The following is a 71,270-nucleotide window of genomic DNA, read 5'->3' on the forward strand; positions in this document are numbered from 1 at the left end:
TTGCCAGCAGAGGTAGAGAGGGAGAGTCCCGCTTGAGGGTGCACACTTGGCAGCCTTGCCAACTGTTACCTGTAAGTGGTGTGATGATGAGTGCTGATTGCCCAGTGGTGCTGCCTGAGGAATTAAGCAGCAAGAGTGTGGGGAGGGAAAAAAGATGCTGCTCTTCTCCTTGAGAGTGGTAGTGAGTGTCACAGATTGTTATTGACTGGTCCCTGCTAGTATGTGTTTTATTTAGATTTAATATTAAACAAAACACCTGTGCAAAAGCCCCGAGAGCCAATTTAGCAGTAATTAGATTTGCAATTGCTGCCTAGCAGCATGAAGATGAATGTACCAATAAACAAGCTCTGCCAGGCAGCACCAGTGAAAACAATGATTTAGCCCAGCAGATGGAAAGGGGAGAATTGCGCTGGAGCCTTTCATTTCCAGAGCCATGCAGGAGCAGGTGTTCAGCTCTCTCTGTGTACCTTGGTCAAAGTTTGGTGGTGTTGCTGGTGAGTAACCTGTGCTGGATTATTTCAGGTGAGGGGAGCGTACCCCACGTTTCTGGGGCTCTCCTGCAGGTGAGCCTCGGTGGTCTTGCTCCAAAAATCCCCGCTGAGCATCATTGCAGTGGAGGCAGCAGGAAATTGGGAGAGAAATGGCCTGTTGGGTTGGATGTATCCTGAAAGGACACGGATCATCATGCAGAGACACAAAGGGTCTTGTATTTTGTGTCATCTCTCCTGTGCCCAGTGACCTTTCCTGCTCTGTGATATGGTGTTGCTTGGCTTTCATTGCTGAAGCCAAACAACTAATTGATCTCCTGTAGATTTCCAGCACAGTGCTAATTATAACAGCTAAGGGACTGGAGAAATGTAAGATGTGACAGGCTCTACAGCAATTCCTAAAGCTGAATGTGTTTGAAGTACACTAGCTGAGGTTTAGATGTGGTCCCTCATCCAAGAGAAGTATGTTGAAAGGGTGTCACATGCATTTCATTGCCACCATCTATCAATAAGTGTCAAAGGATACTGTTTTTTAAGCCTGAGAATTACTTATGTTTTACAAGCACATACTCTCTTAAAAAGGGTGAGGAGTGAGTTTCTTCATGTATACTCTGAAAACAGAGAAGTATCTGAAGTCACAGAAGTGTGAATATTTAATATTTTCTGGCTACGGAGAAGATAAAGGTTAGCGGCAGGAAAAAAATCCATTATTGGCATCTGTAAAAATAACAACATGAGGAAACTCATTGTAGCAAAAGGAGAAGTAGATATTTTCGAGTTAAATAAGAGTAAATTTAGATAACTTTTTTTCTACTGGTTTTCATGACAGTTATATGGAATTCCTGGTTAAAATGCAAGTGAGCTATGTAATGTATACATGGGTTATTTCCTTGGCTGGAGTATGAATAGGTTGTTTTGAGGTATAGAGTAATGAACTCTGAAAAATATATAAACCAGTTTTTTAAATGTAAAACAACTTTTTTTGTGTGTGTGTGTGTGTGAAGTTCTACCTTATATTCTGAAAGTAAATGAGGGAACAAAGGGTGTACAGTAACTATCTGCATGTACTCTTAATCCAAGGCAAAGATGAGGTAACTGAATTACCTCAAACCTCAATAAAAGGAAGCCAAGATAACCTGGGTGACCTTGTAGCTGCTGAAGGCTGGGAGTGAGTACACAAAAAGCACTCATTTAGGAACAACAGCAAGGAGGCAGAAGAGCAGGTTACCAGGGAATTGTGTTGGCAATTTTCTCTGTTGGGCACACCTGTGCTGGTGCAGGGAAAGGTAGTGGTGCTGAGCATGGCCAGGGCTGGAATTTGTAACCTGGCATGCAGATAGAACCTAACAGCTTCTCTTAGGCTAGGATACTGTGGCTTGAGGAGAGAAAAAAATCATAAAATTGTGTGTTTGTATGTTGTGTCATGGATTGGACCAATAAGAATGTGAAATAAACCCTACCTTATGCTGGACTAAGGTTGTTAACAGTATTTCCAACCTATTTTGGGGAAGTAGAAAATGATGCATTGAGGGACGAGTTGATGTTTGAAGTTCATGAGAAGCTGTCCCCAGGACAGTCATTAAGCAGGGCTGTCTGCATAAATATTAAGTACTATGTTGGTATGACTTCAATCAGAATTAGAACGTAACCTGTGCTTCTTAAACAAAATATCAGCTGATCATGCGGTAAATAAGTATTGAGTTTCATTTATTGTATTATGCAAGTATTTAAACCTGTCCTCTCATTTAGGGAAAAGTAGCGCTGATTTTAGTGAAGTGGCTATGTATTTGATTTGCAAATCCCAATGGTGTCTGTGAAAATTGAACATATAAAACTTCTGTAAAGCACAAAGATTGGAATTCATGGTTTGAATCAAGATCTTATGTTCAGAGATTGAAAATTGTCATTAAATGTGATAATTGGAGTTGTTTTCACTGCCTGCTTGCTCTTCACTTTGGTTGCTGTGGTTCTGTATTAAAACAAATTATTGTAACTATTGGATGGATAAATTATTGTGATTATTGTCTCCTGTCATGGCTAGGAAGGATTTGTTCCTTGGCCATCAGTGGTACAAAATCTGTCTTATTGCCTTCCTCTTGATGCATCAGGGACTGATCTCAGCTGGAAGTTGGGCACAAGACTCATGTAGGCCAGTCCTTCATGCTGGCACAAAGGATTCTTTTCCTGGTCTTTGCCTGATGTTTTTGCTTCCATGCATTTGCTCAGTTTTGGCCTGGAGACAGAAATAAATTTGGCCAGCAGGGACCTTACGCGTTTCCAGCTTTCTCTGAAGCCTGGGTAACAGTTCTCCTGCTGGGGCTGTCAAGGCTCATGTCAACCACTTCCCTGCTACTGCCGGCATCTTGAGAATACCTGCCTCTCTGGTAAGTGGTCTTCTCTCTCTGTGAAGCGGGTGTCACCTGGTAGCTGCAGTCTGTTGGACTGGCCAAATTCTCTGGGCTCTGTAAGTGGGTGTCGGAGGTAGACTTACAGGCTGTGGGACTTGGGTCTCTTGCCTTTGATCTTGTGAGAGGATATGACGAGAACGGCAATAATGGAGCAGAACGGGGTGGTGGTGGCTCTGTACCATACCCGGTGCGGCAGCTGAGTGCCAGAAGCTGAAGAATTTGTTGACTTCTGTGAAAGCAGCAATCCCTCCCTCACCTCAGACCTGCTGCCAGCTTACAGGCGTTGGTGCTGTATTGCTCATACAGTGTCACCTCCTGATGTAGTACAAATGTCACTTATTAATGAATGCAAGTTGTACAAAGCAAGTGGTGATTAGTGGAGGAAAGCAATCAGGAATTAACGTTCTTGTCGTTCTTTCTGAAATTGCATTTGATGTTACATCTAATTGCTTTTAACAGTTGTTAATTCTTTTCTATACATTGATAATTCTGTACATTCTCGTTATGGTATGACGAATAACTGCAGTTGAATTTCTGAAAGAACTCAAGTCTTGAACTAATGTGTGGGCTGTATTGAATACCCTTCAGTAAGATCTACTTCTAAGCTGCAGTATAATGGCTTCCAAGACTAGCTCTAACATTCACTCCTAAAAGCTTTTTGATGAAATTGAGTTCCTAATTAATCTTTCAATTTAAGACACAAGTGATTTTTTTTTTTTACCCCCTCTGTGTTTTTCTTTGATGGAAACCTGCTTTTTTTTTCCAGAGGAGAGGAATGACTGAGCGTAACCGTACTTGTTCATGTTTTCTTTTCATTTGGTCCTTGATTACATTTCCGTGTTGCTCTTAACCTGTTCATCTGTCTTTCCTCTGGTTCTCACTCCTTTCTTTGTCTCCACAGTGAGACCTATTCTTTTTTTATTTTTCCTGAAGACTTTTAAGCATTAAAATGAACCTGAATATATAAATATGTATTTCTATGGGCATTGAATTATATATCACTCTCATGAGGTCTGGGGCTGATCAAGGCCTTTTAAGCATAGCTCAGGGTGCTGACAGTAATATTAATAGCAAGGACTTAGAAGAATCCTTAGAATAGACTCAGAAGAGATCTACCAGATACCAGGGAGACAGGGAGGAAGGGACTTGGGGTGGGGAGAAGCCATTAATGGTGTTGGTACTAATGCTGCTCCCTGCTCAGTGTGTGTGCCCTGTATCTCTGCATAGGCACAAACTTTCCCAAACTCCTCTCCCCTTCTCAGTTTGGTCCCACAGCTTTTTCTCCGCCTCCTGATGCAGGTGGGCAGAGATGGGAAGAAGCTGCGGCACCGTGCACTTGCTGGGTGGTACATGCTTCTCTGTGTGCTGGGATGTGGCAAAACCTATCCCTTTCATGTGACTCACAGCAGGGTGAAATAGGACAAGGTGTATCTGGTGCTCCCGCACCTTCCATGACAGAGATTGCGCCTTGAAACTGATTCATGCTGGACATGGTTTATTTTTGCAATTGTGAAAATGTGTGCTGTTTATGAACATTATTTTTCTCCTACTGTTATTTGTGGTGTGTTTCTGCTGTCCGCTCTGTATAAGGGTGTTGCAGGTGCCAAACCTGTGATAAGATCAGCCTGGTGCTTTCAATACTCATGTGGACACACTCTCCTAGATAAATGGTGAGCTTGATAGGGATGTAGCTGAGACGGAGATCAAGGGGTCTTGCAATGGATATCATGTGGTTAAATTTTAAACCTGAAACTGAGGAGAGTAAAACTTTTAAAAAGAGAGTATTTTTTCTTTTCTTTCCTTTTTTTTTTTTTTTTTCTAGGCCAACAGGTCTGGGCAAGCCAGCATATTGAATGCTACAGTTTATAATACATCCTTTGCTCCAAAATGCATTAGATTATTGTGAGGTGATCAGCAACACAGTTTCTATGCTGAGACTGTGAACAGAGTGTCTTCACTAAATAATGTTGTGTCTAATGACTTCCATAATTTTCACAAGTACCTGTGTGTATGCTTGGTACTTAATATCTTCATTTTATTTTCATAAAGCACCATGTAGAAAAAGGCCAATTATTTGGCTCTCACCTACCAGGCCCACGCTGGACAGCTCAAAGCAGCTATCCTCTTTCAGAGGATAGGAGTAATGCAGCATTGCTGTTGCTGAAGCATCTTCAGAGTTGTTAACGTTCCCAGAAAGGCTGAGGGTGAAAATGCCATCCAGAACTAAAATATCGTTCAAGATCTTGCAACTAATTTCAAAGTAATATCTGAACAGACAAGAACCTGTATTTGAGGGCATCTTGCACTTCCTCCAGTATTTTTATTTTTCTATTTTTTTCCAGTGCTGTCAAGAGGCAAAGCAGGGATGTTTTTATAACCTGTGACATATAGAGAAGTAATGTCAACTGTGTTTTTAGGAAATTTGCAGTTGGAAGCAAGACAGAGAAAGGGTGAATTCCTGTTTTACTAAATGGATAAGATTGACAAAAGTGGAAAGGAGAAATACAAGTAGACAACTGAAGTGATTAGGAAGTAAGAGGTGGCAGTCTCAGGATTTTCACATTTTAAAAATGTTCAGATTGATATGATTTTTTTTTTTTGGATTCATGTTATCCTGAAATAACAGATAATTGCCAAGTATTTCTTGACATATATAATAAAGTAGGCCGAGACTTGATGGGACCTAAAGTGTTGATGTGGTTTTTTTATACCCTAGAAACAAAACCAAACAAAATAGTGTTCATGACTGAACGTTGTACAAATATTTTCTGTTGTTTGCCACGTCCCTAGAAGCTGAAGTCAACAGACAGAACAGAAATGAAATGTATCGCTGCTACTTGTTTCCTTTGGTGAGAATTGCCTATCAGGTGTCAGTGTAACTCCAGGCAGTTTTTCTGTCGCCTTTGTGTGTAACAGCAGCAGATCAGTTAGAACCGGTTGGCTACCACCTGCCACTGTTGCACCTAGACGAAGCCTGACATGCTGAAATGTGCCTTGTCCCTGGTTTTATTGATGTCTGTTTTGCTAAATACAGATGGAGTTTTGACTGCAGCTGCCTGAGGCCAAAACAATTTTATACTTCTGATGGCTTGTGAATTATTTATAGTCATGCCAGACAAACAGAAGAAGTGTTGAGATTTACCTTGATTTGGTGAGTCGTATTACAGGAGCTGATCGGGACATTGTGAAACAGCTATTGCAGTTGCTATGCTCTGATTAAAATGTGCATCTGATCATTGTTTCCTCTTTAGCTTCTGCTGACTGGGCCAAATATTAAAACACAGAGCTTTCCATTAAATAATACGATACAGTGAAACTTCACCAGAGTCTAATTTAGCAAGAGATTAATATTACTGTCATATTTTTTTCCCTGAGAAGAGCCTTATCCCAACCAACTGGAGTGAAGGTGGAATGACCCTCTAGTTGGTAGAAGTGAGCATCTGCTAGTGTCATGAGTAAATCAGGATTGTCTGAATATGGTGCTTTTACTGAACAGTAGTTTACTTTGACTTTTGTATGAGAGGTGTGAATCAAGAGAACAAGTCTTCCACCTCTTTCCTTCTACAGGTAAGGATTTGCATAATAGCACAAAGGAAGTGACAGGGGAGAAACTCTGGCAACGTAAAGGAATTGAAGCGAGCGGTCAACACTGCCTCTCCAGGTGAATGAAGTCATACAGAGTAGTTTTTCAGAAAGTTTTTTAAACAGATGAAGAAGAAAATCTGCAGCAGCCACTAAATTTGTTAAAAAGTAGGAGTTTGATGTCCTTGTGCTCAAGGTTTGGCTTTGAGAGGTCAGAAGTCAGCTTTTTCCCTGCATTTAATTTCCCTTGGTTTAGACTCCAAAGTGGGAGATTTGTGCCAAATATTTCTGTGGAGGTGTTAGCTGCCAATATAAATGATTGCCCAAACCTTCCATATGGCTGCTTTAAAACCCTTGTTAAATTGCAGTCTCTCCCAGTAGATGTTTAAAGCTTCAGTTCCCAACAAGACAGCTGGAATACCAGGCATGTGAGGATCTGCAGGCCTCTTGAGAAGTGTTTCTCTTGATGTATTTCTGTAGGCATCATCATCTCTAACTCAAAGACTTAATCTCAGTGGAGGCCATGTAGTTATCCTTATTCATTCTGTACTCATCGGATGACCTGTAACTCACCTGCTACTCTCAGTAGGATGTAGGATGATGCCTTTGAAAGAGGACCTCAGCTCAGCCAGTGTTAAACTCTTCGGTGCCCCCCAGTGCATTGGGATTCACAGCCTGAAGTTAACACACAAGCTTACTTGCAATGTGTGATAAAGATCAGGTGCCTATAAGTAGCATCTATAAAAGCCAACGTGGCAGTTGAATGTCAAAGAGAAGGTGAGGTCTAAGTAAGGAGGCTCTCTGAGCTGGAGGAGTCCTCTCCACGTACTGCTACTGCCAGGACCCTGGTCCTGCCGTGGCGTGTCCAAGCCAAGGAAGCCTTCTGCTGCACAAAACAGGGCAAAGCAGAAGTGTTGCTGCATTTCTATCTGAGCTGAAGGAGTAAAATATTTTCACAGCTCATCACAGTTTAGTTTTTCTCACTTCTTCCCAGAAGAAAAGCACCTGCCCTTTCAGAGTCAGTAGCTGTTGAATGCCATGATCATCTCTCATTGCATGGATTGCAGATGGATCGCTTCTTTTTATATGCTGGTTTGAATTGTTTAAAAACAGTATTTTGTAGTAATGCTTAGCAATGAGAAAAATTGCTTAAATGCTCCTAGTCTTTGCAAGTTAAAATGTTTCTTACTGATGTCTTAAAATATGCAAGGGTGGTTATAAATTTGATGCAGGGTAGCCTTATTAGCTTGTCCTTTAAGGAAAAGCGATTTTAGGCTGGCATGGGAAGATGTTCTTTTATCAGGTCAGAAATGATTGTGCTTTCTCGTGGCTGAAATTTTGAGAAATATCTGATGAAGATTACTCTTCAGAGAGTCTTTCTATCAGCACCTAAAAATCGCAGACAGAAATAAAAGCACCTGTCTTTCAATTCAGCAGTAAGGGGGATGGCATCTAGTTCAAAGTGAATAGAGCTCAGTGTTAAAATGAAAGCATTTTTCAGCGAAAAGGAGTCCCTCCTGAAAATGGCGAGTTCATCGAGACGTGAGAGCATCGCTGCAGGAGTCAGGAGTGATGCAGTCTGTCACATTCTGCGACATGGAACTGTGTTTACTCTTTCATACCTTACCGCATGTTTACTGCCTTTGAGTAATACAACAAAAGCAGTGCTCTCTTCATGTACAGTATCAGCAATCAGTGCCTTCCAAGGTGTGGATGGCCAAATTTCTGCCTGGGAGCCATTCTCAGCAGCAGGTGAACTCCACCGGGGAGGCGTCTGAGCTCAGCTCCCTTTCTGTAATCTCACGGCTGCTGGGTGAGTTAGAGCACTGTGATCTCAGCTTTTGGTAGGGCTTTATAACCTGTCGCTGTGCAGAGCTAAACAAGGAAATTAATCAGGGAATTAATTGCAGCCATGTCAGAGCAGCACTTATTCTGAGAAGTGGACTTGACTTTATATAAAGCTCAGTGACATTTCATGTCTAGGAAAACACTCTGCTTGCCGGTGCAAGCATTACAATGCTGTTAGGGAGGGTTGGTTTTCCTCTCAGGTATAAATATGAAACAGGAATGACTTAGGCCTGACAAGGTGCAGATTTACACAGCGATGCCTTTTTCAGCCACATACATCTGCTGGGGTCAAGTAAAGGCACTGCTCTTGAAATGAAATCAATTAAAGGAAAGGAAAACTGCAAGTCCTTTTCTGGAAGAAACTACGTAGTTTGTAGTTGCAGATTTCATTTTTTAAGCAATGTAGGGATTTTTATACTTCCTCATAGCTGTTTGGTTATAAATATGTAGGTGGTACAATGCAGTATAAGAGAGAGATCAGTGTAATTTCATCGCTTTTGTTGCTTGCATGTAACAATTTATGGATATTAAACCTTTCAAAGTTTCCTTGTAACACACGCTTCAATAGTTTAATGGGGAAAGTACTGAAGTACCTTGTCAGCTTCTACTTTCGAAGATATCATAAATTTACCTGTAGTGATATAAACGCTTAATTTGGAGAAATAGATATGTAAGTTATTGTAGCCATCAGATTAAATTGGGATGGACAGGGTGAATTTGTTAGATTAAGTATAGATAATTTAAAGATTAAGATTAAAGATAACTTAAATATTAAGTCCCTATGGAAAATGTTGAAAAATAAGCAAAGATTTTGCATGCAAACAGGGGTCATTTGTTTGTTGAATGGATAGTAAACTAGTTTTGCATGACCGTATCACATCTTTTCATTCTTTAGTTCATAATCGAATATTCATACTGGGGAAGAAAATAAAATGAACATGCATTGTTAAATCCTCAAAAGACAGGGAAATATTACTTTTAAGTCTTCACACTACCACTGTTTTCTTTTTTCAGAGCATAGTTTCATATGCTGTCTTTTATTTTGCTTCGGTGAAATAAGAACAAAAAATCAGTAAGTTTCCATTTTTTTTCCCCAAGAATCCCAAAGCTCTGTCTGGTGCATCAAGTCCTGAGAAACTTCTGTGCTTTGTTGTAGGAGATGTTCTTTCACAACAGGGATTTTGCCTTTGATCAGTGCTGCAGAGTGGAACAGGGCAGTGGTAAAATGTTTCAGCTCTGGAGCCTCGCTCCTCTCCATCAAATGAACTGTTCTGTGGGCTTCCTCTTCTAAAGCTTCTCCAGACATCCCCCTGAGAAACACCACTTCTCAGAGTACTATTTCCCTAACATATGCTTCATAAAAGTAGCAAATTCCCATTTTAAACATTTTCTGCATGTTTTTTAAAGTATGGCCATATATTCACCTGAGACCTGCTTTTAATAGTGTTTTTCTTCCATAGACGATGTTTCCATACTATTGTTCAGCTTTCTCGTTCCTACTGTTTTGGCTGTTAGAGACATGCAAAAATACCAGTTTCTTTTTTAAAAAAAAAAAAAAAAAGTAAGGAGACTGCAACCTTTCTACACTTCCATTGCTCTCATAATAGATTTAAATATTTTTACTGTTTTACCTGTCCCAAACGGATTTGCTTCAGTAAACCAGGAAAAAATGTACTAGAATAATGCCAATATATCTGGAACTCTAAAAGTTGTTCCTGTTGTGACAGACTATGTTGACAAGTGAAAATGTGAAGGGTTAATGCTTCCAGAATGTGTTATAATAATACATGAACCTGTCCTCTTTTCCTTTTCTGTCTTCAGTCTTCTGCTTCCTCAGTGGTGGTAATTCTTCTCTCAAAAGTGGTGAAGACACCTTATCTCCCATGTTCTTTTATTTCTCTCTGGCAAAGTGTGTTTATAGTTATCTTCATATGTGGATTTTTGAAATGCTCAGGTTCTGGTGTGGAAGGAGTCTGCTCTTGCAGGTGCATGCATCAGAGTTATTAAGCAGCCCAAAAGAGGGGACTAACCCTTGCTGAGTTGTGAGGTTAGTGATTTAGATGTGACCAGTCGTTTCCTCTTATATCCTTCCTGTTGCCATCTGAAACATTTCAGATAAATTGACGTATCAATCCTACACTGTACAACAACAAAGAGTAAGACTTTTTAAAACTAATTAGCAGTCTTAGTAACAAGAGACGCATTGAATGTGTTGTGCTATTATGGAACTACCCTACACAGACCCAACTTCTATTTTGAAGGATCTGTTATACTTTGACCATCTGACCCATTTTATCAGAGATGAGGTAAGTTTTAATTATAGGCAACACTTTTTATTTTTATGGCAGTTCTTTTGATTGTTCAATTCAACATGGATGTTTTCTTTCTTACTTGAAAGGGTGAATGCAGATGCAAAGGAGGGCAAAATGTTTCCAGGGGTATCCTTTAAATTAACTCTATGTAAAAAGATGGGTAAAAGCAGGGTAGAGGTGCAGAAATTAAAGGTTGTTATCCTTTGTGCCTATAGTCAGATGTATCTGTTGTGAATTCAATACTAATGTGAAGCACAAAGGCATACTGCTGACTGCAACTCAATTTTTCCAAGTTAAGCAGGTTCAAATACGTACTGAAAGCATAAAGCTTTCAGTTTTCTGAGGGTGGGCATTATCTATTTGTACATAAAATCTATTTTAAGATGAACGAGTGTAGATAATATATACCTGAAAAAATGTGAAAGCAGCATGAGAAAAATCTTCCCATGAAGGACATAATAATAATAATAATCAGTAGTTCTAGCAGCCGGTTGCTATTGGGGTCATACAAGCAGCTGCTGTGTATCAACAGGATAAAAAACCTCTTTCCTGGGAAGATATCAACAAAAAGCAAACCCAGGAATGCCTGCAAAAAGTCTCTATTACTGATTTACTTTTGTTAGCTGCTCTCAAAAGTTTGAAAAGTTAGAGAATGAAAGGATGTTACCTCAAGGATTTCACTACTGCTGAGACTGTCAGCATTGGTGAAGTCCCCTTGGTCTCTGAGACTCCTGCAAAAGCCACACCGAATGCTTGCTGCTTTCATTAAGACATTGCTGCTGCTGATAAAGCAGGAGTGATTCTCTCTTGAGACAATGTTGTGTAGATGTCTGCTCTTCAATTTATTCTGAAGTGCCTTTTCTTAGTAAGAGTAATAGTTTGAAGCTCGGATGGGAAGGTATTATGGAAATGAAAAGGCTTCACACTTTAAAAAAAAACAAAAAAAAACAAAAAAAAAAAACAAAAAAACAACAAGAAACAAACAGCTTTTCTCAGTTTTGAGACAGAAATGGTATCTGCACATATACAAGTTTTGAGGTTAGAAGCTCAGTAAGTTTGAGGCACATATATTGTGTAATGCACAGAAACTTTTGCCCTTTTTTCTCATCTTTCAGTCCTGGTTGCTGAACATGATTGCAACACTCACTGAATTCCTGTTGAATTCAATGCTATCCTCAGTTGATCATAGCCTGGTCCTTCCCATGCCTTCTGCTCTTTAGGAATCCTAATTGGTTGTACCTGGCAGTGATCATCCATGCATTTGTCACCTCCAGTTGCATTATTGGATCTTTATAGGAAAATTATGCAAATTGTCCACTGGTACCAAACAAAATCAAGCTCTTTCAACACTTGGTCTTCCAAGAATATATCACTGCTATATTCACAGTCCTGTGTTATGCTTCTAATGCTGGTTTAATACCTTATTCCCAACCTTTAACAGAATTAATAGCTTGAGACCAAGCTACATTAAATAAAAATAAATCTAAAACTATGAACCACTTCCATGGCTGTGCGCATTGAAAGGTGCACACTACAAACCCCAGAAGTCAAGGGTTTGATAGTATAATTTTGTAAAATAACGGCTTAAGTCAAAAAGGCAGGTTCCTGTCTGGCCATTTAAATCCCTGTGCTTTGGCTGTGATGGGTTATTTCTGAAGTGCATCATTTCAGTTGCTGGGATCATAGTATGAATTCATAAGCTATTGTACTGGTTCAAACAGGAAGGTAGTAAACTGTGAGAGCAGGGCACAGGAGGCAAAATTAAGAACATTTAACGCCAGGTTGGCCGACAAAGCAATTGATTCCTGAATAATGTCCTGAAAGCTGAAGACAAAGTGCTCTTGAATTCTCTGTCACAAATGCTGGCAAATCTTTCTGACACGTAAGATGGAAATGCTGGAGTTTTTGCTTTGTTTTTGGTTTGTTTTTATTCTTGAGCATCTGTCAAGTGTTTTCCTGTCTCCAAAAAACCACTCAGTTACCAGATGGTAACTGAGGCAGAGTTTTGAGAGGAGTTGGAAACTTGTGCATAAACTTGCTACTGTTTTTACCCACAAAGGTGTCTGAGTATTCTTGCGTTCGCTGGAAATAAAAGGCGGTGTTATGATGGTTACATGGCACTTGGACATAGCGTGTGTACCTGGAGCATGCTCATATGAGTTGCAATGTAGTTTTGCTGTGCATTCCATTCAAATCCAGATGCCTTTCTAAATGCTATTTTTTTCATTTAACAAATTCGCCATGAAGCTAAAAAATAAATTGGATGACATTTCCAAGGCTGGTTGGAAAACAATGTTGAAATTGATCAGTCCTATCACTATGTGTTACCTTTAGCCCAAAGTAAAAGCTTGAAGTGAGAATGAAATCAGCCTGGTATTAAAAATTAATGAGCTGTAAGAAAAAAGGAACCTATGCTGAAATTTTCCAAATCTCAGTCTTGGGGAAAGTATTTACCATTAGCTGTAGTTTCTTAAACTGTTTCCTAAAAATACTATACTTGTAAGTACAGATTGTGTACCATAGGTTATTATACAAGACCATAATCATCATTCCTGGAATAATAAACAAGAAGACTGAAATAACTCTGCTAATTTAGGAAAGGGCTGCTACCACAGCTACTTGAATCAAACCATGTTCTTCAGGCTGCAATTTTTGATATAGAAATCAATGTAATATTCCAGGAAAATAATCTAGGTTGATTGAATAAAATGGCTTTGGCACATAGTTATGTGTGTTTGCTAAAAACAAATTGGAGAATTATTGTCCAGGGACAGGCCTAGTGTATAAGTCAAAGGCAAGGAAAAATAAAGCTGATTTGCATTCCTACTTCTTATTTTCAAAATTGTTGTTGTTTGTTTTTCTGGTTTTGTACTGAATGATAGTCACACAGAATCACAGAATATCACATGGTGGAATGAACCCACAAGGAGGATCATTGAGTCTAGCTGTTGGCTCCATACAGAACCACCCAAAAATCAGACCCTATGTCTGAGAGCGTTGTCCAAATGCTTCTTGAACTCTGTCAGGCACAGTGCCATGCCCACTGCCCTGGGGAGCCTCTCCGATTGCCCGACCACCTCTCAGTGAACAAATTTTTCCTCATGTCCAATCTGAAGCTCCCTTGACGCAGCTCCAAGCCATAACATATATGACAAAAATGACGTGTAAATGTCATCTGAGTTAAGTTGTGTGCATTTACTCCCTGCTATGGAAATTTCGTTGCTATGAAACTCATTTTTATCAGCAAATGATTTCATTGCTGTTGATGACGTAGCTTTATGATAGGCTTTAAAATCCAAAGATATTTACTGTAGTCCAAATGTAAGTGAATTAATAAAAGTCCACAGATGAATGGTGGCAAGGAATTTCCTTTAACCTAGCTGTTCATCATGGACCTGTTTTCGGAGGTAAATTTTCTTGTAGTCCAGCAGGGAGAAGAACCCAATGGCTCCTGATGCAACTTTGAATTGAAGCTCACCCAAATTAAATGTTTGTTGAAAATGTTATACATGTGAAGTTTTGCAAACTTTTTTGTTGTTACAGACTTTTTTTTTGATTAGTGCATTTAGCCTGTAAGAACGTCGTGGTCTATTTTTTTCAGAGGTATTTGCCTTGTCTGTCATCCAAACATTACAGTTTTAATCACCTCATAGTATTTCTTAGGAGTTGATTCAGGTTCTTGAATCAAGGCATTCTTTCCTCTTGTGCCACTGCCAGTACAAACTGTTCACGTCTTAGGCTAGTGCTCAAAAGGGGCAGCCCATGCAACAAGAAGCACTTAGCTTTGTGGGCTGTGGACTACTTACTGTCTGTAAAGGGATGACAGAACAATAGCTGCTCTTTGGCTACTTATGTCTGCCAAATTCCCAGAGGGCTGCAGTTCCTCTGGGAAATGTTTCTCAGAAGGCTGAAATCTGCACATTGGTCAGAAGAAAGCAAAGCTTCTGTGATTTAAGTGACAGGAAGAAAAGGATGAAAAGGGATGTCCAGCCAACCTACCACTTGCTCTTTGACATGTTGTTTATTTCTGTTTTATGCCTCAGCTAAATGACTCATGGCTTTAAATAAGAAAAGAAGAGAATTGACAAATGATATATGTGAAGTTCTCCTAGGTTCTCCTAAGTTAACTCCTACAAATAACCAGCCCCCCCGCCCCCCTCCCCCCCCCCCAAAAAAAAAAGAAGCTGTAAGGGAAAGTGATTATTGCTCTTTTGTAACGCATTAAGAGCAAACACTTGAGAAGGAGAACAACCGTTTTAAGCTGGGAAACTAATGTGCACCACAAGCAGTCCAAAAAAGTACTGGTTTCTCATGGAATGTTTCTTGCATATCCAGTTGCCCCATTTCAGATTTTCAGCTTTTCCATGTAACAGTGTTTCCAGTGAGCCACATTAAAATGGAAAAGAGTTCTGGGAAACGGCTCTCTGAGATGCTGAGGTATGGCAAGAAAAAACAAACAGTTTAAACTTTTCTGCCATGATCTCCTGTAGCAGTAGGCCTGGTAAGGAAGGATAATCTCTGGAGTTAGCAGAGTTCTGTAGAGCTAAGAAAAGATAGATATGACCTTCTAAAATGAAATCTCAAAATCTGACAGTTTGTTCTCTGAAGGTCTCTAATATTATCAAATATTAAATAATGAATATCTAATTGTCATGATACATATGTTGCCTCTGAATTAAAAATAAAATAAAACACCCAATAATGTTCTGGAAAATGAATTTTTTTTCCCATGGAAATAATAAAAAGCCCTTAATAATATTTTGCTGAAGGCAAAGATAAGAGTAAATAATGATGACTGATATAAACCAGAGTGATTTAAAGCAAGAAGCAAGCAATCATGTCTTAATAACTGAATTTACTTTCATTTTGCATTCACATTTAATTGTTTTGTAAAGAAAAGCTGACCCATACTGAACAGTAACCATTATGGTGAGCTGATTTACAATGAATTTTAGTCCCTAAGCCCAATTCAATACTACTCATTTTGACAGATACCAAAAAAAAAAAAACAAACCAAACAACACTATCAGCAATCCCTCAGTCTGTGACTTTCCTCATTCAGTGGTTTTCCTTCTCTACAACATCGGCACTAAATATGCAATTCTAAAATCTATAAGTTATTTGTATAAAATGGAATACACTTTTTAATTCTTTCAAATGTAATTTTAGCTAGAATATGTATTAAGGAAAAACTACTTAAGCTGCAGATTTTTTTTTTTCATATGCAGTGTTTTCATTCTTCCTGATAAGTAGAAACCAATGCAGGTTAACAAATAATTCTCTGTTTCAGTTTGCACTGAAATAGTGTAACTGCCAATAACGCAAGGATGTATATTCTTTCTGAACACAGGCATTGCTTAGCTAGAAAAACATGAAGTTAGCTGTGTCATTGCAAAATCAGCAGTAATTGAAAATGGTGCTTCCTTATCCAGTAACCGCTTCCTGCTCCCTCTGTGCCCCATTGTTCCTGGTAGGCGGGTGCTGGTCAGCACCCGTTTTCCCAGCCCTCACACCACCATAGATGCTGTCTGCCATACACCTCTTTCCCCATTTGGTGAGCAGAGTGACATGGCAGCTGATGTCAGGTGGGCTGGGTGACGACGTGAAAGAGGAGGCAGTCATGATGATGTTATTCTCTGCTCCACGGGTACAGCTGGCTTTATCCTGAGCCTGTGATGGGAGAAAGGTGGCAAGTGCTTGTGCATATATGTGACCTGTCACTCTTTCCTCTCCTCTCACTCTTCAGAGGTCACTGCACCCATGTCCTCCTCTTTAGGAGGGGTTGTGCCTCTTTTTGCTTTCTCCTTGCAGATTGCCCCATCACTGCCTCTGGTAATGTAGGTATCCACAAACGGTGGGACAGAAGCCATGTGGCAACAGCAACAGCTTTGCTGTTTGCTGCAGCTCTGGACCCTGTCTGAAGGGCCCCTCTGTGGCACCTGAGGAGTCTGGCTTCTGCTGTGGGGAGCTGCCATCTCTGAGTTGAACGTCGGGGCGTCTTAAAGTTTTTTTCCTAGATTTAATAACTCTCATAGGAAGCACAAAGCTCTTTATAGTGCCTGGATTGAGTTTTACTCTTCTGCAGATGAAAGTCATGGGAGTGCAATTTCCAAAGTTTGTCGAGTGTTGACAGCCTGAAACCTGGGCCTTGAAACAAACGAGCACCTGAGCGAGCAGGATTTGGCGGCTTTCCAGAGGAGTGAATGATGTTTACTAACAGCCCTCTCTATTCTCTGATGTGGGTCATATTAATTTTTTGTTGTTGACATGTTTAATATTTCAATACAATGGACTTAACTGTAACCTAGAAAACCTAACACTTTGTCTTCTTGGAATTGTGGTTTTAAAATTTATGCTGTTGTCTTCTTGAAAATAGAAAATATAACTAGGCAAATTCTTCAGCAGAAAGGCAAACTCTATGAATAATGCAATTGCCAGTGGGATGTTGCAGTACTCACAAATAGAAGCAAACTTGCAGCATACCTGTTGATTCAGATGGTGGACTTAATCAGAGTAATCAGAAGATACAGATGTATAGGATTGGAAGTAGATGGGACAATAATATTGTAGCATGCCTGAGATGCTGTATCTGCTGTCTCACACAGTTCCTCACAGAAACTGCTTTGTCTCTGTTTTTGAAGTTTTTGCATGCTCAGCTCCCGCTGGGAAGTTTCTGGGATCCTTACTTTGAGAAGTGTTGTAAGAAGTGGAGGATGGCCATAGCGCATCGGCTTGAAAGCCCATCCAGATTATTAGCTGTACCTGCGAGCAGCCTAGGACAGCATGTTGAAGTGGGGCAAGTATACCCTGATAGTTCCTCAGCTGAGTTTTCCACTCCAGCAATAAACATTTCAGTAGTAACTTTAGTAGTAACTTTAAGCACTGTCAAGCTTTTATCTCCATAATTGCTCTGGAACCACTGTAAATATGTTACGTGAAGAAAGGTCTGCCTTTGCTTATTGAACCTGCTAACTGCTAATTTTACTGTGTGTGCTGTTTTTCCTCTTGTTTAGTGTTTCCTTCATTTTTATTTAAGGAATAAACATGCCCACTTTACCTCCTTCTCTCACTAAGCATTTCTCTTTTATTCTCTTTATTTTTTAATCATGCCTTTCCTAGCCAAAGAGATTCAGGCATGAGAGAACTGTTCACTACTGTTTGTCATCCTTCTCTGTGCCTTTCCCAGTTTGGCTTGGTTGTTTTTACCTGAGAGGAATCGGAATTGTGTGCTGCGGTCAGTATATTGGCATAGCATAGGCTGATGCAGTGGCAAGATTTTGTAAAACTGATGATTTCTCCTGAAACAAAACAACTGGCCTAATGCCTGAGTCCCCCGCCTTGCTTTGATTACAGAATAACCCTTAGCAAATCCTACCTCTGTGTGCCTCATCTTCCCCCTCAGTAACATTTTCCAGATCTGCCGTTTCAAGTGTTTGAATGTCAGTCGATGACTGGGTCTGTGGGCCGTGCCGCGTTGCATTCTGGAGGTATCACGGTATGCATGGGGGATCACTACCTGCTGCTACTATTCTGTCCTTCCTGATGTGTGGAGGGGTTCCTTTATAAAACCATCCCGAACATAGGCTATCTGCAGTCATTGTTCACTGATGTGGCCTTTGGGTCTGCAGCTTGTCATTTGTTCTGGTTATGGGGGAAATGAGAAAACTCAAACCTTAGGAAAACTTTATAGGGATTTAATCAGGTTATATGTGTCCCTCCCTGCCTCCCCAATACCTTCAGAACAGGGCGGAAGATTTCAGGGGAGCTCTGTGACATTAATCTCCTGGCATCAACCTACAGGATCTGATTAGTCACCTTCAAACAAATGCGGCCTGTGTTTCCAGCCATCTGGTTGGAAAACAGCTCTGCCTGGGAAGCTGTGGAGCTGCATTCAAGCTAAATAGCAAGAGGTCATGTTAGCTTACACGTGGTGCTGCATTAATACAACCATGTGTCTTTTGAGTAGTACTTGGCTGTTCAAATTCGGTTTGAAAAGGATGGCGATCTTCAGGCTCCATAAAAACAGCGTTAGGCTTCCAGCCTCTGGGCTGGATGTGACTTGGGATCTGAATTTGCCATCCCCCAGCTGGACACCCGTGTGAGTTGTGCAAGTGCCCTGCTACCCCCGAGCCCTTGTGCTGCCGTCCTCTGGCCTGAGGCTCCTGGCTGCACCTCAGCTTGGCAAAACACTCGGCTGCATCCTCGTGGCCACGGCTCCTCCACCACTGTGCTCCCAGGGGCCGGCTCGCCCCAGGCTGGCAGTGACGGAAGGAACCGCTGCCAGCACTTCTGTCCATGCTCCAGGTCACTGCTGGGTAAACAGCCTGATCTGAGAGTCGTGAAGCTGTATCATGGGCCTTAAGTAGCCCCCAGAAGGTATTTGGACATTCTTTTCAGCCACAAGAAAGAATGTAGTTCCCCACCTATGATCCAGTGTATTTATCTTGATTAAAATGGATTGATGAGTGGTTAAACAGGCTCTCGCTTCTGTGGTATGCTCATAAATACTGATTAGAGATTTAATTTGCTTGAGTGTGTGCATGAAAATGCAGAAACATTTAGAGAACAAAAAAAAAATTAACATAATGAGTTTTCCTGGGGTCCAGTGCATGCACTTCCAATGCATGCAGAGCTGTCTGTCTGTTTGTCTTCCCCTCCTCTCTGTCCTGGGGAATGTGCCCTGGTTAGGCATCGGGACGGGCTGCCCAGGGAAGTGGTGGAGTTACCATCCCTGGAGGTATTTAAGAGATGTGTGTGTGCGGTGCTCAGTGGTTTAGTAGTGGACTTGTCCGTGTTGGGTTGATAGTCGGACTCGGGGGTCTTAAGGGTCTTTTCCAACCTAAGTGATTCTGTGATTCTAAACAGGATCAAATACCAACTTCTCTGAGGCTGTGTAACAAATACAGCTTTTCTAGAAAACTCTTTGCGTTGGCAGGGAGAAAGGGATGAGGTGCTTAATAGTTAAGTGATTTAACTTCTGAGGATTTGGGAAACCTCTGACTTGTGTTCAGACATAAGACTTTCCGATTTACGGGAATTTATTGGCAAAATGTCTTTGTCTATTTCATCTAAATACTTCATTTATGAAATAAAGCACTGGAACAGTACATGGAGCCATGGTCAAACCACCCTTTGTAAAATCACAAAGCATTTTTTTTATGAACTTGCTTTTTCCTATTTTCTTGGCCTTTTTTTTTATTATTATTATTATTTAATCCTTGAATTACACTGAGGAACTTTTTTTTTGTCTCAAGGCTCTTGAGGCCAAATTTTCCAAGTGTTGTAAAAATGCATGTTGTAGCAGCATACAAAGATTGAGGTCTCTTCAGGCTCTCAGAAGAGTTGGAAGTGATGGCAACTGAGTACCTAAATACTTCTGGAAATATCACTATTCCTTTGGAGTGGAATTTATGTGCCTATAAAAGCTTCCTGTACCATAACTCCATCTAAGTGCATAAAATAGTCTAAAAATCTGGTCTTTGGTGATTGCATGTGTCTGACAGCTTTTTGTTTTTTCAGCCTTAGGCTGAAGTTCTGTAACTGACAGTGAAAATCCTACATCGCTTTTCCTACTTGGTTATGGCATGTAGTTATTTAACCATTTAATACTATTTTTAATTCTGTTGGAACTGGATCCACCTTTAATCTATTGCAAAAGCAAAGTATAACAAAGTGCTGAGGTGGCGCTTGAAGACGGGAAATATTCTCATCAACCTGGACTGTGAGAGTGCGACTCCACCTCTCCCTCTGCCAATCCTTTCCTCTCAGTATCATTTTTCGCCACTGCCTTGCCAGCTTAGTGACTACCTCATTAATTTGACATGACTCTGTGTGAGAAATTGTACCTATTCCTCTTCCATAACTGCTCTTTGAAGGACGTGGTAAGACTGTCATGTCTGGATATCCTTTCTTTTTCTGCCCCCCTTATTCATAACCCTAAGGATGTTAACAAAACCTTGTTTGGAGATTAACCTGTATTCTACAGATTAATGCGTATGCTTGCAGAAAGCGCTCAGACACATCTTGGTTCCTATTAATATGTACTGACATGGCTGTGACGTGCAATTCATGGAGATACATTAACTGAAAGTAAATTAGCCAACCTGTCACAGAAGTGATCATCATCTTATAGCCAAGTCCCAAAAACACCCCAAAGCCTTAAAATACAACAACTGCTTCTGAATACTGTCGGTCCTGGCATCTTCAATATGCATTCAGCTAAATAGCCTAAAACAATTTATTTACAAGGATTATATCCTTGAACATGTCTGTGCTTTTGCAAATATATCTCCTTCTGAAATATTTTTGGAGGAGGTGAACAGCACTTGGGAACATGCATAAAAGCAGCAGATGTGTGATAGAATGAGCCTCATACTGCTTAGCACATTGTGCTATTCTTCTATCTGGAGTTACGCAAAATATTAAAAAAGAAGAATGATTTAATATCCTAATTGAAAGAAAGAAATGACTCATTCATAGCAAGCTGACCTAATTTACAGTAATATGGGGGATATGAAATTAATCACACCTAACAAACTTATTGTGCAGTAGCATCTTAGCAGGGTCAGCAGTCACAGTGGTATTACAGAATGCTTAAAAGATACACAGGTTATAGCCAGAGAGCCCTATCATCATTCACATGAACCCCACGTTGCCTGTCCTGACCAGATTAAGGGGCCTGTGATTTATCCCTATTTGAATATGCCTGAATTGTTAAAAATAACGCTGTGTGGCACACAGGGGATTTCATAAACAGATTTTTTTTCTCCATTCTGAAATATTGTCATCACTTTTAAGTTAGGAAACTGCTGCTAATCAGACCCAACATCTAACAAAACACATTATGCTGTAATAAAACCTTCTGGAGTTTAGAGGGACTGATCCAGCTGCTAGTGAAATCATGGCAAAGCAGTGAATACCCAGATCAAAAAGGGTAGGGTTAGCCATTTCCTGAGATCTTTGGAAGTGGTGATGTACACTGATTTTACTGAGAATATTGCTCGTTAAGTCATCAGATGGTTTTTGAACATCTAGTCCACGGCTTCCATAGAAGTGTGGTTTTTTTTAATTACCTTCTCAAAGAAAGTGCAGATTGAACACAAGTATTTGAACTCGAAGCAGGGTAGCTGACACCTCTTTTCATTGCAGTTGGAGTTAATTTGGAATGGCCTGCATCCTCCACAGAGTATTCCTACGGGCTTAATAGCCTTTCATTAGTTGTGAGGTTTAATTAATGTTGGATAAATCACACGCTGACTTGTTTTCCACTGTGAGGTGACTTAAAGCTTTCACCCCCCAAAACGTCACCAGTTGAGACACAACTGAGCTCGTACAAGCTGAATGCTGTCTGATACCAGGGCTGGTGATAATGAGGAGAACTGTCTAGAGAACAAGGAAAGGTGATGATGAAATGAACACCAGCATTTTGATGCTCCACTCAGCTGACAGCATTGGCTTTGATGTTAAGACCAAGGTCACCTGCTGTAAGGTTGCCACACCATGATTGATATTGATGCTTCTGTTAACACTGAATCTTTTCAGCACAGCGATTACCTATGTATGCTCAACGAGTCAGTAGCCCACGCTAATTTGTCTATCAACAGGGTTTTAGAGGCTTGTTTAGGCTTGTTAATTTGGGACTCGGTTTGCTTTTTAAGCCAGTCAGTGGATCATGAGCCACATATGCTACTTGTAATTCCTCACAAAGAACTCAGGCACCCTTGGGCATCCTTGCATCGCATTGGCAGCTGCTCCAAAAGAAGAGCAGTGTACGTGCCTGACCAGCTGGGCACGGCGGTGAGGCTGCTGGGGCTCTGTCTGCAGGCACAGTTTAGAGTTGTCACCAACTTGGTCTCCTTCGTGTTTATTATCACAGAGTGTTTATCACCTTTTTCTCTTATAGCTTTTAGTAATTATCAAGTGACACCTGATCCACGTGCAAAGCAGGAGAAATTTGATCTAGTTTTCAGTAAACTTTACAAAAGATGATTGATGAATCGGTAAGTTTTCACGTGGAAAAAATGTAGGCTCAAAGGATCTTGATTACAGATGTGCAAAGAGCTCATTTCACTTTTTAAAGTATGTTTTCTAATGGTTTATTTTTCAGACAATCTAGGATAGCTTATATAACTGAATACATGACAAGACATAAAACTGCAGCATTACATTCTTTAGGAAAGAACTTTTTCTGAGGTGTATTTGATACTTGAAAATGGGTGACTGAAGTTTTGTCAGAGAGGTCAAACAGTTCAAATCCCTACTTGACAACATCAAATTGATTATTATAAATAGAAGCATTTAAAACGGTTGAGAGCAGTATGATCCTCATATCAAAACATTTAAATAATATTCAATGCACACAATCATGACTCGCTTAAATTTGACCAGGCAGCTTAAATTGACCAAGCAGCTATCTGAAAGTTTTTTATTATCTAAATCCCTTCGCTGTAATTGTAAACGATGTTTACATGAAGGTTTGAACTGATTTTGGGATACACGTTGTCTAGAAATCATTGGAAGAAGTGAAAAGGATATGAGCGTTATAAGGAGTGAGGATGTCTGCATCATGGTGCTGTCCCCATCATTTCCTGGTGTTCATTACTATCAGTCAAAGGATAACAGAACTAGATTTGTGACTGGCCTTGGTGAAAGTGGTTTGCTGAGGAATTTGTGACTGTTTCTAATGAATGGCACTGGGACATGGTCTAGTCTTGATATTGGATCAGAAGACAAGGAAATTTAATGTAACATGGGGGGAAACTGTGGCAGTTGATAACTGGCTGTGAAAAGTAGTTGATTTTCTGTGTATGTGTATAGAAGAGAATACTGATTGGGATTACCGTTGGAAAGAGAACAGTTTAGGGAAGTGAGGATGGATAAACTGCTGCTCAGCACAAGCATGTGGAAGAAACGGGGGAAATGTATGTACAGGAAAGGAGGAAAAGGAATGATATAAATGAAAATGGAAAGTGATATGACTACTTAAACTAATCAAGGGGTTGGCATTTTTGCATATACATATATATGAATGATGCTTGCAGGTGTGTACATAATTGCTACTTTTTTTTTTTTACTTGAAGAGTGTGTATAATCTAAGAAAACTGTTTAAATATTAACTTTTTTTTTTTAAGTTGTGGAGCTGTTGATTTCGTTTGTCTGTTTTGGCTTCATTTGTACAACAAGGGAGGATAGAGGAGGAAAGGAAGGAGAGTAGAATAAAACCATTCAATTTTAATTTTTTTTCTTTGAGCATTCCTCTTGCTGCAGCTTATTTTTGATTCCCCAAGTTCCTCATTTAATATTTCTGGATGACAAATAGCAGGACAAGATAAAATATCTGAAAGACTGTTGGAAAAGTCTTCATTTGTGGTGGGGAGAAAACCTGGGAAGGAACCCAAGGGAAGTTTGTCAGAGAATGTAGTGAAAAGTAAACGAAGGTAAGTATCATGCACATTGGGACCTATTAGAAATGTGCTTTTTTGAGGGGAGAGACTTCCACCAACTTCTGAAGGTGATTTTAAAAGGCTCAATGAAACAATTTCTGTGCCACCTGAACTATTTGAGGGGCTGGGAGGCAGTGCAGAGGATAGAAACTATAAAGCAAGTAATGTCAGAACAGTTTTAGCAATGAAGTCTTTTTTTGGGTGAGCAAGAAACTGTATTGGGGATGGCTGCTATTTTTTCCAGACATCGGGCTATCTATGACTCCTCAAATACCAGATTAGTGAGGTCAGGCTTCCCTTGCTTAAACAAAGACACTGCTCTCCTACACATATTTGTTCTTGTTTCATCTTTGTATGAAATATGATGAGCAAGCAATATGGTGCTGTAAAGTTTGTCTCTATCATGCATCCATGTACGGGCTGTACATGAGTATCAGTGAGAGGTGGGTCTGGGATATAAAACCAAGCAAGGGTCACTAAATCTAGAGGTGTGCATGGACCTGACCTCAGAGACAAAAGACTTCACAAGAATAAAGACTTATCAGCCAGCAGTGTTTACCAACAGGGTCACACAGCATGCAACAAAACATGTTGGAGTTGGCCCCCAACCTAGCCTAATGTAATTCCTTTTCCGTTCAAGTAGTCCAACATACTTTGTAACTATATGCAACTTTACTATAGATTCTAATGATTTTCTTAATAATTATTACCTATTATTTTAATAGGTGCTTTATTTTTGGTGTAATCTCAAATTACCTAATGATAACAGTAACCTGTTCCCTTCCTTTGAAGAATGGTCCAAAAAACCGTGGTGCTAACATGGATTAGAGGTGAATACATTCCCAACATATTTACCAAAGGAACCAAAGCTAATAATGTTGATTAGCCATTGGTCGAAGTGACTGCTAAATAGCTGGTAATATGGATCTGAAAGGAAGTATCTCTTCCAAAGTCTTTGGAAATTTCAGGGGAGTGAAAGAAGAGAAGGAAATTTTTTCTGGTGATAATATCATCATCAACTTCACTCGCTCTTAATAAGAAAGGTGCATGAAAATTTGGAAGAAAAAAAGGTGCTTTAAAATTTTCTATTTCAGGGTTACACAGTAAGCATTTGCTTTCTCAATGTGCAAAATGACTGCTGATCACAGTTTTTACAAACTTCACCTGTGCAAATTGATTTTTGTTTTCCCTTCACAGCAGCCGTACACTGAACTTAATGCTTGCTATTAAAAGAGGAAAAGCTGGAGTGAAATTATAACTTCTCCTGGTTTCAGAAGAGAAAAGGTTGTCACCTGTGCATGAGCTGACTGGTGTCATCCTGATGAATCATCTAATCAAAAAAAAATTAGCATGTGGTGGCATGAAGAAATAAGTGTTTATGACAGAGTGCAGTCTGGTACAATTCACATTTCAGTTTTTCCTGTTTATCAATCTGTAAGTTTGTGGCAAAAGAATATATAATTTACTTGAAATCGAGTTCAAATTACTGGCAAACCCAGGACTTGATCTTAGTTCAAGTATCAAGGTTGTTTCACCAGAATACTAGATACAGAATTAAAATATTTTCAGCCATTTAATTAGTAAAGGGCTTAAATATTTCAGTTAAGCATAATAAAAACACACTTTCTCTACAGCTAATTATTTGCTAGAATATTTTTGTGCATGTTTTCAAAACCTGATTTATATTTGTAAACACATCAGTTTCATGAATAATAATCAGGGGAACAGAAAAGTGTCTAGTAAATTATGATCTGTAAAGGTGTATACGTGCTACTAATAGCCTTTATTTTACAGCATTGTACTACCTCTTGCAGTACTTAAGACGTAAATTTGTTAAGTAGTACAAAGATCATGTAATAGCAATATCAATGTGCCATTGAAGTAAATAGCAAAACTCCATAGTCTTCGATGGAAACAGAAGTAGGTTTGGAAGTAGAAGATAAAAGATAAGGAGAATATTTATTAAAAACTGAAAAAAAGTCATGCAGGAAAAAGTAAATATATATTATGTATGTAAGTATTTGACAAGCGAGGTAGCAGTTTAGTTGCTGAATTCTAGAAAGCGGAAAGCCAGATGAGGAAAAAGAAACTAGTTTTCTTCAAAAGCCTCTTTTATTCCTTGTCTTTTAAGAACCAAGGTAGTACTGCCTTCTTACACATGCACACCCTCTCTTTTCAGTTCTAGAGAAAAGACATTACATGACGGCTCATCTCACTGAAGAGCCGAATGGCAGTGGGGAGAGTCAGAGCAGTCCCGCGCTGCTTTGCCATCGTGACCTGCAGGAAGGGAAGCAGCAGGAGTCAGCCGCCAGGGTGCTGAGCCGTGGGGTGCAGGGTGAGGCAGAACACCGCCTGCCCCAAGCTGTAAGCTGTCCTTCTCCCTGCTTACCAACCAGCTGTAGTCCTGGGAAGCTGAGAAGTCATTTCAGTAATTTCAGCAGTTTTTAGATGAGGTTCCCTTCCGTAACCCAACCCTATTTCCTCCAAATATCATTTAATTCGGGTCAGGGAGCTGGGCAATACTGTTACTAGTGATTTGCCATATCACTATTTTGATGTCCATGCTGCTGCTGCTTCAGTCAGGAGGATCATCAACGCTCAGAGAGAACAAAACTTCCTGTAAATCCTACAGTCATCTTCTCCATGTGAGTAAATACTCAAGACAAATTATATCTGTAAAATTACCTGCATTGTGCTTTTTTTTTTTTGCACTAAAAAGCCAGCTAAATCTGCAGCAGATGTAATAGCACACTTCTTTAGCCTACAGCTTCAAGATTTGTTTATATTATGCAGACCATTCAGATGTATTTCATTTTTAATGCAACCGTTTTACTATTTGTAATCAGCAATCATAGTAATAAAAAAGGATAGATGTGCAACAAATGTCCCTGTAAGCCATAAAACCTGATAATTTGCAGTATTTAGGTGAGAGCTTATTCTCCTTTGCTTGTAAAGTTCCCGATACCCTTGGATGCGTTTGCAATCAATAATACAACACTTCACTCCACAAACACAACGACTGATCTTCTCTAAGTTCGAGCCTCCTTTATTTCTAATGGGAATGAAATCAGCTGAAACGCATCTAGTTTGGGTGTTAATAGAAGAGCTTCTAAATGCTGTTTTTGTTACTAATGTAATGGGGGGGAAGAGCAGGGAAAAGAAAAGGAGGGGATCAGAAAGGGTGTATGAGGAAAGTACAGGGTGGTTTACTACGCTCTGTCTAGTTTAAGGCTGGAAAGAAGAGGAGCAATGAAAAAGCTGACTGGAAGGAGCTGTTTTAGGCTACGCGTGGTCAATTTAGTGCAATTAGACTCCAAAGAAGCCAGCCTGCCCTGTGGAACACAAGCCTGGCAGTGTCATTTTCGGACTGAAAGGTGAGCTTTTCTGGCCAATAGGGGAGGGCTGTGAAAAGGTCTGTCTGAATTCTGGGACCAAAGCCCGGACCACCCGCCCCCTCCACAACAGGTGCGGAGGACGAGGAGCGCCCTCCCGCTGCCGGGCCGGGGGCCGTGCCCTCACGGCCGCGGCGCCGCCCAAGGGCCGCCCCTCACACGGCGGCGGGGCCGTTGGCGGGGCGGGACGGGGCGGCCCCGCGCTGCGCGCTGATTGGCCGCCGCCGCTCCCCCCGCCCCGGGCTCTCTGGCCGCGGCGCCGCTGCCGCCTCAAAGTTTGCCGCCGGGCGGAGCGGTGGCCGCGGCGGGGCGGGGGCTCCGCCGCTGCGGACGAGGAGGGCTTCGTGTGCCCGGGCGGGCGCGCTGAGGGGCTGGGAGGAGGGCGGGTGGCAGGTGAGGGTGTCGCCATGCGGTCCCTGAACATCACCCCGGAGCAGTTCGCGCAGCTCCTGCGGGACAACAACGTGACGCGGGAGGAGTTCATCGCCCTGTACGGGCTGCGGCCGCTCGTCTACATCCCCGAGCTGCCCCGGCGCGCCAAGGCGGCCTTCGTCCTCGTCTGCGCGCTCATCTTCGCCCTGGCGCTGTTCGGCAACTGCCTGGTGCTCTACGTGGTCACCCGCAGCCGCGCCATGAGGACCGTCACCAACATCTTCATCTGCTCCCTGGCGCTCAGCGACCTCCTCATCGCCTTCTTCTGCGTGCCCTTCACCATGCTGCAGAACATCTCCTCCAACTGGCTGGGCGGTGCGTGCCGGGCCGGGACGGGACGGGCTCTCCTCGCCAAGCCTGCCGTCCCCGGGGTAGCCTCTGGGCTACCCGGAGCTGCTCGCCCCCGGGCTGCCCGCGGGTCGCCCCCTCCGGTGGTGCTCGGGTGCCTGTGCGTGGGTGTGTGGGTAAGGGGCTGCGCACAGGTCGCGTGGGGCTGCGTGAGGCGCTCCTGAGGTGGCTTTTTTGCTCTAAACTCGGGGTCCGAGCTCCTCATTCTCTCGTGGGGAGAAGGCCGTGTCCCTGGAGAAACAGGGGAGCGAGGGGATGCGCAGGATTTATCTTGAAATGGTGAAGCGGTGCGTTATTTTCAACGTATCCTCTTATCCTAGGAATTATGTTGTATTCCCACTAGTATGAAGGACCTTTCTGATAAGTAGAAAACACTAAAAAAAAATAAAATTAAAAAAAATGCATCCTAGATCGAAAGAAGTAAAGTAACAAAAAGACAAAGCTGAAGTAACCTTAGCAAAACGGTATTACTCCACCTTTTCTTGGTCTTAAAACACGGTGTTAGGCAATCGTAAGTGGAAAAGTGAAAGGGGTGGTTTTGCAGCAAGTAGCAGACAAGGTCTTGTAGGACTGCAAATTGAAATGTTTGTAGCAAAAAGATTGTTTGTAAAGTGGTGCTGTTAAATTTTGGTTTCCAAGGCTTCCTGTGGTGCTACTGTTGGAAGATAGCGAAGGTTACCTTCGGAGCTCTGAGATTTAATTCCAGCACATTTGATGGACTCGAATGCGGGATAGGAATTGGTCAGAGGAGATTTTAAAAGCACCCAGACACATAACACAAGGAGAAGTTGACTTTACTTTGGTCTCAAAGCCAAGAACTGTCAGGGAGGAGTGATGAATATGAAGCTACAGGTGCAAATGATAGTAAATACAATTAAATATTTTTTGCAGCTGTTTTATTTTCTTAGAAGATGTTTTGGGGCAGGCAACCCTCGTTTTTAAGATGATACAGATATTGAACCCCAAAATTAATGAGAATGTGTAATAAAAATAATGGGATAAATTGACAGCTATACTGCTGTGCCTTCGTTTTGACTATTGAAGTTCCAGTTCTTCTTGCAGATGAACACAGCAGAAACTTGCTGCAGGCATCAGGAGGTCCTGTGTAAGAGGGAGAAAACTGAATTGGGTAGCTTTTCCTAAAGATTAGAGTTGTCTTTCTCTCAAGATTAGAGTTGTGATTTCCCTCCCTTGTAGGGGGGATGCTGGTCTGTCAGCCTCAGACCACACATTTGACCAGAGCCATGTAAAAGCTGAGTCCAATGAAGCTTCCACCTGAGGTGAATTACAGCAGAAATAGCAGAGGCATGTGGAACAGTATAAGTAAAGCATGTATGTTTCCCTTCATCTTATGTTACTTGATGCTTGACAAAATCTACAAGTAGTGTAGAAATGATGGCATGGTTGCGACAAATATCTTCAGATATTCAGCACTTGGATATTTTGAAGTGTGCCATTGTATGGGTTTTACTGTACTTCTTGTCTACCTTCTTTGCAGTGCTAGAGCTTTTTAAGTGCAAATGGATTCACAGGTCCCATTGACTTTGATTTCAACCTTTACAGTCCCGGTAAGATAATTGGATTTAACTAACGTGGTATTGGCAGGGCATAATAAGTAGCATAATTGATGAATGTTGCCCTTCAGTGGGTGGGCAGGGAGTGAAGCAAAACTCAGGGAAATGAGATGTAAATTGAAGGTGTCCCAGGGGTTTCTGATTCTTCAGGCTCACACTGAAGCATGAATGGTGATTACAGTTATACTGCAAATCAGAGCCTGCCAGACTGGGAGGACTCTTTTCCTTGCTTGCTTTAAAGGTGTAATTTTCCTTTTGCCTTCCATTTTCTAGTCTGAGGAGGCTTTATCTCATCCACCTTAATGCAAGCTGCTCTGAGTAGTGCAAGCTCCAACTCTGTTAAGAAAAAGCTGCTTTGAGCATGCAGTATATTCTTGCTGGACAAAGTGGTGTGTACTGAGTCATTTGATGCATGAAATAGCTCTGGGTTTTTGAGCTTTTAGAGTCACTTCACTTCTTGATCTAGCTGCGCCTGTATCGCTAAAACAAGCATCTGTACTAGTTCATGTGTGCTGAGACACAAGTATGTTATGTACTTACCTTTGAGTTGGAGTTGGTCCTTTATTTCCATGCCTGTGTGCAGGTGTTTGTGTTTCTTTATCTTCTTTTCCCCTTCAAAAACACGCAACAGAACAGGAGAAGTGAGGGCAGAACTACAGTTGCTCTAGGATGAGATACAGAAGTAAGAACAGCCACAGCTTTAAAGTAGCTGTTAACTTTTAAGCCATTCCATGTTATCTCCGTAATGGGATGCTGTCAGAAAGGAATAATTACCATTTTGTTCCTTCTAAAGTGAGAGGTGAAACACTTTCACCCAAAAGGCCTCCAGCTGTGCATAGTTTACAATAGGACTCCAGGGAAAATGTTAATAGCTGGCAATGTGAAGTAATTCAAATTGTGAACGGTGGAGTCACTCCTCTGTAACAGATTGTGTTTGTCAAAATTCTTCAGAAACCGAAGATTTCTACTGTTACACTTACCAGAAGTCAATTCTTTTCCAGCAGAGATGTGAAAGGCACTGATGTGACTTCTTCCACAGTATATTTGTTAACACACTTTAACTTCACTTACAGTTTAGCACCTGGAGTTTCAACAAACTGAACGTGCAGCTTGTTTTGCCTGGTGATTATGCAGTGCTAACATAGCTGCTAGCTCCACATATGCAGTAACTGGGATCAGCTCCATCTTGACCAAAAATGGGTGAATCCATATTGTTTTCTATAACAGCGTGAGACTCTTAAAGTGATAGTATAAGATTCAATTTCTTATTTATACTTTGCAACTAAAAAGGCTGTAATTTCTAGAAGACCTTTACATAGAAATTCTGTGAACTAATCTCTCAGCGATGCAGAAGATACTGTGGAAGAAAAATTAAAATTGTGGCTTTGGTATAAATGATGGTTGGTATCATTTGTTTGCATGAAGGGGATGAGATTGGAACTTGAATAAGAAGTGAAATTGGTGCATGCAGCAAAGGTGGTCTTGGTGCAAACTGGAGTGATTTGAGGATTTTGCTCACTTATGATCATAGGTGAGAGACAACAGTAGAGGTCCTGTGGTCATACTGATGGCTGCCCTGTTAAGGGTCAATTTGGGCTTTTGTCTGGGCCAAATATCTAAGAGTTGCTTTATTTTCTGAAACAGATTCACTGAGTAACAGTGATATCTTTGCAAAACTGCCTGCAGCAACTGGAAAATTACTTCTCGTGTTGTATAAATATAATAGCCCTAGCAAAAGATAAAGTCAAAACATGAGATTTCTGTAGACCTAATACGTGTGCTGCATCTTGCTTGTGAATTTTGCATCTTATCAGACAGGATGTGTCTTCTTAAAACTGGTGTTGAAGGCTGTTTTTTCCTATCACATGGGGAGTACTGGGTCACCTGAAACACAGCAGCGTTTGAGATGCCCTTGTATATCTTTTCTGGCCTCCAGGTACTATGAAGGAGAGGTGCATCTTCTGTCTATTGCTGTCTTATCTGCCTATTACATATAGCTGCCTTGCTTCCTGAATGCATCTAAAGAAGCAGTAAAGGTCTTTTTAGGCACCTCGTATGCTCTTTGGTACAACAGTTCCTCGCCTCTACAAGTTTGGCTGAAAACCAAGTGGTGTGTCGTAGCCAGTTCTGCACTTAGGGTGCTTTCTGCACCAAACATCTTATGTCAAGCAGTGTGTTACTTTGCACAGTTTCTGTATGAGAATGCGTAAACATTCCCTTCTGACAAAATCATCATCAATAAAATCACTGGGCCTCTTTGTGCCTGGTATTCATAGATATCTCTAAGCTCTCATCATTCTTATTTTCAGTGTTGCTTCAGGACCTTGTTCTCACTGGCTCACTTCTGGAGTGTTCCTTGATGCTGGACAGTTTCCGTATGCTCTCAAACTCTGCTGGCATGCTGTTAGGGTTAATGCTAGACAGTAAAACTGGAGATGAGCTTCCAATAACTGGATATCTTCTTTTAAGCTTTTTTAACTTTTCAATTTAAGTTGTGTCTAGACTTGGTGTAAATCAAGTCAGAGACACAAGAACACTCTTCATCAGTCTCCCGCAGTGTAAGAGGTTATGCCTTTGGATTGTCTGCATCCATGAGAGCAAGATGATTTTAGTTCTCTGTTTTGCTGAAATCCTGCCTTTGCATTCATTCTGTCACTACTATTGTTTACTTGCACATATGTGCTTATAAGTAGAGGTAGGAATAAAATTCTGTATGAAGATAGTTTGAGAACAGGTTATCCAGTGAATACCTCAGTAAAGGAAATAATGGCCTTAGTTTTTTTTATTTTTTTAATATATAATTGGCAGGATGACATCTGACAAAAGCAGCAAAAGAATGTTGATAGAAGAAAACTTGTATGTTTAGCACAGGGAATTTCTGCAAATCGTGGATCAATATTCAACACAATGACTGATGTAAAATGTTTGCTGTTGCATTAATCAGGCAGAGAAAGCAAGCAAGTTGAAGAATGTGGATGGATTGGTTAGTGTTTTATCTGAGGTGGTTGTTATATTCTTGGCAGAAGTATCTGGCAATCTTTGCCGTGGATTGAGACTGTTTACCATGTCCTGTTCACGTCCCTGCCAACATCTCACCTGTTCCGCTTGCTGTTGCTACCCCAGCTGCAAGTGGTATAGTGCCCTTTGGTGGTTTGGTGTTCTAACAGCAGTGCTTTGCTGCAGAGCTGTCCTGCGTCCTTGCACATGCGTATTTGTTTTTACTCACTGATTGCTTTGTTTTGCAATAAGCTGCTGATGTGAGGTTTGCCTGAAGGCTGTGGTGCCTGTTTCGGTGGCTTTGTCAAACCATGGACAAAGCTGAATGTGAGCCTTGGTGGGGAAGGAGTGTGGATGGCGTGGAGACAGAATTCCTTGGCCAGCTAGCCCAAGCTGTGTTCACACTTTCAAATCACAGCACAGAGGGAATGGTGTGGACTGTACCATGTATTGGTAAACAAACTATGGGCTGTTCAAGGTACATGCTCTAATTGTGTGGGCTCAAACCGAACCCTTTTATCTTGTCTGCTGTACTTGACCTTAAACAGTGAGGTATAAATAACTACAGATCTTCTATTATTGTGTGCTACGCTCATATGTTGTTTGGGGCAGAGCAGTGCATAATGTTCATTATTCTCTACAGGTCACAGGTGAGAGGCTTGTGCGTCACAGCAAACTACTAAAGATACAAAATACCTGTATACCCAAGAGTCGGCATAAAACAATGCAGTGCCCAATCTAGTATGAAGTACCTTCAAGGATACAAGCTGTATTATTGCAACTGACTTGTTTTCTGCCCTGAAGTTACAAAATAAAAGAAAACAGACCTTGCTTGCATCAAGGAAGTTGGAGAAAACTGTTTTGGAAGTTGAGAGAGAGATTTTCCAGTGCAAGTGCTTGGTCAATAACACTTTAACAGAGGAAGCTGCAATTTAACTTTTACCAGAATGGTTTTAGAATTTTGCCTTTGTTACCCTAATAAAAGAAAAATAAACAGATGTTTCAAACAGTGGTGATGAAATGGCAAGCTTAGAGATACAGAGACAACATCTGATAATGAAGATGCGAAGAATTGCGGAAGGGCATACTGTTCATATTTGCAGCCTTCTGAATATATTGTCATTGGGGAAAACTAATAATTGATTGAATAAACCATGCAGTTTTTGGCAGTGCATGAGGAATACTTTTGGGAATGTCTTAGCCTCTTGCAAAGGAGAAGCAATTAGTTATTTTCATTCCCAGTAATCCCCTGTAAGTTTTCTTTCTCCATTGGTAATGGCTGGTATTAAATGCTTCAGTGCCTTCTTGAGTAATGATCTATTGGAGGTCTTTGCTGAAAGACTTACTTTGTAGGAAGTTAAACATTTTAATGCTTTACCACATCTTAAATATGTATATTTTAAAATATTCCAAGTCATGTTTCTGTATGGGGGGAGTATGACACTTAAGTGGAAAATGAGCAGGCATAAAAGGAGATACTTTCTCAGCAAGTTTCTCTTTAAAAATAAATAAATTTAATGGCCTTTAGATAGTCCTTGAAGAATATTTGTCAGATTCTTTCCACTACATACTACATTCCTGAAACTACTTCATAGTTTGCAAAAGAACTGAAGCAAAGCTCTGTTCTGGAAGATTGAACATAGACACAGCTCCCCCTGCAAGTGAAGAAGAGCCTAAGGAGTAGATGGGGTAGGCAGGGGTGGAAGGAATGGAGAAGAGGAGGAAAAATGCCTTTTTTCTTTTTTTCTTTTTTTCTTTATTTCCTGAAAGTAGCTACAAATTTCTTTACATCAAAGATGAGCTGCACAGAAGCAGTCGACAGAAGATGATTTTCTATTTTGAAGTTTTTCCCTCTGTAATCCTATGTATTGTATTTACCAGGCGATCTATCATTTTGAGGCCTGATGGAAGAAATCTAATTTTAGCCCATTAATATAATAAATTCATGGAGCTATTTTTCTGCCCTTATCGCACTTCTTGTCTTTGAAAGACAAGACAAACAATGACTTTTGTGCTTTGTTTTCAATGATTTAAATGCTGCAGGAGTTCGAGCTTAAAGGTTTAGAAATTACAGAGCAACCTGCTCAGCTTGGAAATAGTGAATGATGGAGCTGCTCTTAAACTCCTTCACTTAGCGCTGAAGGTGGCTTTAGTAATTTATGTCCATTTCAGATAGTGGCCCCGAAGATATTTCCCTTCCAGGATATCTGGGGCCCTAGTGGTAGGGCTTTCTTCTTGAGGTTGGAAGCAAGAATTCCAGGCCCCCTTTTCCGCAATTCTCTTGTTCAGTGATTACAGCTTTTGTTTAATTAAGGGGAAGGAAGAAGAGATGCATCGTCTGTGTTTTGGGAAGATCCCATAAAACCTACCTCACCTGTTAACATAAGCAAGGTTGTGTTTAGTGTCCAGAATACTGTGTCGAGTTTTGGACTCCAAGGACAAGGTATTCATAAACGGCTGAGTTCAGCAGAGGGCTGAAAAAGGATTGAAACCAATTCAAATGTAATTAAGGATGATGGAGCTGGATCTGAAGTCTGAGGTCAGATTTCCATTGAAGTTGACTCTTCATCTGTCTGTGACGCTTTAACCACTTTCTTCTTTGTTAAACAGTTTCAAACGCTGATAGAAACTAGAGCTGATTTTCTTGCTACTGTCATTTAAGTTTGGTGAAGTTTTACATATGAAGCACTGGAGTGCCTCATAGTTTCAGAAGATAGGAACTTGTGTAGTGAGTGACGATTCAAGGCAAACAATACCCCTAAAGTGTTGTGGTAACGTTAATGCAAGTTGATATTCAGAGATGCTGGCCTTAGTTGCATGAGGAGCTTCAGGGAGGTTGAAATAATGTCCTTTTGAAAATTTCTTGTTATTTTTTGCTTACAAAATGTACATGGCTGTTGTTTTTCCTTGGCTACGAAAGTTCAATTCACTAAGGAACCGAGATGTGTACATGTGACTGAGCAAGTGTCTATTTCAGCCAATTTCACCTGCAATGAAAAGCATCCTTTTGTTTCATGATTCTGGAATTGGTAATGTCTCTCCTCATTTAGCTCAGAAGGGTTAATCTATAGATACTGTGCAGACTCTTCTTTTTACTACCTTTTAAACGCTTACTTATAGCTTAGTTCGTCGCTTTTTGGGAATTTGCCTTCAGAGATAAGAAGTGAGGAATTTTTACAGCCTTTTTTCTTGGAGATTAAACTAATGGCATAATGTTAGTCTGTGCTCTTTGACTGTTATTTGAAGAAAATGGGAACGTATCAGTAAAGGCAATGAAAGTCTGAGTTTAGTGGATCTTTTCACTCTTCGTTTGGGAGTTACCACCCATTGAACTCAGCTGTTCTGTTTGCTCTTTGAATAATTAGACATAGGCTGAAAATTCTGCCAGACTCATAATTTTAGTGAAACTCACTGCCTAATTTTATTACTTAAGTAGGGTGATAGACTGATACTTCTTTGCTTCCTATGAGTGTTTTAGAGTTCTGAGACTTCAGTGAAGGAATCTTGTATTACAGTCAGCCCCCTACAATGGAGTATAGTTCAAATGGACTCAACTATTTGACTTCTTTCAGGATATGAAAAACAGTGTATGATGAAAGGTTTTTTTGCCACAGCTTTATCGCTCAAACTTGGACTCATTGAAAGAGGAGATTGTACACTTAAGAAAAATATTTAAATTTTGCTTTTCTGCTCATGTAGTTTTTTCAATTTTTGTCAGGAGTCACCTCCACTACTTTGTTAGTGGGGGAAAAAACTTGAAAGTGATAGCAGAAAACTAGATTTAGTAGGATTTTGAACTGAATGAAAATCTGATTTTCAGAAAAGACCAGAGACTGTGAGCCATAGCCTTTGATTTGGTTGTATTCAGCATTCAACATGTGCAAAGGTGCAACTTGAGCTTGCGTTTTATTATCTCAGTGCAGAAGTTTCACCATCTTCTGGTTGAAGGGCTATGAATTTGATGGTCTGGGTCTGGTGCTTGTATGTGTAGTGTATCCCATATCATACTGGGTCTGATGAGAAACGGATAAGATGTCAAGATGATGACCATGTTTCATGAGAGGTTGACTTTATGCTTATTTTGTTCCTGCCAGCTCCCTGGCAAAATACATTCTAGGTCAGAAACTGTGGTAAGAAGCAGACGTACAGCCTTCTATACAGTTCCTGCTGACCATGCTAAAATTTCAGTTGAATAGATTAAAATTGGGCTGTGTGGTATATATTTTTAATTTTATTTTAAGACAGATCTGTGAGCATGTTGGCTCTGGTGCTGGTGTTGACTATGTATTTCGAAGGTCCTTGACTTGAAGGTCCATCCACTTATCCCCTGTCCTCCCTCTCCCTTTTTTGAGCTACAGAAAGTGATTTTTTTCCTCTCCCAGTTAGGATTGATCAAACCAGTGGAAAACCAGTTCTTTCTAGATAGAAGTTTACCTGGTCCTTGTTCCCTGTATGGAGAGCAGGATTGAGTTTTGATAGCTTCCATTCTGTGTTCTTTCTGTTTCCTGTGCTTTTCTTTCATAAGGTGTCTGTAGGATCTTAAAGCTTAACTTAGTCAAATGGTTATCTGATCCAGTTCTGCTATGAGTTTATGGAGTGTATCTGGGTAAGGTGTAAATAATGATGACATAAAGGAAATATCGACAGCTGTTCCAGGAACTAATAGCCAACACTGAACTGTAGGCATGTAAGAGAACTGTAGGAATGCAGATACACAAAATGACCTCAGGGTCAGAAATGGACAGAAAATGAGTGAACGAGGAACAGGCTGGGAAAGGTGTTAACACAAGATTTTTGTTGAAGACTTATTTAAACACAGTTTCTAAGATGGCTGGACTTGAGTGTGAGTAATGGAGAATGATAAATAACCTGGTAAGAATTAAATATGTACTTTTTGGAAGCTATAGCACCAACAAAATCTAAAGATTGGTGATAGTTACACATAAATACAGCATCTCACTGGAAACCTATACAACCATGAAAATGCAGCTAGGAAATTGCATTTAATTTCAACATTGTCATCAACTTAGTGTGTTAACTGGGGGGAAGAAGGGTGATTTGGAGAATGGAAAAACGATAAAGAGGTTGAATTTTTCTCTGAAGTTATGCATAGCAGAGGACTCCTCTAATATAACACTCAGCAGAACATTGCTTTAAGTGCCAAAGTGTACAAATAGAGTGGTATTTAAATGAGCAGAAGAAATGTATTTGCAACAGCAGGAAAAAGTCAACTTCTAAACAAGTGACACTAAGACCTTGTAAAAACTAAAGGGTTATCTGCTGAGGTAAAAGATAGTATCCCTGTAACTTTACATTTGACAGTAAATGGTGGAAGACTTGGTCAAAAGCAAAATAGGAATAAGTCTTGGAATGATACAGAGCAAGTGGATGTAGAATCATAGCGTAACCTAAGTTGGAAGGGACCCACAAGGATCATATAAATCCAACTCTTGGCTCCACACAGGACAGCCCTAAAATCAGACCCAATGTCTGAGGGCATTGTCCCAATGGTTTTTGAACTCCGGCAGGCTGGGTGCTGTGACCACTGCCCTGGGGAGCCTGTGCCAGTGCCCGACCACCCTCTGGGTGCAGAACCTTTCCCTAACACCCAGCCTGACCCTCCCCTGTCCCAGCTCCATGCCGTGCCCTCGGGTCCTGTCGCTGTCCCCAGAGAGCAGAGCTCAGCGCCTGCCCCTCCGCTCCCCTCGTGAGGGAGCTGCAGGCCGCCATGAGGCCTCCCCTTGGCCTGCTCTGCTCTGGGCTGAACAAACCAAGGGGCCTCAGCTGCTCCTCACACATCTTCAGATCTCCAGACCCTTCACCATCTTTGTAGCCCTCCTTTGGACACTCTCTAATAGTTTTATGTCCTTCTTATATTGTGGCACCCAAAACCGCACACAGTGCTCGAGGTGAGGCTGTACCAGTACAGAGTAGAGTGGGAATAACAGTAGGCATTAATATGTCCTTAGAACTCTTGTTCTTACAGGTGTAGTATGCGCAATGGAAGAATGACTATTGGAAGCTGCATTTGATGAATTGTTTAAATAGGAGACTTAGCGGTTTAACTGTTAAAAAAAATATATAGAAATACTAGTCTGTTCTTTTTGCGTGATATCACTTTGTATAACGGTAGACTTATTAGTATTTTTTCATGAGCCACAACAGTTGCATGTTTTACTTTCTGACAATTGCAGGTGCCTTTGCATGCAAGATGGTACCGTTTGTTCAATCCACTGCTATTGTAACTGAGATTCTTACAATGACCTGCATTGCTGTGGAAAGACATCAGGGAATTGTGCATCCACTAAAAATGAAATGGCAGTACACCAATAAAAGAGCTTTCACAATGCTTGGTAAGCTTTTTTTTTTTTCTTTCTTAAGAAGAGAGGTTCAAAATTTGCAAGCACTGCTAAAGGAATGTCACAATTGCAAATGATCCTTCCGTTGTAACACAAAGAATATAGGTAATTGTGCTCACGCAAATTAAATTGCCTTTGTATGTACATACTGATAAATGAAGGTATTGTGAGAGAAGGGAAATTGATAACAGAAGATCTTGCTGTTATGAATGTTGATTGATGTATGCCTCATTGAAAATTACTATTAAATAGTCTATTTTGCATGGTTTTTAAAGATGAAGCTGTTAAACTGTTCATACCAAAACTTACACTCCTTGTTGTACAGAGTACTAAAAAAATTATTTGTTTACAGGCATAGTCTGGTTGCTGGCAGTTATTGTTGGGTCACCTATGTGGCATGTTCAACGGCTTGAGGTATGTTAGGTGAAACGGGAATTTATATTTTCAACTCAGTCCTTCCTGGATCTTTTTGCACCTTTAGCAATGAGATTGAATAAGCTCTTGAGAAATGTAAGAGGGGAATAACAGAAATGGAGTTTTGGTTGTATGTGCCAGCATGAGAAAGATGAATAATTAGGACTTGCATGCACTACAAGATGGACTGCCAGCAGGGACTAGTCATGTCTGCCCTCATTAGGTCAAAGAGCACTGATTGTATCTGGGATTTGCACTGTAGCTTTCTTTCTTCTTTTTCTTGAAGTGCACTGACTCAGCAATGTAGGACTTAGATTGATGTTTCAGGATGATGATGTCTCCTGCAAGATTTTGAAGAACTGTATCTAGTTTAAAGTGTAATTAACTGCGCATTATAGTTTAAGGAGTTACTGTACACTTATAGAAAAAAAAAAAAAGACTTGCCAGAATCTGTTGCTTGTGAGTCTGAATGCTTACAAATTTATTCTAAAAAGTTGAATATGTGAAGTGTCTATACACCTATCTCTATTCACAAAATACGTAGCCGAGACTTTCTTTGAAAAATCCTAGTGTAAAAAAAAGTTTTGAGGAGTGCAACTTAGAGCATCTCCTGACCTTTCTTTGTCAACTTGGGTCAATACAACACTTAATGTGGAGAAGTGGTTGGAAGAACTTTCTCACTTTAAAAGGTCTCTCTGTTGAATTTCAGTTCTTGTATTAAGAACCAAGAATATTTCAATAATGCATTTTTTTTTTTTTTTTACACTTGGGATAATTACTGTAGTGACTCAACTCCTTTATGCTTGTTACAGGTTAAATATGACTTCTTGTATGAAAAAGTCTATGTTTGTTGCCTGGAAGAATGGGCCAGTCCAATTTATCAGAAGATATATACTACCTTTATTCTTGTTATACTCTTTCTTTTTCCACTGATATTGATGCTTTTTTTGTACACTAAAATTGGTTACGAACTCTGGATTAAGAAACGAGTGGGAGATGCTTCTGTTCTTCAAACCATTCATGGGAATGAAATGTCTAAAATATCAAGGTTTGTAAAATAAAATACAATTGGCATTTTGACTTTTAGAAAGCTATTTTTATTGACAAGTTTTGAGAGCCAGTGCAAAGAGATCCATCTTATCTGTGGGGAATTCGGCAGGCATAGCCTGGATTTTTAAAGCTAGCTAGTTATTTAAACAAGATACCCATATTAATGCAACTTAAACAGTTTTCATCAAAATGTAGAATTGCCATACCTTGAATGTCAAGCTCTCTCAATAAATCTGATATCCTTCATCATGAAATCCTTCTTTTTAAAAGATGTAGGTCATGAGTTGGAAAGTAACTTGGAAAAATGTTGGTAGGTTATTTCCTTATATTCTATGGAAAGTTCTTTATAGAATTCTAAGACTGTGAATACTGTTTTATGATCTTATAAGTTAAACTGGTGTGGGGGGAGGGGGGAGGAATCAGAATTCACTTTAAAACTACTTTCACACAGTTTATCTTGTTATAACTTCTGACGAGTTTTTGAATGTTCTCAGATTTGTTTGTGTGAGACTACCTGGATGGTAGCTCTGTATCTGAAAAGTTATCTTTTTTGTTCACTGATAATTACTGATTTTTGTAAGTTTGTGTACATTTATAACATCTTTGCTATTGAGCACTATATATGGGCTACCCTTCATATTACCTCACATTTTTGCCTTTAGTTTGGCAAATTGATCCATTGAATGATGTGCTAGAAACCTCTAACAGGTCAATTCATTGAGGAGCATATCACCTTAAATATGTTCTGTAAGAAATAGCTTCAAGCTGCTTGTAAGTAATGGTTGCTTAGACATTTGTCTAATGAAGTACCCAAGGAAGTAGATGATTTTATCAATCGGAACTAAAAGAGGATGCAATTTTACAGGAGTTAAGATGATGTGAGCTTTGGGCTACTCCTTGGCTTAGTGAATGTCCCACGTAGTGGGAAGAAGATTCTGTAACTGCAAGTGTTACTTCTTTAGCTCAAGTGAGAGATCTATCTTGGGATCTAGAAATGTAGTTATATGAATAGTATATCATTTTGAGAAAAATGATAAATTCATGTGTACCTTGAGTTTGTGAGGCATTCTGGTGCAGGCAAGGGAGCATATTTCTTGCTCTCAATTCCAGCACTTTACTTACCAACAAAGGCTGAATGTTGCAGGCATAGCTTCACCTACTCTCAAATTCTTTGTATAATCAGGTGCTGCAGGTATGGCAGTGCTCCCAGTTCTAGGACTGAACTCTTGTTTTTGGAGCTATTAATGGAATTTCATGGTTTTTAACCCATCTGTTACTGTTGGAATTACATCTGCTTGAATAGAATGAAAATGCAAGACATGCTTATGTCATTGCTTGCTGCTGCTATGGAAATGCCTTGCATTCCTGACAGGGATTATTTGTTTACTAGTTTTATATGCTACCACGGTTCTTGTTTCAAAGGGAATGATGCGCTTCTGAGCATTCTTCCAGGGTTTTGTTTGCATCTGCAATCATCGGACATGTTTGCATGTTTCACTCAGTGAAACATATGTAAACCACAAATCAATTCACAGTGATTCAGTATGGAATGTCTTGATGCAATTTCAGGAAGAAGAAGCGAGCAATTGTTATGATGGTGACAGTGGTGTTTCTCTTTGCAGTCTGTTGGGCCCCTTTCCATGTGATCCACATGATGATAGAATACAGTGAGTATCTGCAACGTGTCATATAATAAAGTCTTTCCTAGTGTGCTTTTTCTCTTTTCTGATAATGGAACTACAGATTATGAAAAGCTAGCGCCGCTGCAGCATTCGGCTATAAAATATGTCTGTTAGCACAGGTTAATGGTGTGCTTATAAATCCTGAATCACTGTCTTGTAATGGAGGTGCGTAATCAACAACAGATGAATTATTCTGAAGTCTGAGGGATAGAATGTTCTGCTGTGCTCACACAAAATGTAAGTACATTTCAAAAAACCTCTTATCAGATGTAGTGTTTGGGAAATACCTTGTATCTGAGATATACTTGTGTGTCAGCCACATCCCCTCTTCCCTGCTATGTGAGTAAAAAAAAAAAAAAAAAGATCCTTATGTCTTACTGTAAACCTGACTGGACTTTGTTGCAGGGACGGTTGGGGGGGAACACAAACTCTCTGCCAGCTCTTTTAGAATTTATATCCTAAAAGAGGAGGTTGCCATTGCTTTCTGAATTTGTACAGCACATAATCCAGTTCTGAAAAGGAGGTTTACTATTCATAATGAAACTCCAGAAATAGCAAGACTTGAATATTAGGATGGTGAGCCTATCTCTGTAGATTCATTTTCTTTCCATGTCTGTCATCCTACCCTAATTTGCTGGAAGGTCAAAAGTACCAGGTTGGAAGGTAAAAGTTCTTTGCAAGTAGAAAACCCCTTGAACATATAACTTTTGAAATTAAATTTAAATTTGATACATGAAGATTTCTATTTGCATCTACATAAATTATCATACTGCTTTGAGTTAAACTGCTGTGAAATATTTATCTTTTCACTTGGCCTGGTTTTAATGAGGTAGGCATATTTGGAAATATAAGTACTGGACATCACAGTGATAATGGTGAGGCACTGGCACAGGTTGCCCAGAGAGACTGTGGATTCCCCATCTCTGGAGTTGTTCAAGGCCAGGTTGGACGAGGCCCTGGGCAACGTGATCTACTGGGTGGCGTCCCTGCCCATGGCTGGGCGGCTGAAACTACGTGATCTTTAGGTCCCTTCCAACCCAAGCCATTCTGATTCTATGATAATATCCCTTTATTATTATTATCTTCTAATCCATCTGAACTTCTTCAGTGCTCTGGGTTGGACACTAGTTTTGAAATACACTCTTGTTATCTGCCCTCTTCGCTATTTGCCTAAATTTGCTTGGGTCTTGCACAGTTCACTTCCTATCTCCTACATGGGTACTGTGACAGGATGTGGGACTGCAGCTGGCAATGCCTACTGCAGCAGTAGCTGTTGTACTCTACTTTGAAAATATAGCAGCCATTTATTTGCTTTCTATTTCAGATGAGATTGTAGGTAAGTTAGCAGTTCTGCAGCCAGTTAGCAGAACCAAATCATGTTTATATGTGGGAAGAATAAAAAATACAAAGCTGTGGCTATTAAAATTGTCTGAGTTGTCCTGTGATAGGGTTGCCTGTAATGATCCATGAACAGGGCTCTGTATAATACTTCGCTTTTTTCACTGCCAATTTGGTGGATTATTTCAGCTGCTGCATGGCCTTTATTTTGCTGTGTAAACCTTTATACTGCTTATTCCAAGTTTGGTAGCCAAGTATTTAAATTCAAGGAATTCAATGTGATCTCAATAATTAAGAGTGAGGTATGACCAAGAAGATGCATTTTTTATACCATGAGATGATCTGTGCCAGCAAAGATGAGGAAGCCATGAATGGTTGGTGGCAAGACAGGGATTGGCATTGTTGTGTTATAGTACTTAGACATTGGAGAAGGATGTGAAATGCAGAGCCAGAAGAAAAATAAACAAGGCCTATGTTTAGGAAATCAGAAGTTTTCTGTTACTCTGCCACTAAGCAAGTTTTCTGGCTAATAAATTGCTTATTTTGGACTATTCTGTTCTTCCTGATGTATACAAAAAGCAGGGTTGTGTGGTAGATTGTATTCTTTCCTTGCTGATGAAATCCTGTTGATAATATTAAAGGCCTCTAGCAAGGCTTTTTGTTGACGTTAAACAAAAACTTCTAATGCCATACTGGATATATATATAGGCTAAGCAGTGGATATTTGTCATTCTTTGCTTATAGCGTGCTTCCTTTTTCTTTCCAGGTAACTTTGAAAAGGAGTATGATGATGTAACAGTCAAAATGATCTTTGCAATCGTTCAAATTGTAGGATTCTTCAATTCTATTTGCAACCCTATTGTGTATGCTTTCATGAATGAGAACTTCAAGAAAAATTTTCTGTCTGCCATCTGCTTCTGCATTGTCAAAGAAAATGTGTCACCAGCCAGGCAACTTGGAAATTCAGGGATTTCTATGAGGCAGCAAAAGGCAAGTGTTTCTCAAAGAGATCCTACTGACTCAGATGAGGCAAGGAGGGAGGCATTCAGCGATGGCAACATTGAAGTAAAGTTCTGTGATCAACCGGCTTCAAAAAGGAATTTGAAAAAGCACCTTTCCTTATTCAGCTCTGAGATTACTGGGCATTCTGCATTGGGAAGTGGACAGTAGCATTGCAAAGGTTTTCAGAATGGGAAAAAAATGTTCTCTTTATATCATAACTTTGAACAAGCCATTTAAAGTAGTTTTCTACTTTAACTGTTGAAATGAGAGAGGGGGAAAATATTTTGATTATAATGTTGGAATAATGGTCAAGAAAATGTAATATATTTTATAAAGAAAAGGAATAAAATTTTGGAAAACAATCTCACTGTGTGATTTCCAGAAAAATATTTTTCTTCCTCAGCTAATTTGGGGCTTGCTTGCCCTCTGATTTAGGTATACCAAACAACTGTTGGTATATATGGTCTGTTTATTCTGTCTGGTTCCTGGCACTCTGCTGGACTGTACTCAGCTGAATGCCAGAAGATAAGAACTATGGAGAGAGTGCACACTTCCTTTGGACAGCTTAGGAATCTCACATGGGTCTAATGCTGTTTATAAGATCTGCTCTGTGCAGCTCTGAGGACAGAGAAACTTCATATCTGAGTTCAGGAAAAATGCAGACTGAGATGCAATTCTGTTTTTGCAAAGTATGTGAAAGCCAGCCAGAATTTGGTTCTGAACAAATTGTCATTTAGATTTCATGCATGTCTGGATTTTGTTAACAGGAAGTTAATAGAAATTAACAATGCATGTATAACTAATGTGTTATTTTTACAAGTTAATTTTTGGGTACAAATTTAAAGGCCAGCGTCCTTCCCTGTAAACTGCATTATTCCTCCTGAAAAAGGTAGAAGTTGAAAAAGTGCTATACAAATCAAGGGCCTGCATATCCTCGAAGTGTGGTCTGTAAACACTGGATTTATCTTAGTCATGCTTTCATATGCAGTTTATGGTTGGAAATTGTGTTGCTGTTTTCTGGATGTATACGAGGGCCAGGCTCAGAGCCTGTTGGACTCTACAGAAGACTTCTAGTTGAATACTGTAGTCTTTTGACCAGACGTTTCTCTGAAGATTTGCACAAACTTTTTTCTCTCTCCCTCATCCTTGGAGTGGATTAAATACTGTGGAAAGCCAGTATTACAAAGTTGAAATCCATAAAATTCTAAAAAAAAAAAAATAAAAAATATAAAAAAAATTGCCGTCAGTGTGTCCAACTGAAAACCTGTAAAATCAAAAGTTTCTTATGAGTGTGGGACTGGGAAAAAAATTATGATCTAGAATGGTATCCTGTGATCTGATCCCACAAGCAAGGCTTTGAAATGCGTAATTTACAACTCCAGTTAAGTTTGGTTTGAACCCTTCAGTTGCCTGTGAAATGTTGATGTTCTTCTGTCATACCTTGCTTCCCCTAGCAGATTTTATATTTCATTTACACATAATTGTTAATGAAAATGATTCACTGATATTCATGGATAATTTGGACGTACACCGGTCCTTCTGTGTAATATTTACAGACAGCCATTGGGTAAGGCATTCTGATGCTGGCTTGTGACATATTCTTTATTATTTATTTTACTGTATATGATATACTTTGATGCAATTACAGAGAGAGATTCTGAACTTGCCCTGACAGCCAGGAATTATGAGCACTCTTGTTTATATTAGTATATATATTAAATAAAATACTGACTTCAGAGTGCTAGGTCTGGGTGAAACAGCATGAGTGAAATCAGATTTTGCCTCAGTCAGTCATGCAACCATTCCCCTGTGCATTACCTTTGAATAATGCTGGTAAGCAACAGCAATGATTTTTGCCTGTGATGACATCTGTGATTTTCTTTGCATTTAGTTCAAATTTCTAGAAATGTCTCTCGTAGTGAAGTTTTCTGCACTGCAAATAGGGGTTCAAAGGTTTAACACCGTTTTCCTCGGTGCAAAGTTGATCTGGCTGATGATGAGAACTATGTGGTTTGACAGAATATATTACTGAAAAGCACTTTATCTTAAGCTTTTCACTTTATTTGTACTGCTAATTTCAATGACATTTTAACAATGAAGTTGATAGCTGCTTTGTAAAACTTCCAAGTATTTTGTGCTTTTGTTTTAACTGTTTCTTCTATTGTATCATAAAATGTTATCTCAACAAATGACTGTTATAGTATTGTATTTTTTTAATTAAAATTCCATTTTGGTATTGCTAGTGCTGTTTGCACTGGGAGCATCTACTATGAACTTTGAGTCTTTGTTTGGAGGTTTATGTAAGCTTATATTTACATTTTTAGGGATTAATTTCCAGTTCTATTACAAGTTCCAGCTGCTACTGTCATCCCAAGAGATGTGATTTAAAGGGCTTTTTACTGAAAAAGGTAGGACAGGAAAAAAATCCAATCTTGTGGTAGGAGAGAAATGGTATTTCAGTGCAGATATGTGGTTACTGTTAGATTAATATAAACCAAACTAATACAGACAGTTCTTGTACATCTTAATAAACTATATCATTAGTGCCTTTTGACACAATAGTTTTCTCGAGCCAGATAATCTTGTGAGAAATCCTAGCTGCAAGGAATAGAAGATGTTTATTGAATTGAGCAGAACCAAGATTTTGCCCATGTTTTCTTAATTTGCTGGAGCTTTAGCTTTGATTTAACTAACACATCATTCTGTTGAATTGAGTCACTTTTCTGTCCAGGCTAGTAGCCTTTCCCTGTCTCTTGCAATGGTTCATATCATGTGTTTGAGTGTTTGGCTGTGACTGGGTACTTTATCCAAGGGAAAGCTAACACTGCTGTGAAAAGAACAGCCCCACTCTTCTCCCAGCTTGCCTGCTTATTTCTATTTTATCTATGATACTGTTCCTATTTTATCTATGATACTATTTTATCTATGAAACTGTCTTTACCAACTCCTGATTACTCTTGCTTGCATGAGTAATTTCCTGTTCTAGGATTTCTGGTCTTTTTCCTCTGTCTTGCCAGAAGTGGGAGTTTTCCTTTCTGACTTGTCAGTAGCAGCTGCAGTGATCAGAGCTGCCTCTTTCAGACTTAATTTTAAAGAGGTGTTAATCTCTGCTTTAAGGAAAAAAAAAAAAAAAAGTGGTTATTTCTGCCTGCATTTAATAAATAACAACAACAAAAGTCATGCTGGAGTAAATTAGTGTTAAAGGTATTTGACCTCATGTAACTGTAGATGAAGCTGGTGCATCAGAAGAACTAATGGCAAAATGTGTTTTAGAGTCAACAGCTGAACTGTGATGCTGTATTCCATCTGCAGGAATAAATTAAGAACACAGTGGACTACTCTCCTCCAGAGTTGCATAAGTGTTTATCATTAAACACTTTTCTGAAACGCCTGCAGAATCTGGTCTTAGATTAGGACACTTAATCTGCTTTGAAATTCTCTTGATGCCAGCATCTGAAGAAGCAGAGGCTGGTGCACTTGCTCCTTCTGCAAAAGGCAAAGCCCCCCGAGGTTTCCCCAAGAAGGGCAGGAAAAAGCAGCCGCTGAGGTTGTGAATCAGAACCTTTATTTGAGCAATGTTTGAGAGAGACGTGGGGTGGGGTGGCGCGGAGGCGTGCCGAGCTCTTTGTCCATAGCCGCGGGGCCCATTGGTGTGCTTGTAGGACCATGGCCGGGGTCAGACGGGGTCCTTGTGTGCTTCCTGCTCCTCCGGTGGCTGTGGTTGTAGAAAGCTGCACCAGCCTTCAGTGGCCGCGGAGGGATCGGGCAGAGGAGGGAAAGGACAGTGGCAGACCTTGGTGTGCTCGGGGGTTTGTGCTGGGGTGAGAAAGGAAAATGACCAAAAAGAGCAGCCCCAGACGGTTGCCAGGGTCAGCCCCCGCATCCTTGGGTGCGGCTCTCCCAGCCTCACTCCGAGGCCGTCCATCTCACATCTCCGTGACAGCCAGGAGATGCCCACCATAGCCCAACCATGTCATCTTCTGGCATGCTGTGGGACCGTGGTGGGGTGTGGGTTGGGGATCGCTTATCTGTCCTGTAGAGCGTTGGCAGCTCTTCCTTCCAGCTGAGTTCTCAAGGGGAGAGAAGCCAGGAGTGTGCCGTGGTCTGGTCCCATCGCTGTGTGTGTCTGGCTTTAATAAGAGAAGGAACAAACCGAGCAGCATCCCCCTGTGACCACAGGCTGCCCCAACCTCTCTACCCAAGGGTCTTGAGTGTCTCACCACATCCATCCGTGTCCCGTCATCGTGATGGAGCGGTCACTGCCATCCTGGTCCAAGTGCGTCACCTCGCTGCTTGCTGTTAGAGTGCGGTGGTGTGGGTTGGGGCGATCTTACCTCTCCTGTAGAGAGCTGGCAGCTCTTCCTTCCAGCTGAGTGGTCGAGTGTAGCAAGGCCAGGATTGTGCCATGGTCTGGTCCCATCGCTGTGTGTTTCTGGCTGAAAGAGAAGAAGCACCAAACGGAGCAGCATCCCCCTGTGACCACGGACAGCCCCTGCCTGTTTGCCCGAGTCTCTAGCGTCTCACCGAGGCTGTCCGTGTCCTGTCGTCCTGATGGAGCGGTCACTCTTGTCCTGGCCCGATCGTGTCACCGTCCTGCTTGCTGTGAGACAGCGGTGGGTGTGGGTTGGGGCGATCTTACCTGTCCTGTAGGGCGTGGACAATTGTCCGGCACAGTGCTGGAAAGGAGCGGCCAGGAGCGTGCGGTGGTTTAGTTCGGCCAGTGTCCTGTAGGGCGCCGAGAGCCATTTGAGGTGAGGGCCTGAGGAGAGAGGAGAGAGGAGCTGAATTCCTCTGGTTGAGTTTGTGTCCGGAGCGGAGGCTGGAGCCGCAGGAGCAGGCAGCCGAGCAGCCTCCCCGTCAGCACGGGCAGCCATCGCAGGGCTGCCCAACTGCCCAGCTGCCGTTGGGGCCAGCGTTCCGGGGCCAAGGCCGTCCCCGCCCCTTTGTGCCATGGGGCACCCCCTGCCTGCTGTGACATGGGCGGTGCATCACTGGGGGGGGGGCAGCAGGGGATGCGGAGCCCAGGCCTGGGCCAGGCGGTGGAAAAGGTGCCCAGGTGTGTGCGCAGGGCTGCGGGGCCGTGCCAGCAGGCTGTGGGAGCGTGCTGGGGTCCGGCTGGGGCTGTGCTGCCTGCCCTGCAGAGCTCTGAGAGCTCCCCGCCGAGGGGGAGAGGCCAGGAGCGTGCCCCGGTTCGGTCCCGTCGCTGCCCGTGCGTGCGGCTGGAAGAGGAGAGGCAAGCAGAGGGGAGCCCCCCGGCTGCCCCCCATCTCTGCGCAGGGGGACACGTCTGTTCGTGCCCACCGTGGAAGCACGAAGGAAGAACTAAGTGAACAATAAACATTGAAAAGCCCAAAGCCCCGGGTTCTGATTCTGGGGAGGGGAATGAAGTAGCTGTAGCAGCAATCGCAAGAGCAGCTGCTCAGCAAAGGTGCAATGAGTTCATTGAAATGAACTTTATTTCAGCTAAAGAGTAAAGTTAAGGAAAAGCTAAGAAATCCCAAAACTCTACTAAAAATGCAAGCAGCTGAAGTGGTGTTGATTTTATACGTCATTTGCAGGGACACTTCCCTTAACAGAAAAGATACTCCTAAAGCAAACTCTGAAGGACATCGTTAAGATCAGTCTGACCTTTAGTCTCGGTGTGACCGAAATCAGTCCAATTTTGGGTCAGAATTCTGCCTGACGTCATGCAGGGGTCTCTGCTGAAGCCAGCGGGGTTGCCCGTGCAGTGGGGCCCCAGCCCCAGCGACAGACATCAGTGACCTCTGTTGGTCGCTTACAAGGACAAAGAGGTATTTGGCTTCGTTTGCCCCAAAGTAAATGCACAGAGCTTGCAGAGCAGCTTCCATGTTGCTGCATGAGCACATCAGGCTGTTGGGAACTTCAGCCCGTGTTCTTGCGGATGGCCAGGTTAGAATAAAGCAGGCAGTTGTACTGGGGATGATGGAACAGTGCCTGGATGGCCTGCTGCCTCCCCGTAAGGAAGAGAAGGCACTCGTACACAGAGCGCCCTGTATTTTCTCCTCCTTTCCCTACCCACAACTACCAAACGTGTAAGAGGAAGTCAGGCGTTTCTTCCCCCAGAAAAAGAGGGGGAAAGCGTGCTGCAGGGCACGGCACGTTGCAGACAACAGTGACCGATCTGGAGGCGAGAGAGGCTGCAGCGCGCAGCGGGAGGCACAGCCGAGGCTGTCCCACGTGGCCCCGGGTCCTCCTGAACAAAACTGCTGTCAGGGACGTTGCAGCTCTCTGCAGGGATGCTCCCGGCTGTGCCAGCCCGGGGTTTGCTCTGCCCTTGCCCCTCAGGGTGCAGCCGGCTGCGGTTTGCCGATTTCTTCGGCTTTCTCTCTGGAAAAAGGCACGCGTGGCTAGAAGCACGCCTGCTGTTGCAATCCAGTTAAATTTAACTGGAGTTCAATCCAGTTGGGGGCCGGTCACTAGTGGTGTCCCCCAGGGCTCAGTACTGCGGCCAGTTCTCTTTAATGTCGTTATCGATGATCTGGATGAGGGGATCGAGTGCACCCTCAGTAAGTTTGCAGACGACACCAAGTTAGGTGCGTGTGTCGATCTGCTTGAGGGCAGGAAGGCTCTGCAGGAGGATCTGGATAGGCTGGACCGATGGGCTGAGGCCAACTGTATGAGGTTCAACAAGGCCAAGTGCTGGGTCCTGCACCTGGGGCGCAACAACCCCAAGCAGAGCTGCAGGCTGGGAGATGAGTGGCTGGAAAGCTGCCTGGCCGAGAGGGACCTGGGAGTATTGGTTGATAGTCGGCTGAATATGAGCCAGCAGTGTGCTCAGGTGGCCAGGAAGGCCAACAGCATCCTGGCTTGTATCAGAAACCGTGTGGCCAGCAGGGCTAGGGAAGTGGTTGTCCCCCTGTACTCGGCTCTGGTGAGGCCGCACCTCGAGTACTGTGTTCATTCGGTTTTGGGCCCCTCGCTACAAGAAGGACGTCGAGGTGCTCGAGCGAGTCCAGAGAAGGGCAACGAAGCTGGTGAGGGGCCTGGAGTACAAGTCTCGCGAGGAGCGGCTGAGGGAGCTGGGGTTGTTCAGCCTGGAGAAGAGGAGGCTCAGGGGTGACCTTATCGCTCTCTATAGGTACCTTAAAGGAGGCTGTAGCGGGGTGGGGGTTGGTCTGTTCTCCCACGTGCCTGGTGACAGGACGAGGGGGAATGGGTTAAAGTTGCGCCAGGGGAGGTTTAGATGTTAGGAATGATGTTAGGAAGAACTTCTTTACCGAAAGGGTTGTTAGGCATTGGAATGGGCTGCCCAGGGAAGTGGCTGAGTCTCCATCCCTGGAGGTCTTTAAAAGACGTTTAGATGTAGAACTTAGTGATATGGTTTAGTGGAGGACTTGTTAGTGTCAGGTCAGAGGTCGGACTAGATGATCTTGGAGGTCTCTTCCAATGTAGATGATTCTGTGAAACACTCCCCCTTGCCCCAACTTTCCAGCTACAACAGGGAGTACAACTAAAACATGGTTAATCGAAAGCAGTAAAACCTGGTTTCTTATATTCCTAGAAATAGAGACAGGCAGTCCTTCAAGTCAAGCTGAGGTATCCTCCATTTTGCAGTGCTATTCTACAAGCCAGAATAGTTTTTGAGAAGGTCTAAGAATATTTGCAGGTAACACATGCATGCATACATAAAAAGCTTCTAGAAATTTAGTAGGCATACAAGTAAAGTCCTAGTCTGTGCACTGTGGGGTGCTTGAAGCTCAAATGAAGGCTTGAAAGACATTTGCTGCCTGAAAAATGTTACTTGAATCTTACTGATACACCAGCCTCTCCTGGAATACAAAGTTTTCTATGAAAAGCTCTTATTTCCCTGTATTTTTCAATTTTTCTTCAACACAGACAGCCCTGTTTTTCTCATTCTTTCTAGAAATAAGGTGTTAAAACCTTTGCCTGAAACATCATCCGTTTGTCAATTTGTCATTTGCTGGTGGAAAAGGGAAAAACCCCAACCTGAAATGTTCCCACTCAAAGAAAAGCAACCAGCTGAAGAGTGTTTCAGGCTGTATCAAAAGAAACAACTTCAGAGCTTCAGTAATGTCTACAGGTATTTGTTTGTGAAGCAGCCCTGTGTAGCTGGACGGCAGGCGTATGTGGTGTGTAGTGGGAGAAGGCTTGTAGGTGTGTGTGCGTTTAGAGGAAGAAGGCTTGCAGATACTCTGCAGAACACACGCAGGGTATGTGGGGGTGTGTGCAGGGGGAGAAGGCTTGGAGGTACTCTGCAGAACTTTAATTCTTTGTTTTTCTGTCGTGTGGTCCCATTTTGCAAAGGCTTCCAGAAAGCAAGGTTTAGAGAAGGCTGTAAAAACTCCAGGTGCCGCTCTGTTCTCTTCCACCTTCAAAAGTAGGAAACCATTCAACTGCCTCTGCATTTGCTCAGTCCTCATGTACTTAATCCTGTGTAATGGGTAACCTATAGAGTTATCACTTGCACGTTTAAGTTTCACTGCAAGCACAGGGGCAGTCCGCCTGCTTCTTCTGTTGTTAACTGAGGACTTCTTGACTTGCTGAGCGTAGTCAGATTTTTTTACAGGTGTCCTTTTATTAAACACCTGGATAGAAACACGTAATTAAGATCAATTGCTAAAGACTAAGTTTCTTGATTTCAAAAAGCTTGCTCAAATTCAGAAAGCCTTAGCCCATTTCTTCTACATACACTGGCCACAGTATTTTGGCCGTCTTCATCCAAAATAAATCCCTGCAGTTATGTATCACAGTTGCCTATAATTTTTCTGGTCCCATTCCACAGGGATCTTTTCAAGTTTTCATTCGTTTTTCATTGATCCTTGTTTGGTACAATACAGTTAAACCCTCTGTAATTTTACTTTGATCCTTATAGTTCTGTTCATTTTTTCTTTTACGTTAAAAATCTAGCCATCTGTACTATCTCTGTTCTAACAAAGATACTAAAGTGTTAATACCTTACGAGTGTGGTGTTTTTCCCCAAGTTATCAGGAAGTTATGATGTGACTTTGAAATGGCATCTCTTGGAATTTTTACTGTTGTGAAATTTCTCTTTGTGTTTAACTTTTAATATTCGCTATTACCATCATACAAAGTTAGCATGGAGGAAAGGAGAAGAGCAATCATATTTAAAATATTGTATGAGAAAGTGGTGACGCAATCTTATACGGTGCCTCTAACATATTTGCCTGGGAGTATATGTGAGCAGTGCAGGTCGCTGGGTTCAATTGCTGTATGTACTATTATTTCATAATGCTTGCGTAGACTGTATTTTATTTTAAGATGACATCATATTTTGATTATATTAAAGGACTTTTTTGATCAGCACTCCTTTCACAGTTAGCTTATTTTTTATTTATTTATTTTTTAACTCTGTTTGTGGCCTTCTAGTTTTTGCTTGCTCTTTCTAATGGCTGCACTCATTCTTGTAAAATAATCAAGGCAAGGTTTCTTCATGTCAGGTAAGTCTACTATGCCCTTGCTCATAGGGTTCTTCGCTATCTCTAATCTTTTCCAACCATGCGTGACTAAACTGTGGGCAATATTTCAGCTGAGGCTTTACCAGTGCCTCATGGAATAAATATTATTTTTTCCTTACAGCTATATCTTTTTGTTGTTCTGTTTGCAAGAATCGAAGAGCCTTTGGTTACCTGTCTCCTTGTACAGATTTCAGAATATGTGAATATAAATGTGTATTCTCATACTTTGAAAACTGAAGGTTCTAAGTTTTCAGACTGCAGATGGTTTTTTCCCTACATCTTCCAGATTTAATGACATGCATTTTCTTCTTTAGACCATCTCCTCCCTTTATTCTCTTTTTATGCAGTTCTAAATAAACTTCCTGACAGCAGAACAGAAGACAGGCCTGTGAGGAGCTTGACCAAAGCCAAACAAATTATATATATTTGTCCAAACCAACCCAATCACGTATAATATATACTACTTGTTATTTGCAATATTATTATATAGTAATATATAATTTCTAGATCTTTCTGGTGAATAGAAAAGATAACCAAGCTGATTTCCCTGAACTGAGAGCATTTATCAGCTGTTGTTTGCTGAGGAAAAGTGCTTCTTCTGCAAAGCTCCTGTCTAATCTGTTTTAACTTCAGGTACATTTTGAAACAAATAAATAGAATTTCTTTGCTCAAATTACTTTTTTTTTTTTTTACTGTTGTCAGCTGTAAGGATCTATGCCTCTAAGTTTACGACGAAATGATGCCAGCAACTGGCATAGAAGTGAAGCTGTGAGTCTGAAAACATGAATGGACCAGAAAAAAGCGTCAGAGAGGTGGTCTTGATGCAGTTGTCTCAGCTGAGTTCAGAGGGCATAAACATGAAGAGCAGTGAGTAGAAGGGAATGAACCACTCCAGTGACTGTGCAGCTGTTAGAGAGTTCTTCCTCTGGGATGGGGAGAAAAAAGGGATAAAAATCATGTGAAATTACTTCCCTGCAGAACTTTACTGTTTATGTGGAGGATTAGTTTCTTAGGGCATCAGGTGGATTTGTTTATGGGTATGTTTTTAAACTGTAGAAATACGTACCGGGATAGTTTGAGTAGACAGAGAGCTATGCTTTTATTGAGGGTGCTTGGTTCTGTTATGGGCTAGCACAATGCGACGTAGACATTAAAAATCTGAATATAATGAACAGAGTGCTTGCAGTTCCCTGCAACGCTAAGAGGGTTGTTGTAGGACATCTGTGGTACTGAGCGCAGGGGCCCTCTAGGTGCAGCCCGGGATATGTCCATCTGAGGCGTAACGGAAGGCTGCATGGAAGAGGACCTGAGCATGTGGCACTGCTGGCGTGGTGTTTGGATGCGTGTACTTAAAGGCTGTGGATGTGGTTTACCTTGACCTCAGTAAGGCTTTTGACACCGTTCCCCACAACATTCTCCTCAAGAAACTGGCTGCTCGGGGCTTGGACTGGCGTACGCTTCGCTGGGTTAGAAACTGGCTGGATAGCCGGGCCCAGAGAGTTGTGGTGAATGGAGTCAAATCTGGTTGGAGGCTGGTCACTAGTGGTGTCCCCCAGGGCTCGGTACTGGGGCCGGTCCTCTTTAATATCTTTATCGATGATCTGGATGAGGGCGTCCAGTGCACCCTCAGTAAGTTTGCAGATGACACCAAGCCAAGTGCGTGTGTCGATCTGCTCGAGGGCAGGAAGGCTCTGCAGGAGGATCTGGATAGGCTGGAGCGATGGGCTGAGGTCAACTGTATGAAGTTCAACAAGGCCAAGTGCCGGGTCCTGCACCTGGGGCGCAACAACCCCAAGCAGAGCTACAGGCTGGGAGATGAGTGGCTGGAAAGCTGCCTGGCAGAGAAGGACCTGGGAGTCTTGGTTGATAGTCGGCTGAATATGAGCCAGCAGTGTGCCCAGGTGGCCAAGAAGGCCAACAGCATCCTGGCTTGTATAAGAAGCAGTGTGGCCAGCAGGTCTAGGGAAGTGATTGTGCCCCTGTACTCGGCTCTGGTGAGGCCGCACCTTGAGTACTGTGTTCGGTTTTGGGCCCCTCGCTACAGGAAGGACATGGACGTGCTCGAGCGAGTCCAGAGAAGGGCGACCAAGCTGGTGAGGGGCCTGGAGAACAAGTCTCATGAGGAGCGGCTGAGGGAGCTGGGCTTGTTCAGCCTGGAGAAGAGGAGGCTCAGGGGTGACCTTATCGCTCTCTACAGTTACCTTAAAGGAGGCTGTAAAGAGGTGGGGGTTGGTCTGTTCTCCTACGTGCCTGGTGACAGGACGAGGGGGAATGGGGGAAAGTTGCGACAGGGGAGTTTTAAGTTGGATGTTAGGAAGAACTTCTTTACCGAAAGGGTTATTAAGCATTGGAACGGGCTGCCCAGGGAGGTGGTGGAGTCACCATCCCTGGAGGTCTTTAAAAGACGTTTAGATGTAGAGCTTAGCGATATGGTTTAGTGGAGTACTTAGTGTTAGGTCGGAGGTTGGACTCGATGATCTTGAGGTCTCTTCCAACCTAGAAATCTGTGATAGACTACTCTCCTCCAGAGTTGCATAAGTGTTTATCATTAAACACTTTTCTGAAACGCCTGCAGAATCTGGTCTTAGATTAGGACACTTAATCTGCTTTGAAATTCTCTTGATGCCAGCATCTGAAGAAGCAGAGGCTGGTGCACTTGCTCCTTCTGCAAAAGGCAAAGCCCCCCGAGGTTTCCCCAAGAAGGGCAGGAAAAAGCAGCCGCTGAGGTTGTGAATCAGAACCTTTATTTGAGCAATGTTTGAGAGAGACGTGGGGTGGGTGGGGTGGGGTGGCGCGGAGGCGTGCCGAGCTCTTTGTCCATAGCCGCGGGGCCCATTGGTGTGCTTGTAGGACCATGGCCGGGGTCAGACGGGGTCCTTGTGTGCTTCCTGCTCCTCCGGTGGCTGTGGTTGTAGAAAGCTGCACCAGCCTTCAGTGGCCGCGGAGGGATTGGGCAGAGGAGGGAAAGGACAGTGGCAGACCTTGGTGTGCTCGGGGGTTTGTGCTGGGGTGAGAAAGGAAAATGACCAAAAAGAGCAGCCCCAGACGGTTGCCAGGGTCAGCCCCTGCATCCTTGGGTGCGGCTCTCCCAGCCTCACTCCGAGGCCGTCCATCTCACATCTCCGTGACAGCCAGGAGATGCCCACCATAGCCCAACCGCGTCATCTTCTAGCATGCTGTGGGACCGTGGTGGGGTGTGGGTTGGGGATCGCTTATCTGTCCTGTAGAGCGTTGGCAGCTCTTCCTTCCAGCTGAGTTCTCAAGGGGAGAGAAGCCAGGAGTGTGCCGTGGTCTGGTCCCATCGCTGTGTGTGTCTGTCTTTAATAAGAGAAGGAACAAACCGAGCAGCATCCCCCTGTGACCATGGGCTGTCCCTGCCTCTCTGCCCAAGGGTCTCCAGCATCTCACCACGTCCGTCCATGTCCCGTCATCCTGATGGAGCGGTCACTCCCGTCCAGGCCCGAGCGTGTCACCTTCCTGCTTGTTGTGGACCGTGGTGGGTGTGGGTTGGGGTGATCTTACCTGTCCTGGAGTGTTGGCAGCTCTTCCTTCCAGCTGAGTGGTCAAGCGCAGCGAGGCCAGGAGTGTGCCGTGGTCTGGTCCCATCACTGTGTGTGTTTCCAGCTGTAAGAGAGGAAGCCAAAAGGGAGCAGCCTTCCCCTGTGGCCAGGAGCAGCCACTGCCTCCCAGCCTAAGGCTCTCCCAGCCTCACTCGAAGGCCGTCCTTGCTGTGTCTGCCTGACGGCCAAGAGTGAGCCGTGTTGGGCCAACTTCTCAGGCATTGAGACCGTGGTGGGGAATGGGTTGGGGCTGGCTTATCTGTCCTGTAGAGTGTTGGCATCTTCTCCTGCTGAGTTCTCAAGGGAAGAGAGGCCAGGAGTGTGCCGTGGTCTGGTCCCATCGCTGTGTGTGTCTGGCTTTAATAAGAGAAGGAACAAACCGAGCAGCATCCCCCTGTGACCATGGGCTGTCCCTGCCTCTCTGCCCAAGGGTCTCCAGCATCTCACCACGTCCGTCCATGTCCCGTCATCCTGATGGAGCGGTCACTCCCGTCCAGGCCCGAGTGTGTTACCTTCCCGCTTGTTGTGGACCGTGGTGGGTGTGGGTTGGGGCGATCTTACCTGTCCTGGAGAACACTGACAGCTTTTCCAGCTGACTTCTCAATGGGAGAGAGGCCAGGATTGTGCCGTGGTCTGGTCCCATTGCATTGTGTGTCTGGCTTTAATAAGAGAAGGAGCAAACCTAGCAGCATCCCCCTGTGACCACAGGCTGCCCCGACCTCTCTACCCAAGGGTCTTGAGTGTCTCACCACATCCATCCGTGTCCCGTCATCGTGATGGAGCGGTCACTGCCATCCTGGTCCAAGTGCGTCACCTCGCTGCTTGCTGTTAGAGTGCGGTGGGTGTGGGTTGGGGCGATCTTACCTCTCCTGTAGAGAGCTGGCAGCTCTTCCTTCCAGCTGAGTGGTCGAGTGTAGCAAGGCCAGGATTGTGCCATGGTCTGGTCCCATCGCTGTGTGTTTCTGGCTGAAAGAGAAGAAGCACCAAACGGAGCAGCATCCCCCTGTGACCACGGGCAGCCCCTGCCTGTTTGCCCGAGTCTCTAGCGTCTCACCGAGGCTGTCGGTGTCCTGTCGTCCTGATGGAGCGGTCACTCTTGTCCTGGCCCGATCGTGTCACCGTCCTGCTTGCTGTGAGACAGCGGTGGGTGTGGGTTGGGGCGATCTTACCTGTCCTGTAGGGCGTGGACAATTGTCCGGCACAGTGCTGGAAAGGAGCGGCCAGGAGCGTGCGGTGGTTTAGTTCGGCCAGTGTCCTGTAGGGCGCCGAGAGCCATTTGAGGTGAGGGCCTGAGGAGAGAGGAGAGAGGAGCTGAATTCCTCTGGTTGAGTTTGTGTCCGGAGCGGAGGCTGGAGCCGCAGGAGCAGGCAGCCGAGCAGCCTCCCCGTCAGCACGGGCAGCCATCGCAGGGCTGCCCAACTGCCCAGCTGCCGTTGGGGCCAGCGTTCCGGGGCCAAGGCCGTCCCCGCCCCTTTGTGCCATGGGGCACCCCCTGCCTGCTGTGACATGGGCGGTGCATCACTGGGGGGGGGGCAGCAGGGGATGCGGAGCCCAGGCCTGGGCCAGGCGGTGGAAAAGGTGCCCAGGTGTGTGCGCAGGGCTGCGGGGCCGTGCCAGCAGGCTGTGGGAGCGTGCTGGGGTCCGGCTGGGGCTGTGCTGCCTGCCCTGCAGAGCTCTGAGAGCTCCCCGCCGAGGGGGAGAGGCCAGGAGCGTGCCCCGGTTCGGTCCCGTCGCTGCCCGTGCGTGCGGCTGGAAGAGGAGAGGCAAGCAGAGGGGAGCCCCCCGGCTGCCCCCCATCTCTGCGCAGGGGGACACGTCTGTTCGTGCCCACCGTGGAAGCACGAAGGAAGAACTAAGTGAACAATAAACATTGAAAAGCCCAAAGCCCCGGGTTGTGATTCTGGGGAGGGGAATGAAGTAGCTGTAGCAGCAATCGCAAGAGCAGCTGCTCAGCAAAGGTGCAATGAGTTCATTGAAATGAACTTTATTTCAGCTAAAGAGTAAAGTTAAGGAAAAGCTAAGAAATCCCAAAACTCTACTAAAAATGCAAGCAGCTGAAGTGGTGTTGATTTTATACGTCATTTGCAGGGACACTTCCCTTAACAGAAAAGATACTCCTAAAGCAAACTCTGAAGGACATCGTTAAGATCAGTCTGACCTTTAGTCTCGGTGTGACCAAAATCAGTCCAATTTTGGGTCAGAATTCTGCCTGACGTCATGCAGGGGTCTCTGCTGAAGCCAGCGGGGTTGCCCGTGCAGTGGGGCCCCAGCCCCAGCGACAGACATCAGTGACCTCTGTTGGTCGCTTACAAGGACAAAGAGGTATTTGGCTTCGTTTGCCCCAAAGTAAATGCACAGAGCTTGCAGAGCAGCTTCCATGTTGCTGCATGAGCACATCAGGCTGTTGGGAACTTCAGCCCGTGTTCTTGCGGATGGCCAGGTTAGAATAAAGCAGGCAGTTGTACTGGGGATGATGGAACAGTGCCTGGATGGCCTGCTGCCTCCCCGTAAGGAAGAGAAGGCACTCGTACACAGAGCGCCCTGTATTTTCTCCTCCTTTCCCTACCCACAACTACCAAACGTGTAAGAGGAAGTCAGGCGTTTCTTCCCCCAGAAAAAGAGGGGGAAAGCGTGCTGCAGGGCACGGCACGTTGCAGACAACAGTGACCGATCTGGAGGCGAGAGAGGCTGCAGCGCGCAGCGGGAGGCACAGCCGAGGCTGTCCCACGTGGCCCCGGGTCCTCCTGAACAAAACTGCTGTCAGGGACGTTGCAGCTCTCTGCAGGGATGCTCCCGGCTGTGCCAGCCCGGGGTTTGCTCTGCCCTTGCCCCTCAGGGTGCAGCCGGCTGCGGTTTGCCGATTTCTTCGGCTTTCTCTCTGGAAAAAGGCACGCGTGGCTAGAAGCACGCCTGCTGTTGCAATCCAGTTAAATTTAACTGGAGTTCAATCCAGTTGGGGGCCGGTCACTAGTGGTGTCCCCCAGGGCTCAGTACTGCGGCCAGTTCTCTTTAATGTCGTTATCGATGATCTGGATGAGGGGATCGAGTGCACCCTCAGTAAGTTTGCAGACGACACCAAGTTAGGTGCGTGTGTCGATCTGCTTGAGGGCAGGAAGGCTCTGCAGGAGGATCTGGATAGGCTGGACCGATGGGCTGAGGCCAACTGTATGAGGTTCAACAAGGCCAAGTGCTGGGTCCTGCACCTGGGGCGCAACAACCCCAAGCAGAGCTGCAGGCTGGGAGATGAGTGGCTGGAAAGCTGCCTGGCAGAGAAGGACCTGGGAGTATTGGTTGATAGTCGGCTGAATATGAGCCAGCAGTGTGCCCAGGTGGCCAGGAAGGCCAACAGCATCCTGGCTTGTATCAGAAACCGTGTGGCCAGCAGGGCTAGGGAAGTGGTTGTCCCCCTGTACTCGGCTCTGGTGAGGCCGCACCTCGAGTACTGTGTTCATTCGGTTTTGGGCCCCTCGCTACAAGAAGGACGTCGAGGTGCTCGAGCGAGTCCAGAGAAGGGCAACGAAGCTGGTGAGGGGCCTGGAGTACAAGTCTCGCGAGGAGCGGCTGAGGGAGCTGGGGTTGTTCAGCCTGGAGAAGAGGAGGCTCAGGGGTGACCTTATCGCTCTCTATAGGTACCTTAAAGGAGGCTGTAGCGGGGTGGGGGTTGGTCTGTTCTCCCACGTGCCTGGTGACAGGACGAGGGGGAATGGGTTAAAGTTGCGCCAGGGGAGGTTTAGATGTTAGGAATGATGTTAGGAAGAACTTCTTTACCGAAAGGGTTGTTAGGCATTGGAATGGGCTGCCCAGGGAAGTGGCTGAGTCTCCATCCCTGGAGGTCTTTAAAAGACGTTTAGATGTAGAACTTAGTGATATGGTTTAGTGGAGGACTTGTTAGTGTCAGGTCAGAGGTCGGACTAGATGATCTTGGAGGTCTCTTCCAATGTAGATGATTCTGTGAAACACTCCCCCTTGCCCCAACTTTCCAGCTACAACAGGGAGTACAACTAAAACATGGTTAATCGAAAGCAGTAAAACCTGGTTTCTTATATTCCTAGAAATAGAGACAGGCAGTCCTTCAAGTCAAGCTGAGGTATCCTCCATTTTGCAGTGCTATTCTACAAGCCAGAATAGTTTTTGAGAAGGTCTAAGAATATTTGCAGGTAACACATGCATGCATACATAAAAAGCTTCTAGAAATTTAGTAGGCATACAAGTAAAGTCCTAGTCTGTGCACTGTGGGGTGCTTGAAGCTCAAATGAAGGCTTGAAAGACATTTGCTGCCTGAAAAATGTTACTTGAATCTTACTGATACACCAGCCTCTCCTGGAATACAAAGTTTTCTATGAAAAGCTCTTATTTCCCTGTATTTTTCAATTTTTCTTCAACACAGACAGCCCTGTTTTTCTCATTCTTTCTAGAAATAAGGTGTTAAAACCTTTGCCTGAAACATCATCCGTTTGTCAATTTGTCATTTGCTGGTGGAAAAGGGAAAAACCCCAACCTGAAATGTTCCCACTCAAAGAAAAGCAACCAGCTGAAGAGTGTTTCAGGCTGTATCAAAAGAAACAACTTCAGAGCTTCAGTAATGTCTACAGGTATTTGTTTGTGAAGCAGCCCTGTGTAGCTGGACGGCAGGCGTATGTGGTGTGTAGTGGGAGAAGGCTTGTAGGTGTGTGTGCGTTTAGAGGAAGAAGGCTTGCAGATACTCTGCAGAACACACGCAGGGTATGTGGGGGTGTGTGCAGGGGGAGAAGGCTTGGAGGTACTCTGCAGAACTTTAATTCTTTGTTTTTCTGTCGTGTGGTCCCATTTTGCAAAGGCTTCCAGAAAGCAAGGTTTAGAGAAGGCTGTAAAAACTCCAGGTGCCGCTCTGTTCTCTTCCACCTTCAAAAGTAGGAAACCATTCAACTGCCTCTGCATTTGCTCAGTCCTCATGTACTTAATCCTGTGTAATGGGTAACCTATAGAGTTATCACTTGCACGTTTAAGTTTCACTGCAAGCACAGGGGCAGTCCGCCTGCTTCTTCTGTTGTTAACTGAGGACTTCTTGACTTGCTGAGCGTAGTCAGATTTTTTTACAGGTGTCCTTTTATTAAACACCTGGATAGAAACACGTAATTAAGATCAATTGCTAAAGACTAAGTTTCTTGATTTCAAAAAGCTTGCTCAAATTCAGAAAGCCTTAGCCCATTTCTTCTACATACACTGGCCACAGTATTTTGGCCGTCTTCATCCAAAATAAATCCCTGCAGTTATGTATCACAGTTGCCTATAATTTTTCTGGTCCCATTCCACAGGGATCTTTTCAAGTTTTCATTCGTTTTTCATTGATCCTTGTTTGGTACAATACAGTTAAACCCTCTGTAATTTTACTTTGATCCTTATAGTTCTGTTCATTTTTTCTTTTACGTTAAAAATCTAGCCATCTGTACTATCTCTGTTCTAACAAAGATACTAAAGTGTTAATACCTTACGAGTGTGGTGTTTTTCCCCAAGTTATCAGGAAGTTATGATGTGACTTTGAAATGGCATCTCTTGGAATTTTTACTGTTGTGAAATTTCTCTTTGTGTTTAACTTTTAATATTCGCTATTACCATCATACAAAGTTAGCATGGAGGAAAGGAGAAGAGCAATCATATTTAAAATATTGTATGAGAAAGTGGTGACGCAATCTTATACGGTGCCTCTAACATATTTGCCTGGGAGTATATGTGAGCAGTGCAGGTCGCTGGGTTCAATTGCTGTATGTACTATTATTTCATAATGCTTGCGTAGACTGTATTTTATTTTAAGATGACATCATATTTTGATTATATTAAAGGACTTTTTTGATCAGCACTCCTTTCACAGTTAGCTTATTTTTTATTTATTTATTTTTTAACTCTGTTTGTGGCCTTCTAGTTTTTGCTTGCTCTTTCTAATGGCTGCACTCATTCTTGTAAAATAATCAAGGCAAGGTTTCTTCATGTCAGGTAAGTCTACTATGCCCTTGCTCATAGGGTTCTTCGCTATCTCTAATCTTTTCCAACCATGCGTGACTAAACTGTGGGCAATATTTCAGCTGAGGCTTTACCAGTGCCTCATGGAATAAATATTATTTTTTCCTTACAGCTATATCTTTTTGTTGTTCTGTTTGCAAGAATCGAAGAGCCTTTGGTTACCTGTCTCCTTGTACAGATTTCAGAATATGTGAATATAAATGTGTATTCTCATACTTTGAAAACTGAAGGTTCTAAGTTTTCAGACTGCAGATGGTTTTTTCCCTACATCTTCCAGATTTAATGACATGCATTTTCTTCTTTAGACCATCTCCTCCCTTTATTCTCTTTTTATGCAGTTCTAAATAAACTTCCTGACAGCAGAACAGAAGACAGGCCTGTGAGGAGCTTGACCAAAGCCAAACAAATTATATATATTTGTCCAAACCAACCCAATCACGTATAATATATACTACTTGTTATTTGCAATATTATTATATAGTAATATATAATTTCTAGATCTTTCTGGTGAATAGAAAAGATAACCAAGCTGATTTCCCTGAACTGAGAGCATTTATCAGCTGTTGTTTGCTGAGGAAAAGTGCTTCTTCTGCAAAGCTCCTGTCTAATCTGTTTTAACTTCAGGTACATTTTGAAACAAATAAATAGAATTTCTTTGCTCAAATTACTTTTTTTTTTTTTTACTGTTGTCAGCTGTAAGGATCTATGCCTCTAAGTTTACGACGAAATGATGCCAGCAACTGGCATAGAAGTGAAGCTGTGAGTCTGAAAACATGAATGGACCAGAAAAAAGCGTCAGAGAGGTGGTCTTGATGCAGTTGTCTCAGCTGAGTTCAGAGGGCATAAACATGAAGAGCAGTGAGTAGAAGGGAATGAACCACTCCAGTGACTGTGCAGCTGTTAGAGAGTTCTTCCTCTGGGATGGGGAGAAAAAAGGGATAAAAATCATGTGAAATTACTTCCCTGCAGAACTTTACTGTTTATGTGGAGGATTAGTTTCTTAGGGCATCAGGTGGATTTGTTTATGGGTATGTTTTTAAACTGTAGAAATACGTACCGGGATAGTTTGAGTAGACAGAGAGCTATGCTTTTATTGAGGGTGCTTGGTTCTGTTATGGGCTAGCACAATGCGACGTAGACATTAAAAATCTGAATATAATGAACAGAGTGCTTGCAGTTCCCTGCAACGCTAAGAGGGTTGTTGTAGGACATCTGTGGTACTGAGCGCAGGGGCCCTCTAGGTGCAGCCCGCGATATGTCCATCTGAGGCGTAACGGAAGGCTGCATGGAAGAGGACCTGAGCATGTGGCACTGCTGGCGTGGTGTTTGGATGCGTGTACTTAAAGGCTGTGGATGTGGTTTACCTTGACCTCAGTAAGGCTTTTGACACCGTTCCCCACAACATTCTCCTCAAGAAACTGGCTGCTCGGGGCTTGGACTGGCGTACGCTTCGCTGGGTTAGAAACTGGCTGGATAGCCGGGCCCAGAGAGTTGTGGTGAATGGAGTCAAATCTGGTTGGAGGCTGGTCACTAGTGGTGTCCCCCAGGGCTCGGTACTGGGGCCGGTCCTCTTTAATATCTTTATCGATGATCTGGATGAGGGCGTCCAGTGCACCCTCAGTAAGTTTGCAGATGACACCAAGCCAAGTGCGTGTGTCGATCTGCTCGAGGGCAGGAAGGCTCTGCAGGAGGATCTGGATAGGCTGGAGCGATGGGCTGAGGTCAACTGTATGAAGTTCAACAAGGCCAAGTGCCGGGTCCTGCACCTGGGGCGCAACAACCCCAAGCAGAGCTACAGGCTGGGAGATGAGTGGCTGGAAAGCTGCCTGGCAGAGAAGGACCTGGGAGTCTTGGTTGATAGTCGGCTGAATATGAGCCAGCAGTGTGCCCAGGTGGCCAAGAAGGCCAACAGCATCCTGGCTTGTATAAGAAGCAGTGTGGCCAGCAGGTCTAGGGAAGTGATTGTGCCCCTGTACTCGGCTCTGGTGAGGCCGCACCTTGAGTACTGTGTTCGGTTTTGGGCCCCTCGCTACAGGAAGGACATGGACGTGCTCGAGCGAGTCCAGAGAAGGGCGACCAAGCTGGTGAGGGGCCTGGAGAACAAGTCTCATGAGGAGCGGCTGAGGGAGCTGGGCTTGTTCAGCCTGGAGAAGAGGAGGCTCAGGGGTGACCTTATCGCTCTCTACAGTTACCTTAAAGGAGGCTGTAAAGAGGTGGGGGTTGGTCTGTTCTCCTACGTGCCTGGTGACAGGACGAGGGGGAATGGGGGAAAGTTGCGACAGGGGAGTTTTAAGTTGGATGTTAGGAAGAACTTCTTTACCGAAAGGGTTATTAAGCATTGGAACGGGCTGCCCAGGGAGGTGGTGGAGTCACCATCCCTGGAGGTCTTTAAAAGACGTTTAGATGTAGAGCTTAGCGATATGGTTTAGTGGAGTACTTAGTGTTAGGTCGGAGGTTGGACTCGATGATCTTGAGGTCTCTTCCAACCTAGAAATCTGTGATAGACTACTCTCCTCCAGAGTTGCATAAGTGTTTATCATTAAACACTTTTCTGAAACGCCTGCAGAATCTGGTCTTAGATTAGGACACTTAATCTGCTTTGAAATTCTCTTGATGCCAGCATCTGAAGAAGCAGAGGCTGGTGCACTTGCTCCTTCTGCAAAAGGCAAAGCCCCCCGAGGTTTCCCCAAGAAGGGCAGGAAAAAGCAGCCGCTGAGGTTGTGAATCAGAACCTTTATTTGAGCAATGTTTGAGAGAGACGTGGGGTGGGTGGGGTGGGGTGGCGCGAAGGCGTGCCGAGCTCTTTGTCCATAGCCGCGGGGCCCATTGGTGTGCTTGTAGGACCATGGCCGGGGTCAGACGGGGTCCTTGTGTGCTTCCTGCTCCTCCGGTGGCTGTGGTTGTAGAAAGCTGCACCAGCCTTCAGTGGCCGCGGAGGGATTGGGCAGAGGAGGGAAAGGACAGTGGCAGACCTTGGTGTGCTCGGGGGTTTGTGCTGGGGTGAGAAAGGAAAATGACCAAAAAGAGCAGCCCCAGACGGTTGCCAGGGTCAGCCCCTGCATCCTTGGGTGCGGCTCTCCCAGCCTCACTCCGAGGCCGTCCATCTCACATCTCCGTGACAGCCAGGAGATGCCCACCATAGCCCAACCGCGTCATCTTCTAGCATGCTGTGGGACCGTGGTGGGGTGTGGGTTGGGGATCGCTTATCTGTCCTGTAGAGCGTTGGCAGCTCTTCCTTCCAGCTGAGTTCTCAAGGGGAGAGAAGCCAGGAGTGTGCCGTGGTCTGGTCCCATCGCTGTGTGTGTCTGTCTTTAATAAGAGAAGGAACAAACCGAGCAGCATCCCCCTGTGACCATGGGCTGTCCCTGCCTCTCTGCCCAAGGGTCTCCAGCATCTCACCACGTCCGTCCATGTCCCGTCATCCTGATGGAGCGGTCACTCCCGTCCAGGCCCGAGCGTGTCACCTTCCTGCTTGTTGTGGACCGTGGTGGGTGTGGGTTGGGGTGATCTTACCTGTCCTGGAGTGTTGGCAGCTCTTCCTTCCAGCTGAGTGGTCAAGCGCAGCGAGGCCAGGAGTGTGCCGTGGTCTGGTCCCATCACTGTGTGTGTTTCCAGCTGTAAGAGAGGAAGCCAAAAGGGAGCAGCCTTCCCCTGTGGCCAGGAGCAGCCACTGCCTCCCAGCCTAAGGCTCTCCCAGCCTCACTCGAAGGCCGTCCTTGCTGTGTCTGCCTGACGGCCAAGAGTGAGCCGTGTTGGGCCAACTTCTCAGGCATTGAGACCGTGGTGGGGAATGGGTTGGGGCTGGCTTATCTGTCCTGTAGAGTGTTGGCATCTTCTCCTGCTGAGTTCTCAAGGGAAGAGAGACCAGGAGTGTGCCGTGGTCTGGTCCCATCGCTGTGTGTGTCTGGCTTTAATAAGAGAAGGAACAAACCGAGCAGCATCCCCCTGTGACCATGGGCTGTCCCTGCCTCTCTGCCCAAGGGTCTCCAGCATCTCACCACGTCCGTCCATGTCCCGTCATCCTGATGGAGCGGTCACTCCCGTCCAGGCCCGAGTGTGTTACCTTCCCGCTTGTTGTGGACCGTGGTGGGTGTGGGTTGGGGCGATCTTACCTGTCCTGGAGAACACTGACAGCTTTTCCAGCTGACTTCTCAATGGGAGAGAGGCCAGGATTGTGCCGTGGTCTGGTCCCATTGCATTGTGTGTCTGGCTTTAATAAGAGAAGGAGCAAACCTAGCAGCATCCCCCTGTGACCACAGGCTGCCCCGACCTCTCTACCCAAGGGTCTTGAGTGTCTCACCACATCCATCCGTGTCCCGTCATCGTGATGGAGCGGTCACTGCCATCCTGGTCCAAGTGCGTCACCTCGCTGCTTGCTGTTAGAGTGCGGTGGGTGTGGGTTGGGGCGATCTTACCTCTCCTGTAGAGAGCTGGCAGCTCTTCCTTCCAGCTGAGTGGTCGAGTGTAGCAAGGCCAGGATTGTGCCATGGTCTGGTCCCATCGCTGTGTGTTTCTGGCTGAAAGAGAAGAAGCACCAAACGGAGCAGCATCCCCCTGTGACCACGGGCAGCCCCTGCCTGTTTGCCCGAGTCTCTAGCGTCTCACCGAGGCTGTCGGTGTCCTGTCGTCCTGATGGAGCGGTCACTCTTGTCCTGGCCCGATCGTGTCACCGTCCTGCTTGCTGTGAGACAGCGGTGGGTGTGGGTTGGGGCGATCTTACCTGTCCTGTAGGGCGTGGACAATTGTCCGGCACAGTGCTGGAAAGGAGCGGCCAGGAGCGTGCGGTGGTTTAGTTCGGCCAGTGTCCTGTAGGGCGCCGAGAGCCATTTGAGGTGAGGGCCTGAGGAGAGAGGAGAGAGGAGCTGAATTCCTCTGGTTGAGTTTGTGTCCGGAGCGGAGGCTGGAGCCGCAGGAGCAGGCAGCCGAGCAGCCTCCCCGTCAGCACGGGCAGCCATCGCAGGGCTGCCCAACTGCCCAGCTGCCGTTGGGGCCAGCGTTCCGGGGCCAAGGCCGTCCCCGCCCCTTTGTGCCATGGGGCACCCCCTGCCTGCTGTGACATGGGCGGTGCATCACTGGGGGGGGGGCAGCAGGGGATGCGGAGCCCAGGCCTGGGCCAGGCGGTGGAAAAGGTGCCCAGGTGTGTGCGCAGGGCTGCGGGGCCGTGCCAGCAGGCTGTGGGAGCGTGCTGGGGTCCGGCTGGGGCTGTGCTGCCTGCCCTGCAGAGCTCTGAGAGCTCCCCGCCGAGGGGGAGAGGCCAGGAGCGTGCCCCGGTTCGGTCCCGTCGCTGCCCGTGCGTGCGGCTGGAAGAGGAGAGGCAAGCAGAGGGGAGCCCCCCGGCTGCCCCCCATCTCTGCGCAGGGGGACACGTCTGTTCGTGCCCACCGTGGAAGCACGAAGGAAGAACTAAGTGAACAATAAACATTGAAAAGCCCAAAGCCCCGGGTTCTGATTCTGGGGAGGGGAATGAAGTAGCTGTAGCAGCAATCGCAAGAGCAGCTGCTCAGCAAAGGTGCAATGAGTTCATTGAAATGAACTTTATTTCAGCTAAAGAGTAAAGTTAAGGAAAAGCTAAGAAATCCCAAAACTCTACTAAAAATGCAAGCAGCTGAAGTGGTGTTGATTTTATACGTCATTTGCAGGGACACTTCCCTTAACAGAAAAGATACTCCTAAAGCAAACTCTGAAGGACATCGTTAAGATCAGTCTGACCTTTAGTCTCGGTGTGACCAAAATCAGTCCAATTTTGGGTCAGAATTCTGCCTGACGTCATGCAGGGGTCTCTGCTGAAGCCAGCGGGGTTGCCCGTGCAGTGGGGCCCCAGCCCCAGCGACAGACATCAGTGACCTCTGTTGGTCGCTTACAAGGACAAAGAGGTATTTGGCTTCGTTTGCCCCAAAGTAAATGCACAGAGCTTGCAGAGCAGCTTCCATGTTGCTGCATGAGCACATCAGGCTGTTGGGAACTTCAGCCCGTGTTCTTGCGGATGGCCAGGTTAGAATAAAGCAGGCAGTTGTACTGGGGATGATGGAACAGTGCCTGGATGGCCTGCTGCCTCCCCGTAAGGAAGAGAAGGCACTCGTACACAGAGCGCCCTGTATTTTCTCCTCCTTTCCCTACCCACAACTACCAAACGTGTAAGAGGAAGTCAGGCGTTTCTTCCCCCAGAAAAAGAGGGGGAAAGCGTGCTGCAGGGCACGGCACGTTGCAGACAACAGTGACCGATCTGGAGGCGAGAGAGGCTGCAGCGCGCAGCGGGAGGCACAGCCGAGGCTGTCCCACGTGGCCCCGGGTCCTCCTGAACAAAACTGCTGTCAGGGACGTTGCAGCTCTCTGCAGGGATGCTCCCGGCTGTGCCAGCCCGGGGTTTGCTCTGCCCTTGCCCCTCAGGGTGCAGCCGGCTGCGGTTTGCCGATTTCTTCGGCTTTCTCTCTGGAAAAAGGCACGCGTGGCTAGAAGCACGCCTGCTGTTGCAATCCAGTTAAATTTAACTGGAGTTCAATCCAGTTGGGGGCCGGTCACTAGTGGTGTCCCCCAGGGCTCAGTACTGCGGCCAGTTCTCTTTAATGTCGTTATCGATGATCTGGATGAGGGGATCGAGTGCACCCTCAGTAAGTTTGCAGACGACACCAAGTTAGGTGCGTGTGTCGATCTGCTTGAGGGCAGGAAGGCTCTGCAGGAGGATCTGGATAGGCTGGACCGATGGGCTGAGGCCAACTGTATGAGGTTCAACAAGGCCAAGTGCTGGGTCCTGCACCTGGGGCGCAACAACCCCAAGCAGAGCTGCAGGCTGGGAGATGAGTGGCTGGAAAGCTGCCTGGCCGAGAGGGACCTGGGAGTATTGGTTGATAGTCGGCTGAATATGAGCCAGCAGTGTGCTCAGGTGGCCAGGAAGGCCAACAGCATCCTGGCTTGTATCAGAAACCGTGTGGCCAGCAGGGCTAGGGAAGTGGTTGTCCCCCTGTACTCGGCTCTGGTGAGGCCGCACCTCGAGTACTGTGTTCATTCGGTTTTGGGCCCCTCGCTACAAGAAGGACGTCGAGGTGCTCGAGCGAGTCCAGAGAAGGGCAACGAAGCTGGTGAGGGGCCTGGAGTACAAGTCTCGCGAGGAGCGGCTGAGGGAGCTGGGGTTGTTCAGCCTGGAGAAGAGGAGGCTCAGGGGTGACCTTATCGCTCTCTATAGGTACCTTAAAGGAGGCTGTAGCGGGGTGGGGGTTGGTCTGTTCTCCCACGTGCCTGGTGACAGGACGAGGGGGAATGGGTTAAAGTTGCGCCAGGGGAGGTTTAGATGTTAGGAATGATGTTAGGAAGAACTTCTTTACCGAAAGGGTTGTTAGGCATTGGAATGGGCTGCCCAGGGAAGTGGCTGAGTCTCCATCCCTGGAGGTCTTTAAAAGACGTTTAGATGTAGAACTTAGTGATATGGTTTAGTGGAGGACTTGTTAGTGTCAGGTCAGAGGTCGGACTAGATGATCTTGGAGGTCTCTTCCAATGTAGATGATTCTGTGAAACACTCCCCCTTGCCCCAACTTTCCAGCTACAACAGGGAGTACAACTAAAACATGGTTAATCGAAAGCAGTAAAACCTGG

At 43.9% G+C, this 71,270-nt stretch overlaps 1 protein-coding gene and 1 long non-coding RNA gene across 2 annotated transcripts; both read left to right on the top strand.

Annotated features, from left to right (window-relative positions):
- Positions 1-15,924: 15,924 nt before the first annotated feature.
- On the top strand, positions 15,925-18,165 carry LOC308193734. The gene is made up of 3 exons (XR_013949884.1): positions 15,925-16,475; positions 16,724-16,876; positions 17,280-18,165. It is a non-coding gene; the product is annotated as an uncharacterized lncRNA (long non-coding RNA).
- A 9,591-nt stretch (positions 18,166-27,756) lies between these two features.
- Positions 27,757-46,938, top strand: QRFPR (pyroglutamylated RFamide peptide receptor). The gene is made up of 6 exons (XM_080588720.1): positions 27,757-28,219; positions 39,018-39,176; positions 39,535-39,596; positions 40,409-40,644; positions 42,216-42,313; positions 44,433-46,938. Exons 1-6 carry the CDS (start codon positions 27,880-27,882, stop codon positions 44,834-44,836), a joined length of 1,299 nt encoding a protein of 432 aa, XP_080444846.1. The 5' UTR covers positions 27,757-27,879; the 3' UTR covers positions 44,837-46,938.
- Positions 46,939-71,270: the final 24,332 nt, after the last annotated feature.

Source organism: Anser brachyrhynchus (genome assembly GCF_964034855.1).
Source record: "Anser brachyrhynchus genome assembly, chromosome: 4".
NCBI lineage: Eukaryota > Metazoa > Chordata > Aves > Anseriformes > Anatidae > Anser > Anser brachyrhynchus.

Bases quoted from the DNA above. Each gene is read 5' to 3' on its own strand.
- QRFPR (XM_080588720.1), top strand. From the start codon at position 27,880: ATGCGGTCCCTGAACATCACCCCGGAGCAGTTCGCGCAGCTCCTGCGG. The intron at 28,220-39,017 runs GTGCGTGCCGGG...TGACAATTGCAG, and splicing joins CTCCTCCAACTGGCTGGGCG to GTGCCTTTGCATGCAAGATG. The intron at 42,314-44,432 runs GTGAGTATCTGC...TTTTCTTTCCAG, and splicing joins CCACATGATGATAGAATACA to GTAACTTTGAAAAGGAGTAT.